This window comes from Lampris incognitus, chromosome 20, assembly GCF_029633865.1.
Source record: "Lampris incognitus isolate fLamInc1 chromosome 20, fLamInc1.hap2, whole genome shotgun sequence".
NCBI lineage: Eukaryota > Metazoa > Chordata > Actinopteri > Lampriformes > Lampridae > Lampris > Lampris incognitus.
This window is the reverse complement of record NC_079230.1, coordinates 102,981-173,482: the sequence shown is the minus strand read 5'-3', so window position 1 is coordinate 173,482 and position 70,502 is coordinate 102,981. Positions and strand designations below refer to the sequence as shown.

At 42.1% G+C, this 70,502-nt stretch overlaps 11 non-coding genes and 2 pseudogenes across 11 annotated transcripts; all 13 read left to right on the top strand.

The window, feature by feature from the left end:
• Nucleotides 1-4,375: 4,375 nt before the first annotated feature.
• Nucleotides 4,376-4,588, top strand: LOC130131193 (small nucleolar RNA U3). The gene has a single exon (XR_008812353.1). It is a non-coding gene; the product is annotated as a small nucleolar RNA U3 (small nucleolar RNA).
• Nucleotides 4,589-16,035: 11,447 nt separating this feature from the next.
• On the top strand, nt 16,036-16,248 carry LOC130131192 (small nucleolar RNA U3). The gene has a single exon (XR_008812352.1). It is a non-coding gene; the product is annotated as a small nucleolar RNA U3 (small nucleolar RNA).
• Nucleotides 16,249-25,600: 9,352 nt separating this feature from the next.
• On the top strand, nt 25,601-25,813 carry LOC130131191 (small nucleolar RNA U3). Its single transcript, XR_008812351.1, has one exon. It is a non-coding gene; the product is annotated as a small nucleolar RNA U3 (small nucleolar RNA).
• A 7,364-nt stretch (nt 25,814-33,177) lies between these two features.
• On the top strand, nt 33,178-33,390 carry LOC130131190 (small nucleolar RNA U3). The gene has a single exon (XR_008812350.1). It is a non-coding gene; the product is annotated as a small nucleolar RNA U3 (small nucleolar RNA).
• A 4,314-nt stretch (nt 33,391-37,704) lies between these two features.
• LOC130131189 (small nucleolar RNA U3) lies at nt 37,705-37,917 on the top strand. The gene has a single exon (XR_008812349.1). It is a non-coding gene; the product is annotated as a small nucleolar RNA U3 (small nucleolar RNA).
• Nucleotides 37,918-40,057: 2,140 nt separating this feature from the next.
• Nucleotides 40,058-40,270, top strand: LOC130131197 (small nucleolar RNA U3). The gene has a single exon (XR_008812356.1). It is a non-coding gene; the product is annotated as a small nucleolar RNA U3 (small nucleolar RNA).
• A 5,923-nt stretch (nt 40,271-46,193) lies between these two features.
• Nucleotides 46,194-46,409, top strand: LOC130131199 (small nucleolar RNA U3). Its single transcript, XR_008812358.1, has one exon. It is a non-coding gene; the product is annotated as a small nucleolar RNA U3 (small nucleolar RNA).
• Nucleotides 46,410-47,431: 1,022 nt separating this feature from the next.
• Nucleotides 47,432-47,607, top strand: LOC130131200 (small nucleolar RNA U3; annotated as a pseudogene).
• A 2,339-nt stretch (nt 47,608-49,946) lies between these two features.
• On the top strand, nt 49,947-50,157 carry LOC130131202 (small nucleolar RNA U3). The gene has a single exon (XR_008812359.1). It is a non-coding gene; the product is annotated as a small nucleolar RNA U3 (small nucleolar RNA).
• A 3,984-nt stretch (nt 50,158-54,141) lies between these two features.
• On the top strand, nt 54,142-54,359 carry LOC130131187 (small nucleolar RNA U3). Its single transcript, XR_008812347.1, has one exon. It is a non-coding gene; the product is annotated as a small nucleolar RNA U3 (small nucleolar RNA).
• A 2,661-nt stretch (nt 54,360-57,020) lies between these two features.
• On the top strand, nt 57,021-57,242 carry LOC130131198 (small nucleolar RNA U3). The gene has a single exon (XR_008812357.1). It is a non-coding gene; the product is annotated as a small nucleolar RNA U3 (small nucleolar RNA).
• A 935-nt stretch (nt 57,243-58,177) lies between these two features.
• Nucleotides 58,178-58,353, top strand: LOC130131201 (small nucleolar RNA U3; annotated as a pseudogene).
• A 5,095-nt stretch (nt 58,354-63,448) lies between these two features.
• LOC130131186 (small nucleolar RNA U3) lies at nt 63,449-63,663 on the top strand. The gene has a single exon (XR_008812346.1). It is a non-coding gene; the product is annotated as a small nucleolar RNA U3 (small nucleolar RNA).
• The last annotated feature ends 6,839 nt before the right edge of the window (nt 63,664-70,502 follow it).

Here is a 70,502-nt window from a genome sequence, read left to right as displayed (position 1 = left end):
AAACCCTTACACTAAGCGAAACGTATAGAAAGAAACGTCCAGTAATTTTATCCAAAACTTTTACTGTGAGAAGTTTGGTACTTTCCATCAGAAATGCCATTGCCGTGGTTAGCTTGTCTACTGCGAAGAGTTAGTCTGTTGCTGTGGTATTCTCTGTGCGATTGTCTGCCTGAGCTGATAAAACCCTTACACTAAGCGAAACATGTAGAAAGAGCTGTCCATTAATTATATCCAAGACTTTCACTCCGAGAAGCTTGGTACTTTCCATCAGAAATGCCATTGCCGTGGTTAGCTTGGCTACTGCGAAGAGTTCGTCTCTGTTGCTGTGGTATTCTCTGTGCGATTGTCTGCCTGAGCTGATAAAACCCTTACACTAAGCGAAACCTAGAAAGAGCCGTCTATTAATTTTATCTAAGTCTTTCACTCCGAGAAGCTTGGTACTTTCCATCAGAAATGCCATTGCCGTGGTTAGCTTGGCTACTGCGAAGAGTTCGTCTCTGTTGCTGTGGTATTCTCTGTGCGATTGTCTGCCTGAGCTGATAAAACCCTTACACTAAGCAAAACCTAGAAAGAGCCGTCTATTAATTTTATCTAAGTCTTTCACTCCGAGAAGCTTGGTACTTTCCATCAGAAATGCCATTGCCGTGGTTAGCTTGGCTACTGCGAAGAGTTCGTCTCTGTTGCTGTGGTATTCTATGTGCGATTGTCTGCCTGAGCTGATAAAACCCTTACACTAAGCGAAACGTATAGAAAGAAGCGTCCATTAATTTTATCCAAGACTTTCACTCCGAGAAGCTTTGTACTTTCCATCAGAAATGCCATTGCCGTGGTTAGCTTGGCTACTGCGAAGAGTTCGTCTCTGTTGCTGTGGTATTCTCTGTGCGATTGTCTGCCTGAGCTGATAAAATCCTTAAGCTAAGCAAAACCTAGAAAGAGCCGTCTATTAATTTTATCCAAAACTTTCACTCCGAGAAGCTTGGTACTTTCCATCAGAAATGCCATTGCCGTGGTTAGCTTGGCTACTGCGAAGAGTTCGTCTCTGTTGCTGTGGTATTCTCTGTGCGATTGTCTGCCTGAGCTGATAAAACCCTTACACTAAGCGAAACATAGAGCCGTCCATTAATTTTATCCAAGACTTTCACTCCGAGAAGCTTGGTACTTTCCATCAGAAATGCAATTGCCGTGGTTAGCTTGGCTACTGCGAAGAGTTCGTCTCTGTTGCTGTGGTATTCTCTGTGTCATTGTCTGCCTGAGCTGATAAAACCCTTACACAAAGCGAAACGTATAGAAAGAAACGTCCATTAATTTTATCCAAGACTTTCACCCCGAGAAGCTTGGTACTTTCCATCAGAAATGCCATTGCCGTGGTTAGCTTGGCTACTGCGAAGAGTTCGTCTCTGTTGCTGTGGTATTCTCTGTGCGATTGTCTGCCTGAGCTGATAAAACCCTTACACTAAGCGAAACCTAGAAAGAGCCGTCTATTAATTTCATCCAAGTCTTTCACTCCGAGAAGCTTGGTACTTTCCATCAGAAATGCCATTGCCGTGGTTAGCTTGGCTACTGCGAAGAGTTCGTCTCTGTTGCTGTGGTATTCTCTGTGCGATTGTCTGCCTGAGCTGATAAAACCCTTACACTAAGCGAAACCTAGAAAGAGCCGTCTATTAATTTTATCCAAAACTTTCACTGCAAGAAACTTGATACTTTCCATCAGGAATGCCATTGCAATAGTTAGCTTGGCTACTACAAAGAGTTGGTCTCTGTTGCTGTGGTATTCTCTGTGCGATTGTCTGTGTGAGCTTATAAAACCCTTACACTAAGCGAAACGTATAGAAAGAAACGTCCAGTAATTTTATCCAAAACGTTTACTGTGAGAAGCTTGGTACTTTCCATCAGAAATGCCATTGCCGTGGTTAGCTTGTCTACTGCGAAGAATTAGTCTGTTGCTGTGGTATTCTCTGTGCGATTGTCTGCCTGAGCTGATAAAACCCTTACACTAAGCGAAACATAAAGAGCTGTCCATTAATTATATCCAAGACTTTCACTCCGAGAAGCTTGGTACTTTCCATCAGAAATGCCATTGCCGTGGTTAGCTTGGCTACTGCGAAGAGTTCGTCTCTGTTGCTGTGGTATTCTCTGTGCGATTGTCTGCCTGAGCTGATAAAACCCTTACACTAAGCGAAACCTAGAAAGAGCCATCTATTAATTTTATCTAAGTCTTTCACTCCGAGAAGCTTGGTACTTTCCATCAGAAATGCCATTGCCGTGGTTAGCTTGGCTACTGCGAAGAGTTCGTCTCTGTTGCTCTGGTATTCTCTGTGCGATTGACTGCCTGAGCTGATAAAACCCTTACACTAAGCGAAACATGTAGAAAGAGCTGTCTATTAATTTTATCCAAAACTTTCACTCCGAGTAGCTAGGTACTTTCCATCAGAAATGCCATTGCCGTGGTTAGCTTGGCTACTGCGAAGAGTTCGTCTCTGTTGCTGTGGTATTCTCTGTGCGATTGTCTGCCTGAGCTGATAAAACCCTTACACTAAGCGAAACATAAAGAGCCGTCCATTAATTTTATCCAAGACTTTCACTCCGAGAAGCTTGGTACTTTCCATCAGAAATGCCATTGCCGTGGTTAGCTTGGCTACTGCGAAGAGTTCGTCTCTGTTGCTGTGGTATTCTCTGTGCGATTGTCTGCCTGAGCTGATAAAACCCTTAAGCAAAGCAAAACCTAGAAAGAGCCGTCTATTAAGTTTATCTAAGCCTTTCACTCCGAGAAGCTTGGTACTTTCCATCAGAAATGCCATTGCCGTTGTTAGCTTGGCTACTGCGAAGAGTTCGTCTCTGTTGCTGTGGTATTCTCTGTGCGATTGACTGCCTGAGCTGATCAAACCCTAACGCTAAGCGAAACATGTAGAAAGAGCTGTCCATTAATTTTATCCAAAACTTTCACTCCGAGAAGCTTGGTACTTTCCATCAGAAATGCCATTGCCGTGGTTAGCTTGGCTACTGCGAAGAGTTCATCTCTGTTGCTGTGGTATTCTCTGTGCGATTGTCTGCCTGAGCTGATAAAACCCTCACACTAAGCGAAACGTATAGAAAGAAACGTCCATTAATTTTATCCAAGACTTTAACTCCGAGAAGCTTGGTACTTTCCATCAGAAATGCCATTGCCGTGGTTAGCTTGGCTACTGCGAAGAGTTAGTCTGTTGCTGTGGTATTCTCTGTGCGATTGTCTGCCTGAGCTGATAAAACCCTTACACTAAGCAAAACGTAGAAAGAGCCGTCTATTAATTTTATCTAAGTCTTTCACTCCGAGAAGCTTGGTACTTTCCATCAGAAATGCCATTGCCGTGGTTAGCTTGGCTACTGCGAAGAGTTCGTCTCTGTTGCTGTGGTATTCTCTGTGCGATTGTCTGCCTGAGCTGATAAAACCCTTACACTAAGCGAAACATAGAGCTGTCCATTAATTTTATCCAAGACTTTCACTCGGAGAAGCTTGGTACTTTTCCTCAGTAATGACATTGCCTTGGTTTGCTTCGCTTCCACGAGGACTTAGTTTCTGTTGCTATTGTATTTCTGCGGGATTGTCCGACTGAACATATAAAACCCTTACAGTAAGTGAAATATGTAGAATAGCCGTTCATTAATTTTATCCAAAACTTTCACTGCAAGAAACTTGATACTTTCCATCAGGAATGCCATTGCAATAGTTAGCTTGGCTACTACAAAGAGTTGGTCTCTGTTGCTGTGGTATTCTCTGTGCGATTGTCTGTCTGAGCTTATAAAACCCTTACACTAAGCGAAACGTATAGAAAGAAACGTCCAGTAATTTTATCCAAAACTTTTACTGTGAGAAGTTTGGTACTTTCCATCAGAAATGCCATTGCCGTGGTTAGCTTGGCTACTGCGAAGAGTTAGTCTGTTGCTGTGGTATTCTCTGTGCGATTGTCTGCCTGAGCTGATAAAACCCTTACACTAAGCGAAACATAAAGAGCCGTCCATTAATTATATCCAAGACTTTCACTCCGAGAAGCTTGGTACTTTCCATCAGAAATGCCATTGCCGTGGTTAGCTTGGCTACTGCGAAGAGTTCGTCTCTGTTGCTGTGGTATTCTCTGTGCGATTGTCTGCCTGAGCTGATAAAACCCTTACACTAAGCGAAACCTAGAAAGAGCCGTCTATTAATTTTATCTAAGTCTTTCACTCCGACAAGCTTGGTACTTTCCATCACAAATGCAATTGCCGTGGTTAGCTCTGCTATTGCGAAGAGTTCGTCTCTGTTGCTGTGGTATTCTCTGTGCGATTGTCTGCCTGAGATGATGAAACCCTTACCCCAACCATAACCGAAAGATATAGAGCCATCCGTTACGTTTAGCAAAACCTAATCCTACTTTCGGGGATAAGTTCTTTTAGTCTTATCGTGAGAAATGTTTTTCTAAAGTGAGTTCCGCCACCCACGATGATGAGCTGGGGTGCTTCTTCCTGAGCGCTAATGTGGTACAGAGAAGTGGTTTAATCACAAGCTCTGTGCCTTAGATGATGTTCAATGTTCCTTTCATGGGAGCATCAAGAGAAGGGGCATGTTCTGAGTGGTAAAAAGGAAAAAAGTGCAGAAATTCATCAATTTGATCTAAACCTTAGTCTTAACTCTTAAAAAATTAAATTGCAATTGCAGAAAAATTAAATTTAAAAAACAAAAACAAAAAAACACTTGTATTGTTCCAAACCCCACCAACAACATTTCAAGTTTAAAACGGGATAAAGTAATCAAGATATAAGACAATGGGAGATCAGTTGTAACGAATAAACACCCAAATTGCCCCTAGACTTAACCAATCAAACTCTATCCCTAACCGTAATCTTTGGGGTATTTCTAATCCAGCACTTGGGCATTGGCGGAGGTGCTCAGTTGACATGTGTTGGCTCTGGCATTCAACCCTAACCATAAAGTTAACCTAGTATTTTCAATCTGAAATGCCCTTGCCGTGGTTAGCTTGGCTACCGCGAAGAGTTAGTTTCTGTTGCTATTGTATTTCTGCGGGATTGTCCGACTGAACATATAAAACCCTTACTGTAAGTGAAATATGTAGAATAGCCGTTCATTAATTTTATCCAAAACTTTCACTGCAAGAAACTTGATACTTTCCATCAGGAATGCCATTGCAATAGTTAGCTTGGCTACTACAAAGAGTTGGTCTCTGTTGCTGTGGTATTCTCTGTGCGATTGTCTGTCTGAGCTTATAAAACCCTTACACTAAGCGAAACGTATAGAAAGAAACGTCCAGTAATTTTATCCAAAACTTTTACTGTGAGAAGTTTGGTACTTTCCATCAGAAATGCCATTGCCGTGGTTAGCTTGGCTACTGCGAAGAGTTAGTCTGTTGCTGTGGTATTCTCTGTGCGATTGTCTGCCTGAGCTGATAAAACCCTTACACTAAGCGAAACATAAAGAGCCGTCCATTAATTATATCCAAGACTTTCACTCCGAGAAGCTTGGTACTTTCCATCAGAAATGCCATTGCCGTGGTTAGCTTGGCTACTGCGAAGAGTTCGTCTCTGTTGCTGTGGTATTCTCTGTGCGATTGACTGCCTGAGCTGATAAAACCCTAACGCTAAGCGAAACATGTAGAAAGAGCTGTCCATTAATTTTATCCAAGACTTTCACTCGGAGAAGCTTGGTACTTTTCCTCAGTAATGACATTGCCTTGGTTTGCTTCGCTTCCACGAAGACTTAGTTTCTGTTGCTATTGTATTTCTGCGGGATTGTCCGACTGAACATATAAAACCCTTACAGTAAGTGAAATATGTAGAATAGCCGTTCATTAATTTTATCCAAAACTTTCACTGCAAGAAACTTGATACTTTCCATCAGGAATGCCATTGCAATAGTTAGCTTGGCTACTACAAAGAGTTGGTCTCTGTTGCTGTGGTATTCTCTGTGCGATTGTCTGTCTGAGCTTATAAAACCCTTACACTAAGCGAAACGTATAGAAAGAAACGTCCAGTAATTTTATCCAAAACTTTTACTGTGAGAAGTTTGGTACTTTCCATCAGAAATGCCATTGCCGTGGTTAGCTTGGCTACTGCGAAGAGTTAGTCTGTTGCTGTGGTATTCTCTGTGCGATTGTCTGCCTGAGCTGATAAAACCCTTACACTAAGCGAAACATAAAGAGCCGTCCATTAATTATATCCAAGACTAACTCCGAGAAGCTTGGTACTTTCCATCAGAAATGCCATTGCCGTGGTTAGCTTGGCTACTGCGAAGAGTTAGTCTCTGTTGCTGTGGTATTCTCTGTGCGATTGTCTGCCATAGCTGAAAAAATCCTTATGCTAAGCAAAACATATAGAAAGAACCGTCCATTAATTCTATCCAAGACTTTCACTCCGAGAAGCTTGGTACTTTCCATCAGAAATGCCACTGCCATGGTTAGCTTGGCTACTGCGAAGAGTTCGTCTCTATTGCTGTGGTATTCTCTGTGCGATTGTCTGCCTGAGCTGATAAAACTCTTAAGCTAAGCGAAACATAGAAAGAGCCGTCCCTTAATTTCATCCGAGACTTTCACTCCGAGAAGCTTGGTACTTTCCATCAGAAATGCCATTGCCATGGTCAGCTGGCTACTGCGAAGAGTTAGTCTCTGTTGCTGTGGTATTCTCTGTGCGATTGTCTGCCTGAGCTGATAAAACCCTTACACTTAGCGAATCATAGAAAGATCCATCCATTAATTTTATCCAAGACTTTCACTCCAAGAAGCTTGGTACTTTCCATCAGAAATGTCATTGCCGTGGTTAGCTTGGCTACTGCGAAGAGTTCGTCTCTGTTGCTGTGGAATTCTCTGTGCGATTGTCTGCCTGAGCTGATAAATCCCTTACGCTAAGCGTAACATAGAAAGAGCCGTCCATTAATTTTACCCAAGACTTACACTGAGAAGCTTGGTACTTTCCATCAGAAATGCCATTGCCGTGGTTAGCTTGGCTACTGCGAAGAGTTAGTCTCTGTTGCTGTGGTATTCTCTGTGCGATTGTCTGCCATAGCTGAAAAAATCCTTATGCTAAGCAAAACATATAGAAAGAACCGTCCATTAATTCTATCCAAGACTTTCACTCCGAGAAGCTTGGTACTTTCCATCAGAAATGCCACTGCCATGGTTAGCTTGGCTACTGCGAAGGGTTCGTCTCTATTGCTGTGGTATTCTCTGTGCGATTGTCTGCCTGAGCTGATAAAACTCTTAAGCTAAGCGAAACATAGAAAGAGCCGTCCCTTAATTTCATCCGAGACTTTCACTCCGAGAAGCTTGGTACTTTCCATCAGAAATGCCATTGCCATGGTCAGCTGGCTACTGCGAAGAGTTAGTCTCTGTTGCTGTGGTATTCTCTGTGCGATTGTCTGCCTGAGCTGATAAAACCCTTACACTTAGCGAATCATAGAAAGATCCATCCATTAATTTTATCCAAGACTTTCACTCCAAGAAGCTTGGTACTTTCCATCAGAAATGTCATTGCCGTGGTTAGCTTGGCTACTGCGAAGAGTTCGTCTCTGTTGCTGTGGAATTCTCTGTGCGATTGTCTGCCTGAGCTGATAAATCCCTTACGCTAAGCGTAACATAGAAAGAGCCGTCCATTAATTTTACCCAAGACTTACACTGAGAAGCTTGGTACTTTCCATCAGAAATGCCATTGCCGTGGTTAGCTTGGCTACTGTGAAGAGTTAGTCTCTGTTGCTGTGCGATTGTTTGCCTGAGCTGATAAAACCCTTACACTAAGCGAAACATATAAAAAGAGCCGTCCATTAATTCTATCCAAGACTTTCACTCCGAGAAGCTTGGTACTTTCCATCAGAAATGCCATTGCCGTGGTTAGCTTGGCTACTGCGAAGAGTTCGTCTCTGTTGCTGTGGAATTCTGTGCGATTGTCTGCCTGAGCTTATAAAACCCTTACGCTAAGCGAAACATAGAAAGAGCCGTCCCTTAATTTCATCCGAGACTTTCACTCCGAGAAGCTTGGTACTTTCCATCAGAAATGCCATTGCCATGGTCAGCTGGCTACTGCGAAGAGTTAGTCTCTGTTGCTGTGGTATTCTCTGTGCGATTGTCTGCCTGAGCTGATAAAACCCTTACACTTAGCGAATCATAGAAAGATCCATCCATTAATTTTATCCAAGACTTTCACTCCAAGAAGCTTGGTACTTTCCATCAGAAATGTCATTGCCGTGGTTAGCTTGGCTACTGCGAAGAGTTCGTCTCTGTTGCTGTGGAATTCTCTGTGCGATTGTCTGCCTGAGCTGATAAATCCCTTACGCTAAGCGTAACATAGAAAGAGCCGTCCATTAATTTTACCCAAGACTTACACTGAGAAGCTTGGTACTTTCCATCAGAAATGCCATTGCCGTGGTTAGCTTGGCTACTGTGAAGAGTTAGTCTCTGTTGCTGTGCGATTGTCTGCCTGAGCTGATAAAACCCTTACACTAAGCGAAACATATAAAAAGAGCCGTCCATTATTTCTATCCAAGACTTTCACTCCGAGAAGCTTGGTACTTTCCATCAGAAATGCCATTGCCGTGGTTAGCTTGGCTACTGCGAAGAGTTCGTCTCTGTTGCTGTGGAATTCTCTGTGCGATTGTCTGCCTGAGCTTATAAAACCCTTACGCTAAGCGAAACATAGAAAGAGCCGTCCCTTAATTTCATCCGAGACTTTCACTCCGAGAAGCTTGGTACTTTCCATCAGAAATGCCATTGCCATGGTCAGCTGGCTACTGCGAAGAGTTAGTCTCTGTTGCTGTGGTATTCTCTGTGCGATTGTCTGCCTGAGCTGATAAAACTCTTAAGCTAAGCGAAACATAGAAAGAGCCGTCCCTTAATTTCATCCGAGACTTTCACTCCGAGAAGCTTGGTACTTTCCATCAGAAATGCCATTGCCATGGTCAGCTGGCTACTGCGAAGAGTTAGTCTCTGTTGCTGTGGTATTCTCTGTGCGATTGTCTGCCTGAGCTGATAAAACCCTTACACTTAGCGAATCATGGAAAGATCCATCCATTAATTTTATCCAAGACTTTCACTCCAAGAAGCTTGGTACTTTCCATCAGAAATGCCATTGCCGTGGTTAGCTTGGCTACTGCGAAGAGTTCGTCTCTGTTGCTGTGGAATTCTCTGTGCGATTGTCTGCCTGAGCTGATAAATCCCTTACGCTAAGCGTAACATAGAAAGAGCCGTCCATTAATTTTACCCAAGACTTACACTGAGAAGCTTGGTACTTTCCATCAGAAATGTCATTGCCGTGGTTAGCTTGGCTACTGCGAAGAGTTAGTGTCTGTTGCTGTGGTATTCTCTGTGCGATTGTCTGCCTGAGCTGATAAAACCCTTACACTTAGCGAATCATAGAAAGATCCATCCATTAATTTTATCCAAGACTTTCACTCCAAGAAGCTTGGTACTTTCCATCAGAAATGTCATTGCCGTGGTTAGCTTGGCTACTGCGAAGAGTTCGTCTCTGTTGCTGTGGAATTCTCTGTGCGATTGTCTGCCTGAGCTGATAAATCCCTTACGCTAAGCGTAACATAGAAAGAGCCGTCCATTAATTTTACCCAAGTCTTACACTGAGAAGCTTGGTACTTTCCATCAGAAATGCCATTGCCGTGGTTAGCTTGGCTACTGTGAAGAGTTAGTCTCTGTTGCTGTGCGACTGTCTGCTTGAGCTGATAAAACCCTTACACTAAGCGAAACATATAAAAAGAGCCGTCCATTAATTCTATCCAAGACTTTCACTCCGAGAAGCTTGGTACTTTCCATCAGCAATGCCATTGCCGTGGTTAGCTTGGCTACTGCGAAGAGTTCGTCTCTGTTGCTGTGGAATTCTCTGTGCGATTGTCTGCCTGAGCTTATAAAACCCTTACGCTAAGCGAAACATAGAAAGAGCCGTCCCTTAATTTCATCCGAGACTTTCACTCCGAGAAGCTTGGTACTTTCCATCAGAAATGCCATTGCCATGGTCAGCTGGCTACTGCGAAGAGTTAGTCTCTGTTGCTGTGGTATTCTCTGTGCGATTGTATGCCTGAGCTGATAAAACTCTTAAGCTAAGCGAAACATAGAAAGAGCCGTCCCTTAATTTCATCCGAGACTTTCACTCCGAGAAGCTTGGTACTTTCCATCAGAAATGCCATTGCCATGGTCAGCTGGCTACTGCGAAGAGTTAGTCTCTGTTGCTGTGGTATTCTCTGTGCGATTGTCTGCCTGAGCTGATAAAACCCTTACACTTAGCGAATCATGGAAAGATCCATCCATTAATTTTATCCAAGACTTTCACTCCAAGAAGCTTGGTACTTTCCATCAGAAATGCCATTGCCGTGGTTAGCTTGGCTACTGCGAAGAGTTCGTCTCTGTTGCTGTGGAATTCTCTGTGCGATTGTCTGCCTGAGCTTATAAAACCCTTACGCTAAGCGAAACATAGAAAGAGCCGTCCCTTAATTTCATCCGAGACTTTCACTCCGAGAAGCTTGGTACTTTCCATCAGAAATGCCATTGCCATGGTCAGCTGGCTACTGCGAAGAGTTAGTCTCTGTTGCTGTGGTATTCTCTGTGCGATTGTCTGCCTGAGCTGATAAAACCCTTACACTTAGCGAATCATAGAAAGATCCATCCATTAATTTTATCCAAGACTTTCACTCCAAGAAGCTTGGTACTTTCCATCAGAAATGTCATTGCCGTGGTTAGCTTGGCTACTGCGAAGAGTTCGTCTCTGTTGCTGTGGAATTCTCTGTGCGATTGTCTGCCTGAGCTGATAAATCCCTTACGCTAAGCGTAACATAGAAAGAGCCGTCCATTAATTTTACCCAAGACTTTCACTCCGAGAAGCTTGGTACTTTCCATCAGAAATGCCATTGCCGTGGTTAGCTTGGCTACTGCGAAGAGTTAGTCTCTGTTGCTGTGGTATTCTCTGTGCGATTGTCTGCCATAGCTGAAAAAATCCTTATGCTAAGCAAAACATATAGAAAGAACCGTCCATTAATTCTATCCAAGACTTTCACTCCGAGAAGCTTGGTACTTTCCATCAGAAATGCCACTGCCATGGTTAGCTTGGCTACTGCGAAGAGTTCGTCTCTATTGCTGTGGTATTCTCTGTGCGATTGTCTGCCTGAGCTGATAAAACTCTTAAGCTAAGCGAAACATAGAAAGAGCCGTCCCTTAATTTCATCCGAGACTTTCACTCCGAGAAGCTTGGTACTTTCCATCAGAAATGCCATTGCCATGGTCAGCTGGCTACTGCGAAGAGTTAGTCTCTGTTGCTGTGGTATTCTCTGTGCGATTGTCTGCCTGAGCTGATAAAACCCTTACACTTAGCGAATCATAGAAAGATCCATCCATTAATTTTATCCAAGACTTTCACTCCAAGAAGCTTGGTACTTTCCATCAGAAATGTCATTGCCGTGGTTAGCTTGGCTACTGCGAAGAGTTCGTCTCTGTTGCTGTGGAATTCTCTGTGCGATTGTCTGCCTGAGCTGATAAATCCCTTACGCTAAGCGTAACATAGAAAGAGCCGTCCATTAATTTTACCCAAGACTTACACTGAGAAGCTTGGTACTTTCCATCAGAAATGCCATTGCCGTGGTTAGCTTGGCTACTGTGAAGAGTTAGTCTCTGTTGCTGTGCGATTGTCTGCCTGAGCTGATAAAACCCTTACACTAAGCGAAACATATAAAAAGAGCCGTCCATTAATTCTATCCAAGACTTTCACTCCGAGAAGCTTGGTACTTTCCATCAGAAATGCCATTGCCGTGGTTAGCTTGGCTACTGCGAAGAGTTCGTCTCTGTTGCTGTGGAATTCTGTGCGATTGTCTGCCTGAGCTGATAAAACCCTTACACTAAGCGAAACCTAGAAAGAGCCGTCTATTAATTTTATCCAAAACTTTCACTGCAAGAAACTTGATACTTTCCATCAGGAATGCCATTGCAATAGTTAGCTTGGCTACTACAAAGAGTTGGTCTCTGTTGCTGTGGTATTCTCTGTGCGATTGTCTGTGTGAGCTTATAAAACCCTTACACTAAGCGAAACGTATAGAAAGAAACGTCCAGTAATTTTATCCAAAACTTTTACTGTGAGAAGTTTGGTACTTTCCATCAGAAATGCCATTGCCGTGGTTAGCTTGTCTACTGCGAAGAGTTAGTCTGTTGCTGTGGTATTCTCTGTGCGATTGTCTGCCTGAGCTGATAAAACCCTTACACTAAGCGAAACATGTAGAAAGAGCTGTCCATTAATTATATCCAAGACTTTCACTCCGAGAAGCTTGGTACTTTCCATCAGAAATGCCATTGCCGTGGTTAGCTTGGCTACTGCGAAGAGTTCGTCTCTGTTGCTGTGGTATTCTCTGTGCGATTGTCTGCCTGAGCTGATAAAACCCTTACACTAAGCGAAACCTAGAAAGAGCCGTCTATTAATTTTATCTAAGTCTTTCACTCCGAGAAGCTTGGTACTTTCCATCAGAAATGCCATTGCCGTGGTTAGCTTGGCTACTGCGAAGAGTTCGTCTCTGTTGCTGTGGTATTCTCTGTGCGATTGTCTGCCTGAGCTGATAAAACCCTTACACTAAGCAAAACCTAGAAAGAGCCGTCTATTAATTTTATCTAAGTCTTTCACTCCGAGAAGCTTGGTACTTTCCATCAGAAATGCCATTGCCGTGGTTAGCTTGGCTACTGCGAAGAGTTCGTCTCTGTTGCTGTGGTATTCTATGTGCGATTGTCTGCCTGAGCTGATAAAACCCTTACACTAAGCGAAACGTATAGAAAGAAGCGTCCATTAATTTTATCCAAGACTTTCACTCCGAGAAGCTTTGTACTTTCCATCAGAAATGCCATTGCCGTGGTTAGCTTGGCTACTGCGAAGAGTTCGTCTCTGTTGCTGTGGTATTCTCTGTGCGATTGTCTGCCTGAGCTGATAAAATCCTTAAGCTAAGCAAAACCTAGAAAGAGCCGTCTATTAATTTTATCCAAAACTTTCACTCCGAGAAGCTTGGTACTTTCCATCAGAAATGCCATTGCCGTGGTTAGCTTGGCTACTGCGAAGAGTTCGTCTCTGTTGCTGTGGTATTCTCTGTGCGATTGTCTGCCTGAGCTGATAAAACCCTTACACTAAGCGAAACATAGAGCCGTCCATTAATTTTATCCAAGACTTTCACTCCGAGAAGCTTGGTACTTTCCATCAGAAATGCAATTGCCGTGGTTAGCTTGGCTACTGCGAAGAGTTCGTCTCTGTTGCTGTGGTATTCTCTGTGTCATTGTCTGCCTGAGCTGATAAAACCCTTACACTAAGCGAAACGTATAGAAAGAAACGTCCATTAATTTTATCCAAGACTTTCACCCCGAGAAGCTTGGTACTTTCCATCAGAAATGCCATTGCCGTGGTTAGCTTGGCTACTGCGAAGAGTTCGTCTCTGTTGCTGTGGTATTCTCTGTGCGATTGTCTGCCTGAGCTGATAAAACCCTTACACTAAGCGAAACCTAGAAAGAGCCGTCTATTAATTTCATCCAAGTCTTTCACTCCGAGAAGCTTGGTACTTTCCATCAGAAATGCCATTGCCGTGGTTAGCTTGGCTACTGCGAAGAGTTCGTCTCTGTTGCTGTGGTATTCTCTGTGCGATTGTCTGCCTGAGCTGATAAAACCCTTACACTAAGCGAAACCTAGAAAGAGCCGTCTATTAATTTTATCCAAAACTTTCACTGCAAGAAACTTGATACTTTCCATCAGGAATGCCATTGCAATAGTTAGCTTGGCTACTACAAAGAGTTGGTCTCTGTTGCTGTGGTATTCTCTGTGCGATTGTCTGTGTGAGCTTATAAAACCCTTACACTAAGCGAAACGTATAGAAAGAAACGTCCAGTAATTTTATCCAAAACTTTTACTGTGAGAAGTTTGGTACTTTCCATCAGAAATGCCATTGCCGTGGTTAGCTTGTCTACTGCGAAGAATTAGTCTGTTGCTGTGGTATTCTCTGTGCGATTGTCTGCCTGAGCTGATAAAACCCTTACACTAAGCGAAACATAAAGAGCTGTCCATTAATTATATCCAAGACTTTCACTCCGAGAAGCTTGGTACTTTCCATCAGAAATGCCATTGCCGTGGTTAGCTTGGCTACTGCGAAGAGTTCGTCTCTGTTGCTGTGGTATTCTCTGTGCGATTGTCTGCCTGAGCTGATAAAACCCTTACACTAAGCGAAACCTAGAAAGAGCCGTCTATTAATTTTATCTAAGTCTTTCACTCCGAGAAGCTTGGTACTTTCCATCAGAAATGCCATTGCCGTGGTTAGCTTGGCTACTGCGAAGAGTTCGTCTCTGTTGCTCTGGTATTCTCTGTGCGATTGACTGCCTGAGCTGATAAAACCCTAACGCTAAGCGAAACATGTAGAAAGAGCTGTCTATTAATTTTATCCAAAACTTTCACTCCGAGTAGCTAGGTACTTTCCATCAGAAATGCCATTGCCGTGGTTAGCTTGGCTACTGCGAAGAGTTCGTCTCTGTTGCTGTGGTATTCTCTGTGCGATTGTCTGCCTGAGCTGATAAAACCCTTACACTAAGCGAAACATAAAGAGCCGTCCATTAATTTTATCCAAGACTTTCACTCCGAGAAGCTTGGTACTTTCCATCAGAAATGCCATTGCCGTGGTTAGCTTGGCTACTGCGAAGAGTTCGTCTCTGTTGCTGTGGTATTCTCTGTGCGATTGTCTGCCTGAGCTGATAAAACCCTTAAGCTAAGCAAAAGCTAGAAAGAGCCGTCTATTAAGTTTATCTAAGCCTTTCACTCCGAGAAGCTTGGTACTTTCCATCAGAAATGCCATTGCCGTTGTTAGCTTGGCTACTGCGAAGACTTCGTCTCTGTTGCTGTGGTATTCTCTGTGCGATTGACTGCCTGAGCTGATCAAACCCTAACGCTAAGCGAAACATGTAGAAAGAGCTGTCCATTAATTTTATCCAAAACTTTCACTCCGAGAAGCTTGGTACTTTCCATCAGAAATGCCATTGCCGTGGTTAGCTTGGCTACTGCGAAGAGTTCATCTCTGTTGCTGTGGTATTCTCTGTGCGATTGTCTGCCTGAGCTGATAAAACCCTCACACTAAGCGAAACGTATAGAAAGAAACGTCCATTAATTTTATCCAAGACTTTAACTCCGAGAAGCTTGGTACTTTCCATCAGAAATGCCATTGCCGTGGTTAGCTTGGCTACTGCGAAGAGTTCGTCTCTGTTGCTGTGGTATTCTCTGTGCGATTGTCTGCCTGAGCTGATAAAACCCTTACACTAAGCAAAACCTAGAAAGAGCCGTCTATTAATTTTATCTAAGTCTTTCACTCCGAGAAGCTTGGTACTTTCCATCAGAAATGCCATTGCCGTGGTTAGCTTGGCTACTGCGAAGAGTTCGTCTCTGTTGCTGTGGTATTCTATGTGCGATTGTCTGCCTGAGCTGATAAAACCCTTACACTAAGCGAAACATAGAGCCGTCCATTAATTTTATCCAAGACTTTCACTCGGAGAAGCTTGGTACTTTTCCTCAGTAATGACATTGCCTTGGTTTGCTTCGCTTCCACGAAGACTTAGTTTCTGTTGCTATTGTATTTCTGCGGGATTGTCCGACTGAACATATAAAACCCTTACAGTAAGTGAAATATGTAGAATAGCCGTTCATTAATTTTATCCAAAACTTTCACTGCAAGAAACTTGATACTTTCCATCAGGAATGCCATTGCAATAGTTAGCTTGGCTACTACAAAGAGTTGGTCTCTGTTGCTGTGGTATTCTCTGTGCGATTGTCTGTCTGAGCTTATAAAACCCTTACACTAAGCGAAACATATAGAAAGAAACGTCCATTAATTTTATCCAAGACTTTCACTCCGAGAAGCTTGGTACTTTCCATCACAAATGCCATTGCCGTGGTTAGCTCTGCTATTGCGAAGAGTTCGTCTCTGTTGCTGTGGTATTCTCTGTGCGATTGTCTGCCTGAGATGATGAAACCCTTACCCCAACCATAACCGAAAGATATAGAGCCATCCGTTACGTTTAGCAAAACCTAATCCTACTTTCGGGGATAAGTTCTTTTAGTCTTATCGTGAGAAATGTTTTTCTAAAGTGAGTTCCGCCACCCACGATGATGAGCTGGGGTGCTTCTTCCTGAGCGCTAATGTGGTACAGAGAAGTGGTTTAATCACAAGCTCTGTGCCTTAGATGATGTTCAATGTTCCTTTCATGGGAGCATCAAGAGAAGGGGCATGTTCTGAGTGGTAAAAAGGAAAAAAGTGCAGAAATTCATCAATTTGATCTAAACCTTAGTCTTAACTCTTAAAACATTAAATTGCAATTGCAGAAAAATTAAATTTAAAAAACAAAAACAAAAAAACACTTGTATTGTTCCAAACCCCACCAACAACATTTAAAGTTTAAAACGGGATAAAGTAATCAAGATATAAGACAATGGGAGATCAGTTGTAACAAATAAACACCCAAATTGCCCCTAGACTTAACCAATCAAACTCTATCCCTAACCGTAATCTTTGGGGTATTTCTAATCCAGCACTTGGGCATTGGCGGAGGTGCTCAGTTGACATGTGTTGGCTCTGGCATTCAACCCTAACCATAAAGTTAACCTAGTATTTTCAATCAGAAATGCCCTTGCCGTGGTTAGCTTGGCTACCGCGAAGAGTTAGTTTCTGTTGCTATTGTATTTCTGCGGGATTGTTCGACTGAACATATAAAACCCTTACTGTAAGTGAAATATGTAGAATAGCCGTTCATTAATTTTATCCAAAACTTTCACTGCAAGAAACTTGATACTTTCCATCAGGAATGCCATTGCAATAGTTAGCTTGGCTACTACAAAGAGTTGGTCTCTGTTGCTGTGGTATTCTCTGTGCGATTGTCTGTCTGAGCTTATAAAACCCTTACACAAAGCGAAACGTATAGAAAGAAACGTCCAGTAATTTTATCCAAAACTTTTACTGTGAGAAGTTTGGTACTTTCCATCAGAAATGCCATTGCCGTGGTTAGCTTGGCTACTGCGAAGAGTTAGTCTGTTGCTGTGGTATTCTCTGTGCGATTGTCTGCCTGAGCTGATAAAACCCTTACACTAAGCGAAACATAAAGAGCCGTCCATTAATTATATCCAAGACTTTCACTCCGAGAAGCTTGGTACTTTCCATCAGAAATGCAATTGCCGTGGTTAGCTTGGCTACTGCGAAGAGTTCGTCTCTGTTGCTGTGGTATTTTCTGTGTCATTGTCTGCCTGAGCTGATAAAACCCTTACACTAAGCGAAACATAAAGAGCCGTCCAGTAATTATATCCAAGACTTTCACTCCGACAAGCTTGGTACTTTCCATCAGAAATGCCATTGCCGTGGTTAGCTTGGCTACTGCGAAGAGTTCGTCTCTGTTGCTGTGGTATTCTCTGTGCGATTGTCTGCCTGAGCTGATAAAACCCTTACACTAAGCGAAACCTAGAAAGAGCCGTCTATTAATTTTATCTAAGTCTTTCACTCCGAGAAGCTTGGTACTTTCCATCAGAAATGCCATTGCCGTGGTTAGCTTGGCTACTGCGAAGAGTTCGTCTCTGTTGCTGTGGTATTCTCTGTGCGATTCACTGCCTGAGCTGATAAAACCCTAACGCTAAGCGAAACATGTAGAAAGAGCTGTCCATTAATTTTATCCAAAACTTTCACTCCGAGTAGCTAGGTACTTTCCATCAGAAATGCCATTGCCGTGGTTAGCTTGGGTACTGCGAAGAGTTCGTCTCTGTTGCTGTGGTATTCTCTGTGCGATTGTCTGCCTGAGCTGATAAAACCCTTACACTAAGCGAAACATAAAGAGCCGTCCATTAATTTTATCCAAGACTTTCACTCCGAGAAGCTTGGTACTTTCCATCAGAAATGCCATTGCCGTGGTTAGCTTGGCTACTGCGAAGAGTTCGTCTCTGTTGCTGTGGTATTCTCTGTGCGATTGTCTGCCTGAGCTGATAAAACCCTTAAGCTAAGCAAAACCTAGAAAGAGCCGTCTATTAAGTTTATCTAAGCCTTTCACTCCGAGAAGCTTGGTACTTTCCATCAGAAATGCCATTGCCGTGGTTAGCTTGGCTACTGCGAAGAGTTCGTCTCTGTTGCTGTGGTATTCTCTGTGCGATTGACTGCCTGAGCTGATCAAACCCTAACGCTAAGCGAAACATGTAGAAAGAGCTGTCCATTAATTTTATCCAAAACTTTCACTCCGAGAAGCTTGGTACTTTCCATCAGAAATGCCATTGCCGTGGTTAGCTTGGCTACTGCGAAGAGTTCATCTCTGTTGCTGTGGTATTCTCTGTGCGATTGTCTGCCTGAGCTGATAAAACCCTCACACTAAGCGAAACGTATAGAAAGAAACGTCCATTAATTTTATCCAAGACTTTAACTCCGAGAAGCTTGGTACTTTCCATCAGAAATGCCATTGCCGTGGTTAGCTTGGCTACTGCGAAGAGTTCGTCTCTGTTGCTGTGGTATTCTCTGTGCGATTGTCTGCCTGAGCTGATAAAACCCTTACACTAAGCAAAACCTAGAAAGAGCCGTCTATTAATTTTATCTAAGTCTTTCACTCCGAGAAGCTTGGTACTTTCCATCAGAAATGCCATTGCCGTGGTTAGCTTGGCTACTGCGAAGAGTTCGTCTCTGTTGCTGTGGTATTCTATGTGCGATTGTCTGCCTGAGCTGATAAAACCCTTACACTAAGCGAAACGTATAGAAAGAAGCGTCCATTAATTTTATCCAAGACTTTCACTCCGAGAAGCTTTGTACTTTCCATCAGAAATGCCATTGCCGTGGTTAGCTTGGCTACTGCGAAGAGTTCGTCTCTGTTGCTGTGGTATTCTCTGTGCGATTGTCTGCCTGAGCTGATAAAATCCTTAAGCTAAGCAAAACCTAGAAAGAGCCGTCTATTAATTTTATCCAAAACTTTCACTCCGAGAAGCTTGGTACTTTCCATCAGAAATGCCATTGCCGTGGTTAGCTTGGCTACTGCGAAGAGTTCGTCTCTGTTGCTGTGGTATTCTCTGTGCGATTGTCTGCCTGAGCTGATAAAACCCTTACACTAAGCGAAACATAGAGCCGTCCATTAATTTTATCCAAGACTTTCACTCCGAGAAGCTTGGTACTTTCCATCAGAAATGCAATTGCCGTGGTTAGCTTGGCTACTGCGAAGAGTTCGTCTCTGTTGCTGTGGTATTCTCTGTGTCATTGTCTGCCTGAGCTGATAAAACCCTTACACTAAGCGAAACGTATAGAAAGAAACGTCCATTAATTTTATCCAAGACTTTCACCCCGAGAAGCTTGGTACTTTCCATCAGAAATGCCATTGGCGTGGTTAGCTTGGCTACTGCGAAGAGTTCGTCTCTGTTGCTGTGGTATTCTCTGTGCGATTGTCTGCCTGAGCTGATAAAACCCTTACACTAAGCGAAACCTAGAAAGAGCCGTCTATTAATTTCATCTAAGTGTTTCACTCCGAGAAGCTTGGTACTTTCCATCAGAAATGCCATTGCCGTGGTTAGCTTGGCTACTGCGAAGAGTTCGTCTCTGTTGCTGTGGTATTCTCTGTGCGATTGTCTGCCTGAGCTGATAAAACCCTTACACTAAGCGAAACCTAGAAAGAGCCGTCTATTAATTTTATCCAAAACTTTCACTGCAAGAAACTTGATACTTTCCATCAGGAATGCCGTTGCAATAGTTAGCTTGGCTACTACAAAGAGTTGGTCTCTGTTGCTGTGGTATTCTCTGTGCGATTGTCTGTGTGAGCTTATAAAACCCTTACACTAAGCGAAACGTATAGAAAGAAACGTCCAGTAATTTTATCCAAAACTTTTACTGTGAGAAGTTTGGTACTTTCCATCAGAAATGCCATTGCCGTGGTTAGCTTGTCTACTGCGAAGAGTTAGTCTGTTGCTGTGGTATTCTCTGTGCGATTGTCTGCCTGAGCTGATAAAACCCTTACACTAAGCGAAACATGTAGAAAGAGCTGTCCATTAATTATATCCAAGACTTTCACTCCGAGAAGCTTGGTACTTTCCATCAGAAATGCCATTGCCGTGGTTAGCTTGGCTACTGCGAAGAGTTCGTCTCTGTTGCTGTGGTATTCTCTGTGCGATTGTCTGCCTGAGCTGATAAAACCCTTACACTAAGCGAAACCTAGAAAGAGCCGTCTATTAATTTTATCTAAGTCTTTCACTCCGAGAAGCTTGGTACTTTCCATCAGAAATGCCATTGCCGTGGTTAGCTTGGCTACTGCGAAGAGTTCGTCTCTGTTGCTGTGGTATTCTCTGTGCGATTGTCTGCCTGAGCTGATAAAACCCTTACACTAAGCAAAACCTAGAAAGAGCCGTCTATTAATTTTATCTAAGTCTTTCACTCCGAGAAGCTTGGTACTTTCCATCAGAAATGCCATTGCCGTGGTTAGCTTGGCTACTGCGAAGAGTTCGTCTCTGTTGCTGTGGTATTCTATGTGCGATTGTCTGCCTGAGCTGATAAAACCCTTACACTAAGCGAAACGTATAGAAAGAAGCGTCCATTAATTTTATCCAAGACTTTCACTCCGAGAAGCTTTGTACTTTCCATCAGAAATGCCATTGCCGTGGTTAGCTTGGCTACTGCGAAGAGTTCGTCTCTGTTGCTGTGGTATTCTCTGTGCGATTGTCTGCCTGAGCTGATAAAATCCTTAAGCTAAGCAAAACCTAGAAAGAGCCGTCTATTAATTTTATCCAAAACTTTCACTCCGAGAAGCTTGGTACTTTCCATCAGAAATGCCATTGCCGTGGTTAGCTTGGCTACTGCGAAGAGTTCGTCTCTGTTGCTGTGGTATTCTCTGTGCGATTGTCTGCCTGAGCTGATAAAACCCTTACACTAAGCGAAACATAGAGCCGTCCATTAATTTTATCCAAGACTTTCACTCCGAGAAGCTTGGTACTTTCCATCAGAAATGCAATTGCCGTGGTTAGCTTGGCTACTGCGAAGAGTTCGTCTCTGTTGCTGTGGTATTCTCTGTGTCATTGTCTGCCTGAGCTGATAAAACCCTTACACTAAGCGAAACGTATAGAAAGAAACGTCCATTAATTTTATCCAAGACTTTCACCCCGAGAAGCTTGGTACTTTCCATCAGAAATGCCATTGCCGTGGTTAGCTTGGCTACTGCGAAGAGTTCGTCTCTGTTGCTGTGGTATTCTCTGTGCGATTGTCTGCCTGAGCTGATAAAACCCTTACACTAAGCGAAACCTAGAAAGAGCCGTCTATTAATTTCATCCAAGTCTTTCACTCCGAGAAGCTTGGTACTTTCCATCAGAAATGCCATTGCCGTGGTTAGCTTGGCTACTGCGAAGAGTTCGTCTCTGTTGCTGTGGTATTCTCTGTGCGATTGTCTGCCTGAGCTGATAAAACCCTTACACTAAGCGAAACCTAGAAAGAGCCGTCTATTAATTTTATCCAAAACTTTCACTGCAAGAAACTTGATACTTTCCATCAGGAATGCCATTGCAATAGTTAGCTTGGCTACTACAAAGAGTTGGTCTCTGTTGCTGTGGTATTCTCTGTGCGATTGTCTGTGTGAGCTTATAAAACCCTTACACTAAGCGAAACGTATAGAAAGAAACGTCCAGTAATTTTATCCAAAACTTTTACTGTGAGAAGTTTGGTACTTTCCATCAGAAATGCCATTGCCGTGGTTAGCTTGTCTACTGCGAAGAGTTAGTCTGTTGCTGTGGTATTCTCTGTGCGATTGTCTGCCTGAGCTGATAAAACCCTTACACTAAGCGAAACATGTAGAAAGAGCTGTCCATTAATTATATCCAAGACTTTCACTCCGAGAAGCTTGGTACTTTCCATCAGAAATGCCATTGCCGTGGTTAGCTTGGCTACTGCGAAGAGTTCGTCTCTGTTGCTGTGGTATTCTCTGTGCGATTGTCTGCCTGAGCTGATAAAACCCTTACACTAAGCGAAACCTAGAAAGAGCCGTCTATTAATTTTATCTAAGTCTTTCACTCCGAGAAGCTTGGTACTTTCCATCAGAAATGCCATTGCCGTGGTTAGCTTGGCTACTGCGAAGAGTTCGTCTCTGTTGCTGTGGTATTCTCTGTGCGATTGTCTGCCTGAGCTGATAAAACCCTTACACTAAGCAAAACCTAGAAAGAGCCGTCTATTAATTTTATCTAAGTCTTTCACTCCGAGAAGCTTGGTACTTTCCATCAGAAATGCCATTGCCGTGGTTAGCTTGGCTACTGCGAAGAGTTCGTCTCTGTTGCTGTGGTATTCTATGTGCGATTGTCTGCCTGAGCTGATAAAACCCTTACACTAAGCGAAACGTATAGAAAGAAGCGTCCATTAATTTTATCCAAGACTTTCACTCCGAGAAGCTTTGTACTTTCCATCAGAAATGCCATTGCCGTGGTTAGCTTGGCTACTGCGAAGAGTTCGTCTCTGTTGCTGTGGTATTCTCTGTGCGATTGTCTGCCTGAGCTGATAAAATCCTTAAGCTAAGCAAAACCTAGAAAGAGCCGTCTATTAATTTTATCCAAAACTTTCACTCCGAGAAGCTTGGTACTTTCCATCAGAAATGCCATTGCCGTGGTTAGCTTGGCTACTGCGAAGAGTTCGTCTCTGTTGCTGTGGTATTCTCTGTGCGATTGTCTGCCTGAGCTGATAAAACCCTTACACTAAGCGAAACATAGAGCCGTCCATTAATTTTATCCAAGACTTTCACTCCGAGAAGCTTGGTATTTTCCATCAGAAATGCAATTGCCGTGGTTAGCTTGGCTACTGCGAAGAGTTCGTCTCTGTTGCTGTGGTATTCTCTGTGTCATTGTCTGCCTGAGCTGATAAAACCCTTACACTAAGCGAAACGTATAGAAAGAAACGTCCATTAATTTTATCCAAGACTTTCACCCCGAGAAGCTTGGTACTTTCCATCAGAAATGCCATTGCCGTGGTTAGCTTGGCTACTGCGAAGAGTTCGTCTCTGTTGCTGTGGTATTCTCTGTGCGATTGTCTGCCTGAGCTGACAAAACCCTTACACTAAGCGAAACCTAGAAAGAGCCGTCTATTAATTTCATCCAAGTCTTTCACTCCGAGAAGCTTGGTACTTTCCATCAGAAATGCCATTGCCGTGGTTAGCTTGGCTACTGCGAAGAGTTCGTCTCTGTTGCTGTGGTATTCTCTGTGCGATTGTCTGCCTGAGCTGATAAAACCCTTACACTAAGCGAAACCTAGAAAGAGCCGTCTATTAATTTTATCCAAAACTTTCACTGCAAGAAACTTGATACTTTCCATCAGGAATGCCATTGCAATAGTTAGCTTGGCTACTACAAAGAGTTGGTCTCTGTTGCTGTGGTATTCTCTGTGCGATTGTCTGTGTGAGCTTATAAAACCCTTACACTAAGCGAAACGTATAGAAAGAAACGTCCAGTAATTTTATCCAAAACTTTTACTGTGAGAAGTTTGGTACTTTCCATCAGAAATGCCATTGCCGTGGTTAGCTTGTCTACTGCGAAGAATTAGTCTGTTGCTGTGGTATTCTCTGTGCGATTGTCTGCCTGAGCTGATAAAACCCTTACACTAAGCGAAACATAAAGAGCTGTCCATTAATTATATCCAAGACTTTCACTCCGAGAAGCTTGGTACTTTCCATCAGAAATGCCATTGCCGTGGTTAGCTTGGCTACTGCGAAGAGTTCGTCTCTGTTGCTGTGGTATTCTCTGTGCGATTGTCTGCCTGAGCTGATAAAACCCTTACACTAAGCGAAACCTAGAAAGAGCCGTCTATTAATTTTATCTAAGTCTTTCACTCCGAGAAGCTTGGTACTTTCCATCAGAAATGCCATTGCCGTGGTTAGCTTGGCTACTGCGAAGAGTTCGTCTCTGTTGCTCTGGTATTCTCTGTGCGATTGACTGCCTGAGCTGATAAAACCCTAACGCTAAGCGAAACATGTAGAAAGAGCTGTCTATTAATTTTATCCAAAACTTTCACTCCGAGTAGCTAGGTACTTTCCATCAGAAATGCCATTGCCGTGGTTAGCTTGGCTACTGCGAAGAGTTCGTCTCTGTTGCTGTGGTATTCTCTGTGCGATTGTCTGCCTGAGCTGATAAAACCCTTACACTAAGCGAAACATAAAGAGCCGTCCATTAATTTTATCCAAGACTTTCACTCCGAGAAGCTTGGTACTTTCCATCAGAAATGCCATTGCCGTGGTTAGCTTGGCTACTGCGAAGAGTTCGTCTCTGTTGCTGTGGTATTCTCTGTGCGATTGTCTGCCTGAGCTGATAAAACCCTTAAGCTAAGCAAAAGCTAGAAAGAGCCGTCTATTAAGTTTATCTAAGCCTTTCACTCCGAGAAGCTTGGTACTTTCCATCAGAAATGCCATTGCCGTTGTTAGCTTGGCTACTGCGAAGACTTCGTCTCTGTTGCTGTGGTATTCTCTGTGCGATTGACTGCCTGAGCTGATCAAACCCTAACGCTAAGCGAAACATGTAGAAAGAGCTGTCCATTAATTTTATCCAAAACTTTCACTCCGTGAAGCTTGGTACTTTCCATCAGAAATGCCATTGCCGTGGTTAGCTTGGCTACTGCGAAGAGTTCATCTCTGTTGCTGTGGTATTCTCTGTGCGATTGTCTGCCTGAGCTGATAAAACCCTCACACTAAGCGAAACGTATAGAAAGAAACGTCCATTAATTTTATCCAAGACTTTAACTCCGAGAAGCTTGGTACTTTCCATCAGAAATGCCATTGCCGTGGTTAGCTTGGCTACTGCGAAGAGTTCGTCTCTGTTGCTGTGGTATTCTCTGTGCGATTGTCTGCCTGAGCTGATAAAACCCTTACACTAAGCAAAACCTAGAAAGAGCCGTCTATTAATTTTATCTAAGTCTTTCACTCCGAGAAGCTTGGTACTTTCCATCAGAAATGCCATTGCCGTGGTTAGCTTGGCTACTGCGAAGAGTTCGTCTCTGTTGCTGTGGTATTCTATGTGCGATTGTCTGCCTGAGCTGATAAAACCCTTACACTAAGCGAAACATAGAGCCGTCCATTAATTTTATCCAAGACTTTCACTCGGAGAAGCTTGGTACTTTTCCTCAGTAATGACATTGCCTTGGTTTGCTTCGCTTCCACGAAGACTTAGTTTCTGTTGCTATTGTATTTCTGCGGGATTGTCCGACTGAACATATAAAACCCTTACAGTAAGTGAAATATGTAGAATAGCCGTTCATTAATTTTATCCAAAACTTTCACTGCAAGAAACTTGATACTTTCCATCAGGAATGCCATTGCAATAGTTAGCTTGGCTACTACAAAGAGTTGGTCTCTGTTGCTGTGGTATTCTCTGTGCGATTGTCTGTCTGAGCTTATAAAACCCTTACACTAAGCGAAACATATAGAAAGAAACGTCCATTAATTTTATCCAAGACTTTCACTCCGAGAAGCTTGGTACTTTCCATCACAAATGCCATTGCCGTGGTTAGCTCTGCTATTGCGAAGAGTTCGTCTCTGTTGCTGTGGTATTCTCTGTGCGATTGTCTGCCTGAGATGATGAAACCCTTACCCCAACCATAACCGAAAGATATAGAGCCATCCGTTACGTTTAGCAAAACCTAATCCTACTTTCGGGGATAAGTTCTTTTAGTCTTATCGTGAGAAATGTTTTTCTAAAGTGAGTTCCGCCACCCACGATGATGAGCTGGGGTGCTTCTTCCTGAGCGCTAATGTGGTACAGAGAAGTGGTTTAATCACAAGCTCTGTGCCTTAGATGATGTTCAATGTTCCTTTCATGGGAGCATCAAGAGAAGGGGCATGTTCTGAGTGGTAAAAAGGAAAAAAGTGCAGAAATTCATCAATTTGATCTAAACCTTAGTCTTAACTCTTAAAACATTAAATTGCAATTGCAGAAAAATTAAATTTAAAAAACAAAAACAAAAAAACACTTGTATTGTTCCAAACCCCACCAACAACATTTAAAGTTTAAAACGGGATAAAGTAATCAAGATATAAGACAATGGGAGATCAGTTGTAACAAATAAACACCCAAATTGCCCCTAGACTTAACCAATCAAACTCTATCCCTAACCGTAATCTTTGGGGTATTTCTAATCCAGCACTTGGGCATTGGCGGAGGTGCTCAGTTGACATGTGTTGGCTCTGGCATTCAACCCTAACCATAAAGTTAACCTAGTATTTTCAATCAGAAATGCCCTTGCCGTGGTTAGCTTGGCTACCGCGAAGAGTTAGTTTCTGTTGCTATTGTATTTCTGCGGGATTGTTCGACTGAACATATAAAACCCTTACTGTAAGTGAAATATGTAGAATAGCCGTTCATTAATTTTATCCAAAACTTTCACTGCAAGAAACTTGATACTTTCCATCAGGAATGCCATTGCAATAGTTAGCTTGGCTACTACAAAGAGTTGGTCTCTGTTGCTGTGGTATTCTCTGTGCGATTGTCTGTCTGAGCTTATAAAACCCTTACACAAAGCGAAACGTATAGAAAGAAACGTCCAGTAATTTTATCCAAAACTTTTACTGTGAGAAGTTTGGTACTTTCCATCAGAAATGCCATTGCCGTGGTTAGCTTGGCTACTGCGAAGAGTTAGTCTGTTGCTGTGGTATTCTCTGTGCGATTGTCTGCCTGAGCTGATAAAACCCTTACACTAAGCGAAACATAAAGAGCCGTCCATTAATTATATCCAAGACTTTCACTCCGAGCAGCTTGGTACTTTCCATCAGAAATGCAATTGCCGTGGTTAGCTTGGCTACTGCGAAGAGTTCGTCTCTGTTGCTGTGGTATTTTCTGTGTCATTGTCTGCCTGAGCTGATAAAACCCTTACACTAAGCGAAACATAAAGAGCCGTCCATTAATTATATCCAAGACTTTCACTCCGACAAGCTTGGTACTTTCCATCAGAAATGCCATTGCCGTGGTTAGCTTGGCTACTGCGAAGAGTTCGTCTCTGTTGCTGTGGTATTCTCTGTGCGATTGTCTGCCTGAGCTGATAAAACCCTTACACTAAGCGAAACCTAGAAAGAGCCGTCTATTAATTTTATCTAAGTCTTTCACTCCGAGAAGCTTGGTACTTTCCATCAGAAATGCCATTGCCGTGGTTAGCTTGGCTACTGCGAAGAGTTCGTCTCTGTTGCTGTGGTATTCTCTGTGCGATTGACTGCCTGAGCTGATCAAACCCTAACGCTAAGCGAAACATGTAGAAAGAGCTGTCCATTAATTTTATCCAAAACTTTCACTCCGAGAAGCTTGGTACTTTCCATCAGAAATGCCATTGCCGTGGTTAGCTTGGCTACTGCGAAGAGTTCATCTCTGTTGCTGTGGTATTCTCTGTGCGATTGTCTGCCTGAGCTGATAAAACCCTCACACTAAGCGAAACGTATAGAAAGAAACGTCCATTAATTTTATCCAAGACTTTAACTCCGAGAAGCTTGGTACTTTCCATCAGAAATGCCATTGCCGTGGTTAGCTTGGCTACTGCGAAGAGTTCGTCTCTGTTGCTGTGGTATTCTCTGTGCGATTGTCTGCCTGAGCTGATAAAACCCTTACACTAAGCAAAACCTAGAAAGAGCCGTCTATTAATTTTATCTAAGTCTTTCACTCCGAGAAGCTTGGTACTTTCCATCAGAAATGCCATTGCCGTGGTTAGCTTGGCTACTGCGAAGAGTTCGTCTCTGTTGCTGTGGTATTCTATGTGCGATTGTCTGCCTGAGCTGATAAAACCCTTACACTAAGCGAAACGTATAGAAAGAAGCGTCCATTAATTTTATCCAAGACTTTCACTCCGAGAAGCTTTGTACTTTCCATCAGAAATGCCATTGCCGTGGTTAGCTTGGCTACTGCGAAGAGTTCGTCTCTGTTGCTGTGGTATTCTCTGTGCGATTGTCTGCCTGAGCTGATAAAATCCTTAAGCTAAGCAAAACCTAGAAAGAGCCGTCTATTAATTTTATCCAAAACTTTCACTCCGAGAAGCTTGGTACTTTCCATCAGAAATGCCATTGCCGTGGTTAGCTTGGCTACTGCGAAGAGTTCGTCTCTGTTGCTGTGGTATTCTCTGTGCGATTGTCTGCCTGAGCTGATAAAACCCTTACACTAAGCGAAACATAGAGCCGTCCATTAATTTTATCCAAGACTTTCACTCCGAGAAGCTTGGTACTTTCCATCAGAAATGCAATTGCCGTGGTTAGCTTGGCTACTGCGAAGAGTTCGTCTCTGTTGCTGTGGTATTCTCTGTGTCATTGTCTGCCTGAGCTGATAAAACCCTTACACTAAGCGAAACGTATAGAAAGAAACGTCCATTAATTTTATCCAAGACTTTCACCCCGAGAAGCTTGGTACTTTCCATCAGAAATGCCATTGCCGTGGTTAGCTTGGCTACTGCGAAGAGTTCGTCTCTGTTGCTGTGGTATTCTCTGTGCGATTGTCTGCCTGAGCTGATAAAACCCTTACACTAAGCGAAACCTAGAAAGAGCCGTCTATTAATTTCATCTAAGTCTTTCACTCCGAGAAGCTTGGTACTTTCCATCAGAAATGCCATTGCCGTGGTTAGCTTGGCTACTGCGAAGAGTTCGTCTCTGTTGCTGTGGTATTCTCTGTGCGATTGTCTGCCTGAGCTGATAAAACCCTTACACTAAGCGAAACCTAGAAAGAGCCGTCTATTAATTTTATCCAAAACTTTCACTGCAAGAAACTTGATACTTTCCATCAGGAATGCCGTTGCAATAGTTAGCTTGGCTACTACAAAGAGTTGGTCTCTGTTGCTGTGGTATTCTCTGTGCGATTGTCTGTGTGAGCTTATAAAACCCTTACACTAAGCGAAACGTATAGAAAGAAACGTCCAGTAATTTTATCCAAAACTTTTACTGTGAGAAGTTTGGTACTTTCCATCAGAAATGCCATTGCCGTGGTTAGCTTGTCTACTGCGAAGAGTTAGTCTGTTGCTGTGGTATTCTCTGTGCGATTGTCTGCCTGAGCTGATAAAACCCTTACACTAAGCGAAACATGTAGAAAGAGCTGTCCATTAATTATATCCAAGACTTTCACTCCGAGAAGCTTGGTACTTTCCATCAGAAATGCCATTGCCGTGGTTAGCTTGGCTACTGCGAAGAGTTCGTCTCTGTTGCTGTGGTATTCTCTGTGCGATTGTCTGCCTGAGCTGATAAAACCCTTACACTAAGCGAAACCTAGAAAGAGCCGTCTATTAATTTTATCTAAGTCTTTCACTCCGAGAAGCTTGGTACTTTCCATCAGAAATGCCATTGCCGTGGTTAGCTTGGCTACTGCGAAGAGTTCGTCTCTGTTGCTGTGGTATTCTCTGTGCGATTGTCTGCCTGAGCTGATAAAACCCTTACACTAAGCAAAACCTAGAAAGAGCCGTCTATTAATTTTATCTAAGTCTTTCACTCCGAGAAGCTTGGTACTTTCCATCAGAAATGCCATTGCCGTGGTTAGCTTGGCTACTGCGAAGAGTTCGTCTCTGTTGCTGTGGTATTCTATGTGCGATTGTCTGCCTGAGCTGATAAAACCCTTACACTAAGCGAAACGTATAGAAAGAAGCGTCCATTAATTTTATCCAAGACTTTCACTCCGAGAAGCTTTGTACTTTCCATCAGAAATGCCATTGCCGTGGTTAGCTTGGCTACTGCGAAGAGTTCGTCTCTGTTGCTGTGGTATTCTCTGTGCGATTGTCTGCCTGAGCTGATAAAATCCTTAAGCTAAGCAAAACCTAGAAAGAGCCGTCTATTAATTTTATCCAAAACTTTCACTCCGAGAAGCTTGGTACTTTCCATCAGAAATGCCATTGCCGTGGTTAGCTTGGCTACTGCGAAGAGTTCGTCTCTGTTGCTGTGGTATTCTCTGTGCGATTGTCTGCCTGAGCTGATAAAACCCTTACACTAAGCGAAACATAGAGCCGTCCATTAATTTTATCCAAGACTTTCACTCCGAGAAGCTTGGTACTTTCCATCAGAAATGCAATTGCCGTGGTTAGCTTGGCTACTGCGAAGAGTTCGTCTCTGTTGCTGTGGTATTCTCTGTGTCATTGTCTGCCTGAGCTGATAAAACCCTTACACAAAGCGAAACGTATAGAAAGAAACGTCCATTAATTTTATCCAAGACTTTCACCCCGAGAAGCTTGGTACTTTCCATCAGAAATGCCATTGCCGTGGTTAGCTTGGCTACTGCGAAGAGTTCGTCTCTGTTGCTGTGGTATTCTCTGTGCGATTGTCTGCCTGAGCTGATAAAACCCTTACACTAAGCGAAACCTAGAAAGAGCCGTCTATTAATTTCATCCAAGTCTTTCACTCCGAGAAGCTTGGTACTTTCCATCAGAAATGCCATTGCCGTGGTTAGCTTGGCTACTGCGAAGAGTTCGTCTCTGTTGCTGTGGTATTCTCTGTGCGATTGTCTGCCTGAGCTGATAAAACCCTTACACTAAGCGAAACCTAGAAAGAGCCGTCTATTAATTTTATCCAAAACTTTCACTGCAAGAAACTTGATACTTTCCATCAGGAATGCCATTGCAATAGTTAGCTTGGCTACTACAAAGAGTTGGTCTCTGTTGCTGTGGTATTCTCTGTGCGATTGTCTGTGTGAGCTTATAAAACCCTTACACTAAGCGAAACGTATAGAAAGAAACGTCCAGTAATTTTATCCAAAACGTTTACTGTGAGAAGCTTGGTACTTTCCATCAGAAATGCCATTGCCGTGGTTAGCTTGTCTACTGCGAAGAATTAGTCTGTTGCTGTGGTATTCTCTGTGCGATTGTCTGCCTGAGCTGATAAAACCCTTACACTAAGCGAAACATAAAGAGCTGTCCATTAATTATATCCAAGACTTTCACTCCGAGAAGCTTGGTACTTTCCATCAGAAATGCCATTGCCGTGGTTAGCTTGGCTACTGCGAAGAGTTCGTCTCTGTTGCTGTGGTATTCTCTGTGCGATTGTCTGCCTGAGCTGATAAAACCCTTACACTAAGCGAAACCTAGAAAGAGCCATCTATTAATTTTATCTAAGTCTTTCACTCCGAGAAGCTTGGTACTTTCCATCAGAAATGCCATTGCCGTGGTTAGCTTGGCTACTGCGAAGAGTTCGTCTCTGTTGCTCTGGTATTCTCTGTGCGATTGACTGCCTGAGCTGATAAAACCCTTACACTAAGCGAAACATGTAGAAAGAGCTGTCTATTAATTTTATCCAAAACTTTCACTCCGAGTAGCTAGGTACTTTCCATCAGAAATGCCATTGCCGTGGTTAGCTTGGCTACTGCGAAGAGTTCGTCTCTGTTGCTGTGGTATTCTCTGTGCGATTGTCTGCCTGAGCTGATAAAACCCTTACACTAAGCGAAACATAAAGAGCCGTCCATTAATTTTATCCAAGACTTTCACTCCGAGAAGCTTGGTACTTTCCATCAGAAATGCCATTGCCGTGGTTAGCTTGGCTACTGCGAAGAGTTCGTCTCTGTTGCTGTGGTATTCTCTGTGCGATTGTCTGCCTGAGCTGATAAAACCCTTAAGCAAAGCAAAACCTAGAAAGAGCCGTCTATTAAGTTTATCTAAGCCTTTCACTCCGAGAAGCTTGGTACTTTCCATCAGAAATGCCATTGCCGTTGTTAGCTTGGCTACTGCGAAGAGTTCGTCTCTGTTGCTGTGGTATTCTCTGTGCGATTGACTGCCTGAGCTGATCAAACCCTAACGCTAAGCGAAACATGTAGAAAGAGCTGTCCATTAATTTTATCCAAAACTTTCACTCCGAGAAGCTTGGTACTTTCCATCAGAAATGCCATTGCCGTGGTTAGCTTGGCTACTGCGAAGAGTTCATCTCTGTTGCTGTGGTATTCTCTGTGCGATTGTCTGCCTGAGCTGATAAAACCCTCACACTAAGCGAAACGTATAGAAAGAAACGTCCATTAATTTTATCCAAGACTTTAACTCCGAGAAGCTTGGTACTTTCCATCAGAAATGCCATTGCCGTGGTTAGCTTGGCTACTGCGAAGAGTTAGTCTGTTGCTGTGGTATTCTCTGTGCGATTGTCTGCCTGAGCTGATAAAACCCTTACACTAAGCAAAACGTAGAAAGAGCCGTCTATTAATTTTATCTAAGTCTTTCACTCCGAGAAGCTTGGTACTTTCCATCAGAAATGCCATTGCCGTGGTTAGCTTGGCTACTGCGAAGAGTTCGTCTCTGTTGCTGTGGTATTCTCTGTGCGATTGTCTGCCTGAGCTGATAAAACCCTTACACTAAGCGAAACATAGAGCTGTCCATTAATTTTATCCAAGACTTTCACTCGGAGAAGCTTGGTACTTTTCCTCAGTAATGACATTGCCTTGGTTTGCTTCGCTTCCACGAGGACTTAGTTTCTGTTGCTATTGTATTTCTGCGGGATTGTCCGACTGAACATATAAAACCCTTACAGTAAGTGAAATATGTAGAATAGCCGTTCATTAATTTTATCCAAAACTTTCACTGCAAGAAACTTGATACTTTCCATCAGGAATGCCATTGCAATAGTTAGCTTGGCTACTACAAAGAGTTGGTCTCTGTTGCTGTGGTATTCTCTGTGCGATTGTCTGTCTGAGCTTATAAAACCCTTACACTAAGCGAAACGTATAGAAAGAAACGTCCAGTAATTTTATCCAAAACTTTTACTGTGAGAAGTTTGGTACTTTCCATCAGAAATGCCATTGCCGTGGTTAGCTTGGCTACTGCGAAGAGTTAGTCTGTTGCTGTGGTATTCTCTGTGCGATTGTCTGCCTGAGCTGATAAAACCCTTACACTAAGCGAAACATAAAGAGCCGTCCATTAATTATATCCAAGACTTTCACTCCGAGAAGCTTGGTACTTTCCATCAGAAATGCCATTGCCGTGGTTAGCTTGGCTACTGCGAAGAGTTCGTCTCTGTTGCTGTGGTATTCTCTGTGCGATTGTCTGCCTGAGCTGATAAAACCCTTACACTAAGCGAAACCTAGAAAGAGCCGTCTATTAATTTTATCTAAGTCTTTCACTCCGACAAGCTTGGTACTTTCCATCACAAATGCAATTGCCGTGGTTAGCTCTGCTATTGCGAAGAGTTCGTCTCTGTTGCTGTGGTATTCTCTGTGCGATTGTCTGCCTGAGATGATGAAACCCTTACCCCAACCATAACCGAAAGATATAGAGCCATCCGTTACGTTTAGCAAAACCTAATCCTACTTTCGGGGATAAGTTCTTTTAGTCTTATCGTGAGAAATGTTTTTCTAAAGTGAGTTCCGCCACCCACGATGATGAGCTGGGGTGCTTCTTCCTGAGCGCTAATGTGGTACAGAGAAGTGGTTTAATCACAAGCTCTGTGCCTTAGATGATGTTCAATGTTCCTTTCATGGGAGCATCAAGAGAAGGGGCATGTTCTGAGTGGTAAAAAGGAAAAAAGTGCAGAAATTCATCAATTTGATCTAAACCTTAGTCTTAACTCTTAAAAAATTAAATTGCAATTGCAGAAAAATTAAATTTAAAAAACAAAAACAAAAAAACACTTGTATTGTTCCAAACCCCACCAACAACATTTCAAGTTTAAAACGGGATAAAGTAATCAAGATATAAGACAATGGGAGATCAGTTGTAACGAATAAACACCCAAATTGCCCCTAGACTTAACCAATCAAACTCTATCCCTAACCGTAATCTTTGGGGTATTTCTAATCCAGCACTTGGGCATTGGCGGAGGTGCTCAGTTGACATGTGTTGGCTCTGGCATTCAACCCTAACCATAAAGTTAACCTAGTATTTTCAATCTGAAATGCCCTTGCCGTGGTTAGCTTGGCTACCGCGAAGAGTTAGTTTCTGTTGCTATTGTATTTCTGCGGGATTGTCCGACTGAACATATAAAACCCTTACTGTAAGTGAAATATGTAGAATAGCCGTTCATTAATTTTATCCAAAACTTTCACTGCAAGAAACTTGATACTTTCCATCAGGAATGCCATTGCAATAGTTAGCTTGGCTACTACAAAGAGTTGGTCTCTGTTGCTGTGGTATTCTCTGTGCGATTGTCTGTCTGAGCTTATAAAACCCTTACACTAAGCGAAACGTATAGAAAGAAACGTCCAGTAATTTTATCCAAAACTTTTACTGTGAGAAGTTTGGTACTTTCCATCAGAAATGCCATTGCCGTGGTTAGCTTGGCTACTGCGAAGAGTTAGTCTGTTGCTGTGGTATTCTCTGTGCGATTGTCTGCCTGAGCTGATAAAACCCTTACACTAAGCGAAACATAAAGAGCCGTCCATTAATTATATCCAAGACTTTCACTCCGAGAAGCTTGGTACTTTCCATCAGAAATGCCATTGCCGTGGTTAGCTTGGCTACTGCGAAGAGTTCGTCTCTGTTGCTGTGGTATTCTCTGTGCGATTGACTGCCTGAGCTGATAAAACCCTAACGCTAAGCGAAACATGTAGAAAGAGCTGTCCATTAATTTTATCCAAGACTTTCACTCGGAGAAGCTTGGTACTTTTCCTCAGTAATGACATTGCCTTGGTTTGCTTCGCTTCCACGAAGACTTAGTTTCTGTTGCTATTGTATTTCTGCGGGATTGTCCGACTGAACATATAAAACCCTTACAGTAAGTGAAATATGTAGAATAGCCGTTCATTAATTTTATCCAAAACTTTCACTGCAAGAAACTTGATACTTTCCATCAGGAATGCCATTGCAATAGTTAGCTTGGCTACTACAAAGAGTTGGTCTCTGTTGCTGTGGTATTCTCTGTGCGATTGTCTGTCTGAGCTTATAAAACCCTTACACTAAGCGAAACGTATAGAAAGAAACGTCCAGTAATTTTATCCAAAACTTTTACTGTGAGAAGTTTGGTACTTTCCATCAGAAATGCCATTGCCGTGGTTAGCTTGGCTACTGCGAAGAGTTAGTCTGTTGCTGTGGTATTCTCTGTGCGATTGTCTGCCTGAGCTGATAAAACCCTTACACTAAGCGAAACATAAAGAGCCGTCCATTAATTATATCCAAGACTTTCACTCCGAGAAGCTTGGTACTTTCCATCAGAAATGCCATTGCCGTGGTTAGCTTGGCTACTGCGAAGAGTTCGTCTCTGTTGCTGTGGTATTCTCTGTGCGATTGACTGCCTGAGCTGATAAAACCCTTACACTAAGCGAAACATGTAGAAAGAGCTGTCCATTAATTTCATCCAAAACTTTCACTCCGAGTAGCTAGGTACTTTCCATCAGAAATGCCATTGCCGTGGTTAGCTTGGCTACTGCGAAGAGTTCGTCTCTGTTGCTGTGGTATTCTCTGTGCGATTGTCTGCCTGAGCTGATAAAACCCTTACACTAAGCGAAACATAAAGAGCCGTCCATTAATTTTATCCAAGACTTTCACTCCGAGAAGCTCGGTACTTTCCATTAGAAATGCCATTGCCGTGGTTAGCTTGGCTACTGCGAAGAGTTCATATCTGTTGCGGTGGTATTCTCTGTGTGATTGTCTGCCTGAGCTGATAAAACCCTTACACTAAGCGAAACGTATAGAAAGAAACGTCCATTAATTTTATCCAAGACTTTCACTCCGAGAAGCTTGGTACTTTCCATCAGAAATGCCATTGCCGTGGTTAGCTTGGCTACTGCGAAGAGTTCGTCTCTGTTGCTGTGGTATTCTCTGTGCGATTGTCTGCCTGAGCTGATAAAACCCTTAAGCTAAGCAAAACCTAGAAAGAGCCGTCTATTAATTTTATCTAAGCCTTTCACTCCGAGAAGCTTGGTACTTTCCATCAGAAATGCCATTGCCATGGTTAGCTTGGCTACTGCGAAGAGTTCGTCTCTGTTGCTGTGGTATTCTCTGTGCGATTGTCTGTCTGAGCTTATAAAACCCTTACACTAAGCGAAACGTATAGAAAGAAACGTCCAGTAATTTTATCCAAAACTTTTACTGTGAGAAGTTTGGTACTTTCCATCAGAAATGCCATTGCCGTGGTTAGCTTGGCTACTGCGAAGAGTTAGTCTGTTGCTGTGGTATTCTCTGTGCGATTGTCTGCCTGAGCTGATAAAACCCTTACACTAAGAGAAACGTATAGAAAGAAACGTCCAATAATTTTATCCAAGACTTTCACTCCGAGAAGCTTGGTACTTTCCATCAGAAATGCCATTGCCGTGGTTAGCTTGGCTACTGCGAAGAGTTCGTCTCTGTTGCTGTGGTATTCTCTGTGCGATTGACTGCCTGAGCTGATAAAACCCTAACGCTAAGCGAAACATGTAGAATGAGCTGTCCATTAATTTTATCCAAAACTTTCACTCCGAGTAGCTTGGTACTTTCCATCAGAAATGCCATTGCCGTGGTTAGCTTGGCTACTGCGAAGAGTTCGTCTCTGTTGCTGTGGTATTCTCTGTGCGATTGTCTGCCTGAGCTGATAAAACCCTTACACTAAGCGAAACATAAAGAGCCGTCCATTAATTTTATCCAAGACTTTCACTCCGAGAAGCTTGGTACTTTCCATTAGAAATGCCATTGCCGTGGTTAGCTTGGCTACTGCGAAGAGTTCATATCTGTTGCGGTGGTATTCTCTGTGTGATTGTCTGCCTGAGCTGATAAAACCCTTACACTAAGAGAAACGTATAGAAAGAAACGTCCATTAATTTTATCCAAGACTTTCACTCCGAGAAGCTTGGTACTTTCCATCAGAAATGCCATTGCCGTGGTTAGCTTGGCTACTGCGAAGAGTTCGTCTCTGTTGCTGTGGTATTCTCTGTGCGATTGACTGCCTGAGCTGATAAAACCCTTACACTAAGCGAAACATAGAGCCGTCCATTAATTTTATCCAAGACTTTCACTCCGAGAAGCTTGGTACTTTCCATCAGAAATGCAATTGCCGTGGTTAGCTTGGCTACTGCGAAGAGTTCGTCTCTGTTGCTGTGGTATTCTCTGTGTGATTGTCTGCCTGAGCTCATAAAACCCTTACACTAAGCGAAACGTATAGAAAGAAACGTCCATTAATTTTATCCAAGACTTTCACTCCGAGAAGCTTGGTACTTTCCATCAGAAATGCCAATGCCGTGGTTAGCTTGGCTACTGCGAAGAGTTCGTCTCTGTTGCTGTGGTATTCTCTGTGCGATTGTCTGCCTGAGCTGATAAAACCCTTAAGCTAAGCAAAACCTAGAAAGAGCCGTCTATTAATTTTATCTAAGCCTTTCACTCCGAGAAGCTTGGTACTTTCCATCAGAAATGCCATTGCCGTGGTTAGCTTGGCTACTGCGAAGAGTTCGTCTCTGTTGCTGTGGTATTCTCTGTGCGATTGACTGCCTGAGCTGATGAAACCCTAACGCTAAGCGAAACATGTAGAAAGAGCTGTCCATTAATTTTATCCAAAATTTTCACTCCGAGAAGCTTGGTACTTTCCATCAGAAATGCCATTGCCGTGGTTAGCTTGGCTACTGCGAAGAGTTCGTCTCTGTTGCTGTGGTATTCTCTGTGCGATTGTCTGCCTGAGCTGATAAAACCCTTACACTAAGCGAAACATATAGAAAGAAACGTCCATTAAGTTTATCCAAGACTTTCACTCCGAGAAGCTTGGTACTTTCCATCACAAATGCCATTGCCGTGGTTAGCTCTGCTATTGCGAAGAGTTCGTCTCTGTTGCTGTGGTATTCTCTGTGCGATTGTCTGCCTGAGATGATGAAACCCTTACCCCAACCGTAACCGAAAGATATAGAGCCATCCGTTACGTTTAGCAAAACCTAATCCTACTTTCGGGGATAAGTTCTTTTAGTTTTATCATGAGAAATGTTTTTCTAAAGTGAGTTCCGCCACCCACGATGATGAGCTGGGGTGCTTCTTCCTGAGCGCTAATGTGGTACAGAGAAGTGGTTTAATCACAAGCTCTGTGCCTTAGATGATGTTCAATGTTCCTTTCATGGGAGCATCAAGAGAAGGGGCATGTTCTGAGTGGTAAAAAGGAAAAAAGTGCAGAAATTCATCAATTTGATCTAAACCTTAGTCTTAACTCTTAAAACATTAAATTGCAATTGCAGAAAAATTAAATTTAAAAAACAAAAACAAAAAAACACTTGTATTGTTCCAAACCCCACCAACAACATTTCAAGTTTAAAACGGGATAAAGTAATCAAGATATAAGACAATGGGAGATCAGTTGTAACGAATAAACACCCAAATTGCCCCTAGACTTAACCAATCAAACTCTATCCCTAACCGTAATCTTTGGGGTATTTCTAATCCAGCACTTGGGCATTGGCGGAGGTGCTCAGTTGACATGTGTTGGCTCTGGCATTCAACCCTAACCATAAAGTTAACCTAGTATTTTCAATCTGAAATGCCCTTGCCGTGGTTAGCTTGGCTACCGCGAAGAGTTGGTCTCTGTTGCTGTGGTATTCTCTGTGCGATTGACTGCCTGAGCTGACAAAACGCTAAGCGAAACATGCAGAAAGAGCCGTCCATTAATTTTATCCAAAACTTTCACTCCGAGAAGCTTGCTACTTTCCATCAGAAATGCCATTGCCGTGGTTAGCTTGGCTACTGCGAAGAGTTCGTCTCTGTTGCTGTGGTATTCTCTGTGCGATTGTCTGCCTGAGCTGATAAAACCCTTACACTAAGCGAAACATAAAGAGCCGTCCATTAATTTTATCCAAGACTTGCACTCCGAGAAGCTCGGTACTTTCCATTAGAAATGCCATTGCCGTGGTTAGCTTGGCTACTGCGAAGAGTTCATATCTGTTGCGGTGGTATTCTCTGTGTGATTGTCTGCCTGAGCTGATAAAACCCTTACACTAAGAGAAACGTATAGAAAGAAACGTCCATTAATTTTATCCAAGACTTTCACTCCGAGAAGCTTGGTACTTTCCATCAGAAATGCCATTGCCGTGGTTAGCTTGGCTACTGCGAAGAGTTCGTCTCTGTTGCTGTGGTATTCTCTGTGTGATTGTCTGCCTGAGCTGATAAAACCCTTACACTAAGCGAAACGTATCGAAAGAAACGTCCATTAATTTTATCCAAGACTTTCACTCCGAGAAGCTTGGTACTTTCCATCAGAAATGCCATTGCCGTGGTTAGCTTGGCTACTGCGAAGAGTTCGTCTCTGTTGCTGTGGTATTCTATGTGCGATTGTCTGCCTGAGCTGATAAAACCCTTACACTAAGCGAAACATAGAGCCGTCCATTAATTTTATCCAAGACTTTCACTCGGAGAAGCTTGGTACTTTTCCTCAGTAATGACATTGCCTTGGTTTGCTTCGCTTCCACGAAGACTTAGTTTCTGTTGCTATTGTATTTCTGCGGGATTGTCCGACTGAACATATAAAACCCTTACAGTAAGTGAAATATGTAGAATAGCCGTTCATTAATTTTATCCAAAACTTTCACTGCAAGAAACTTGATACTTTCCATCAGGAATGCCATTGCAATAGTTAGCTTGGCTACTACAAAGAGTTGGTCTCTGTTGCTGTGGTATTCTCTGTGCGATTGTCTGTCTGAGCTTATAAAACCCTTACACTAAGCGAAACGTATAGAAAGAAACGTCCAGTAATTTTATCCAAAACTTTTACTGTGAGAAGTTTGGTACTTTCCATCAGAAATGCCATTGCCGTGGTTAGCTTGGCTACTGCGAAGAGTTAGTCTGTTGCTGTGGTATTCTCTGTGCGATTGTCTGCCTGAGCTGATAAAACCCTTACACTAAGCGAAACATAAAGAGCCGTCCATTAATTATATCCAAGACTTTCACTCCGAGAAGCTTGGTACTTTCCATCAGAAATGCCATTGCCGTGGTTAGCTTGGCTACTGCGAAGAGTTCGTCTCTGTTGCTGTGGTATTCTCTGTGCGATTGTCTGCCTGAGCTGATAAAACCCTTACACTAAGCGAAACCTAGAAAGAGCCGTCTATTAATTTTATCTAAGTCTTTCACTCCGACAAGCTTGGTACTTTCCATCACAAATGCAATTGCCGTGGTTAGCTCTGCTATTGCGAAGAGTTCGTCTCTGTTGCTGTGGTATTCTCTGTGCGATTGTCTGCCTGAGATGATGAAACCCTTACCCCAACCATAACCGAAAGATATAGAGCCATCCGTTACGTTTAGCAAAACCTAATCCTACTTTCGGGGATAAGTTCTTTTAGTCTTATCGTGAGAAATGTTTTTCTAAAGTGAGTTCTGCCACCCACGATGATGAGCTGGGGTGCTTCTTCCTGAGCGCTAATGTGGTACAGAGAAGTGGTTTAATCACAAGCTCTGTGCCTTAGATGATGTTCAATGTTCCTTTCATGGGAGCATCAAGAGAAGGGACATGTTCTGAGTGGTAAAAAGGAAAAAAGTGCAGAAATTCATCAATTTGATCTAAACCTTAGTCTTAACTCTTAAAACATTAAATTGCAATTGCAGAAAAATTAAATTTAAAAAACAAAAACAAAAAAACACTTGTATTGTTCCAAACCCCACCAACAACATTTCAAGTTTAAAACGGGATAAAGTAATCAAGATATAAGACAATGGGAGATCAGTTGTAACGAATAAACACCCAAATTGCCCCTAGACTTAACCAATCAAACTCTATCCCTAACCGTAATCTTTGGGGTATTTCTAATCCAGCACTTGGGCATTGGCGGAGGTGCTCAGTTGACATGTGTTGGCTCTGGCATTCAACCCTAACCATAAAGTTAACCTAGTATTTTCAATCTGAAATGCCCTTGCCGTGGTTAGCTTGGCTACCGCGAAGAGTTAGTTTCTGTTGCTATTGTATTTCTGCGGGATTGTCCGACTGAACATATAAAACCCTTACTGTAAGTGAAATATGTAGAATAGCCGTTCATTAATTTTATCCAAAACTTTCACTGCAAGAAACTTGATACTTTCCATCAGGAATGCCATTGCAATAGTTAGCTTGGCTACTACAAAGAGTTGGTCTCTGTTGCTGTGGTATTCTCTGTGCGATTGTCTGTCTGAGCTTATAAAACCCTTACACTAAGCGAAACGTATAGAAAGAAACGTCCAGTAATTTTATCCAAAACTTTTACTGTGAGAAGTTTGGTACTTTCCATCAGAAATGCCATTGCCGTGGTTAGCTTGGCTACTGCGAAGAGTTAGTCTGTTGCTGTGGTATTCTCTGTGCGATTGTCTGCCTGAGCTGATAAAACCCTTACACTAAGCGAAACATAAAGAGCCGTCCATTAATTATATCCAAGACTTTCACTCCGAGAAGCTTGGTACTTTCCATCAGAAATGCCATTGCCGTGGTTAGCTTGGCTACTGCGAAGAGTTCGTCTCTGTTGCTGTGGTATTCTCTGTGCGATTGACTGCCTGAGCTGATAAAACCCTAACGCTAAGCGAAACATGTAGAAAGAGCTGTCCATTAATTTCATCCAAAACTTTCACTCCGAGTAGCTAGGTACTTTCCATCAGAAATGCCATTGCCGTGGTTAGCTTGGCTACTGCGAAGAGTTCGTCTCTGTTGCTGTGGTATTCTCTGTGCGATTGTCTGCCTGAGCTGATAAAACCCTTACACTAAGCGAAACATAAAGAGCCGTCCATTAATTTTATCCAAGACTTTCACTCCGAGAAGCTCGGTACTTTCCATTAGAAATGCCATTGCCGTGGTTAGCTTGGCTACTGCGAAGAGTTCATATCTGTTGCGGTGGTATTCTCTGTGTGATTGTCTGCCTGAGCTGATAAAACCCTTACACTAAGCGAAACGTATAGAAAGAAACGTCCATTAATTTTATCCAAGACTTTAACTCCGAGAAGCTTGGTACTTTCCATCAGAAATGCCATTGCCGTGGTTAGCTTGGCTACTGCGAAGAGCTCGTCTCTGTTGCTGTGGTATTCTCTGTGCGATTGTCTGCCTGAGCTGATAAAACCCTTAAGCTAAGCAAAACCTAGAAAGAGCCGTCTATTAATTTTATCTAAGCCTTTCACTCCGAGAAGCTTGGTACTTTCCATCAGAAATGCCATTGCCATGGTTAGCTTGGCTACTGCGAAGAGTTCGTCTCTGTTGCTGTGGTATTCTCTGTGCGATTGTCTGTCTGAGCTTATAAAACCCTTACACTAAGCGAAACGTATAGAAAGAAACGTCCAGTAATTTTATCCAAAACTTTTACTGTGAGAAGTTTGGTACTTTCCATCAGAAATGCCATTGCCGTGGTTAGCTTGGCTACTGCGAAGAGTTAGTCTGTTGCTGTGGTATTCTCTGTGCGATTGTCTGCCTGAGCTGATAAAACCCTTACACTAAGAGAAACGTATAGAAAGAAACGTCCATTAATTTTATCCAAGACTTTCACTCCGAGAAGCTTGGTACTTTCCATCAGAAATGCCATTGCCGTGGTTAGCTTGGCTACTGCGAAGAGTTCGTCTCTGTTGCTGTGGTATTCTCTGTGCGATTGACTGCCTGAGCTGATAAAACCCTAACGCTAAGCGAAACATGTAGAAAGAGCTGTCCATTAATTTTATCCAAAACTTTCACTCCGAGTAGCTAGGTACTTTCCATCAGAAATGCCATTGCCGTGGTTAGCTTGGCTACTGCGAAGAGTTCGTCTCTGTTGCTGTGGTATTCTCTGTGCGATTGTCTGCCTGAGCTGATAAAACCCTTACACTAAGTGAAACATAAAGAGCCGTCCATTAATTTTATCCAAGACTTTCACTCCGAGAAGCTTGGTACTTTCAATTAGAAATGCCATTGCCGTGGTTAGCTTGGCTACTGCGAAGAGTTCATATCTGTTGCGGTGGTATTCTCTGTGTGATTGTCTGCCTGAGCTGATAAAACCCTTACACTAAGAGAAACGTATAGAAAGAAACGTCCATTAATTTTATCCAAGACTTTCACTCCGAGAAGCTTGGTACTTTCCATCAGAAATGCCATTGCCGTGGTTAGCTTGGCTACTGCGAAGAGTTCGTCTCTGTTGCTGTGGTATTCTCTGTGCGATTGACTGCCTGAGCTGATAAAACCCTTAGACTAAGCGAAACATAGAGCCGTCCATTAATTTTATCCAAGACTTTCACTCCGAGAAGCTTGGTACTTTCCATCAGAAATGCAATTGCCGTGGTTAGCTTGGCTACTGCGAAGAGTTCGTCTCTGTTGCTGTGGTATTCAATGTGTGATTGTCTGCCTGAGCTGATAAAACCCTTACACTAAGCGAAACGTATAGAAAGAAACGTCCATTCATTTTATCCAAGACTTTCACTCCGAGAAGCTTGGTACTTTCCATCAGAAATGCCAATGCCGTGGTTAGCTTGGCTACTGCGAAGAGTTCGTCTCTGTTGCTGTGGTATTCTCTGTGCGATTGTCTGCCTGAGCTGATAAAACCCTTAAGCTAAGCAAAACCTAGAAAGAGCCGTCTATTAATTTTATCTAAGCCTTTCACTCCGAGAAGCTTGGTACTTTCCATCAGAAATGCCATTGCCGTGGTTAGCTTGGCTACTGCGAAGAGTTCGTCTCTGTTGCTGTGGTATTCTCTGTGCGATTGACTGCCTGAGCTGATAAAACCCTAACGCTAAGCGAAACATGTAGAAAGAGCTGTCCATTAATTTTATCCAAGACTTTCACTCCGAGAAGCTTGGTACTTTCCATGAGAAATGCCATTGCCGGCGTTAGCTTGGCTACTGCAAAGAGTTATTCTCTGTGCGATTGTCTGCCTGAGCTGATAAAACCCTTACACTAAGCGAAACCTGTAGAAAGAGCTGTCCAGTAATTTTATCCAAAACTTTCACTCCGAGAATCTTGGTACTTTACTTCAGTAATGCAATTGCCCGGGTTTGCTTGGCTACCATGAAGAGTTAGTCTCTGTTGCTATTGTGTTTCTGCGGGATTGTCCGACTGAACAGATAAAACCCTTACTATAAGTGAAATATGTAGAATAGCCTTTCATTAATGTTATCCAAAACTTTCACTGCAAGAAACTTGATACTTTCCATCAGGAATGCCATTGCCGTAGTTAGCTTGGCTACCACGAAGAGTTAGTCTCTGTTGCTGTTGTATTTCTGCGGGATTGTCCGACTGAACAGATAAAACCCTTACCCTAAGTGAAACATTTAGAAAGAGGCGTCCATTAATGTTATCCAAAACGTTCACACCGAGAAGCTTGGTACTTTCCATCAGGAATGCCATTGCTGTGGTTAGCTTGGCTACTGTGAGGAGTTAGTCTCTGTTGCTGTGGTATTGTCTGTGCGATTGTCTGCCTGAGCTGATATAACCCTTACACTAAGCGAAACATAGAGCCGTCCATTAATTTTATCCAAGACTTTCACTCCGAGAAGCTTGGTACTTTACATCAGGAATGCCATTGCCGTAGTTAGCTTGGCTACTACGAAGAGTTAGTTTTTGTTGCTGTGGTGTTTTCTGTGTGACTGACTGCTTGAGCTGATAAAACGCTAAGCGAAACATGTAGATAGAGCCGTCTATTAATTTTACCCAAAATTTTCACTCCGAGAAGCTTGGTACTTTCCATCAGTACTGCCATTGCCGTAGTTAGCTTGGCTACTACAAAGAGTTAGTCTCTGTTGCTGTTGTATTTCTGCGGGATTGTCCGTCTGAACAGATAAAACCCTTACTATAAATGAAACATTTAGAAAGAGCCGTCCATTAATATTATCCAAAACTTTCACTCCAACAAGCTTGGTACTTTCCATCAGGAATGCTGTTGCCGTAGTTGGCTTGGCTACTACGAAGAGTTAGTCTCTATTGCTGTGGTATTCTCTGTGCGATTGTCTGCCTGAGCTGATAAAACCCTTACCCTAAGCGAAACATGTAGAAAGAGCTGTCCAGTAATTTTATCTAACTTTCACTCCGAGAATCTTGGTACTTTCCTTCAGTAATGCCATTGCCCTGGTTTGCTTGGCTACCACAAAGAGTTAGTCTCTGTTGCTGTTGTATTTCTGCGGGATTGTCCGTCTGAACAGATAAAACCCTTACTATAAATGAAACATTTAGAAAGAGCCGTCCATTAATATTATCCAAAACTTTCACTCCAACACGCTTGGTACTTTCCATCAGGAATGCTGTTGCCGTAGTTAGCTTGGCTACTACGAAGAGTTAGTCTCTGTTGCTGTGGTGTTCTCTGTGCGATTGTCTGCCTCAGCTGATAAAACCCTTATCCTAAGTGAAACATGTAGAAACGGCCTCCGTGAAATTTTTTTTCCGAAGCTTTTTCCAAACCCGGTACTTGAAAAGAGCAGTGCCATTGCTGTGGTTAGCTTGGCTACGACGAAGTTAGTCTCTGTTGCTGTGGGATTGTCTGTCTGAGCAGGTAAAACACTTGCGCTAACCTAATCGGAACATTGTAGCAAGAGCATACGTCAATAAGATCCAAAACTGTCACTCCGAGAAGCTGGGTACTTTCGATCCGAAATGCCATTGCCGTGGTGAGCTTGTTCCTGCGAAGGGTTAGTCTCTGTTGCTGTGAGATTGTTTGCCTGAGCACATAAAACCCTTAACCATTCCCAAACCCTACCTCAACCAAAACATGAAGTCAATTAGTTTGATCCAAAATTTTGAGTACGAGAAAGTCGGTACTTTATTTCAGAATTTTCATTGCTGTGTTTAGCTTGGCTACCGTGAAGTGTTAGTCTCTGTTGCTTTGATATTCTGTGTGGGATTGTCTGCCTGAGCAGGTAAAACAATTACCCTAAACCAACCGAAACGTGTAGAAAGAGCCATCCGTTTATTTTACCCAAAACTATCGCTGCGAGAAGCTTGCTACTCCATCAGAAATGCCATTGCCATGGTTGGCTTGGCTACCACCAAGACTGTCTGTTGCTGTGGTATTTCTTTGGGATTATCTCGCTGAGCAGATAAAACCCTTACTCTTACGTGAAACATGTAGAAAGAGTCGTCTGTTAATTTCATCCGGAACTATCACTCCGAGAAGCTCGGTACTTTCCATCAGAAATGACTTTGCTGTGGTTAGTTAGGCTACTCTGAAGAGTTAGTCTCTGTTGGTGTGGTATTTTCTTTGGGTTTGTGTGGCTGAGCAGATAAAACCCTTAACCTAACCCAAATCCTACCTCAAGCAAACATGTAGAAAGCGCTGTCCTTTAATTTTATGCGAAACTTTTACTCTGAGAAGCTCTCTACTTTCCATCAGAAATACCATTGTCGTGGTTAGCTTGGCTACTGCGACGAGTTGGTCTCTATTGCTGTGGTATTGTCTGTAGGATTGTCTGCCAGAGCATATAAAACTCTTACCCCAACCGTAACCGAAAGGTATAGAGCCATCCATTGAGTTTATCAAAACCCAACAGTAATTTCGGGGATAATTTCTTTAGTTTTTATCTTGAGAAATGTTTTTCTAAAGTGCGAGTCTCGCCACTCACCATGATGAGCCTGGGGTGCTTCTCCCTGACCGCGAAGCAGGTACAGAGAAGTGGTTTAATCACTCACTCTGGGCTTTTGGTGACCGTTCAGTGTTGCTTTTAAGGAGTTATCAAGAGGAAGGAGCCTGTTCGGTGTGGTAAAAAGGAGGGGCAAAATGTAGAAATTCATCAATTTTATCTAAACCTACCCCTAAAACTTAGTCCTAACCCTAAAAACATGACCATTGTAGAAGTGCAATTCAATAAAAGAAATCCACTTGTATTGCTGCAAACCCCACCAACAACTTTTCAAGTTTAAAACGGGATAAACTAATCAAGAGGGAAGACAATGGGGGATCAAGTGTAAAGAATAAACAACCTCCAAATAGATCCTATACTCAATCGATCAAACTCTCTCCAAATTCGTAACCCTAAACCTGGGGGTATCTGTAAGCCAGTATTTGGGCATTGTTGAGGCGCCTGGTTGACATGTGTTGGCTCTGGCATTCAATTCTCTAACCCTTACCTTTCACTCGGAGAAGCCTAGTATTTCCCATCAAAAATGCCATTGCTATGGTTGGCGTGGCTAACATGAAGAGTTCATCTCTGTTGCTGTGGGATTTTCTGCTTGAGCAGGTAAAACCTTTACCTTAACACAAACCCTACCCTTACGTGTTGAAAGAGCCGTATGTTGATTTTTATCCAAACCTTTCACACCGAGAAGCTCTGTACTTTCCATCAGAAATGCCATTGCAATGGTTAGCTTGGCAACCGCCAAGACAGTCTCTGTTGCTATGGTATTCTTTGTGGGATTAATTCTTAGCAGAAGTCAAGCTAACCACGGCAATGGTATTTGACGGAAAATAATGTCACGGAGCTTGAGGTTTGGATATAATTAATGGATGGCTCTTTCTACATCTTTCTGTAAGGGTTGGGATAGGTTTAGTATAAGAGTTTTATCTGCTCAGGCAGACAGTGTCTGCTGCTGTGGTATTCTCTTTGGAACTACTTTTGAGTAGGAAAAACCCTCATTGTAACCCTACGCCAACCCTGGCCAAAAGATGTAGAAAGAGACCTCCATTAATTTTATCCAAAACTTTCATTTCGAGAAGCTCGGTACTTTCCATCAGAAATGCCATTTCCATCAAATTATGCCAACCTAATCCTAACCAAAAGATTCAGAAGACTACACTTTCAGCGGTCATTTCTGTCGTTCTTGGCTTGAAAAATGTTTCTAAGTGTGAGTCCGCCACCCACGATGATGAGCTGTGGTGCTTCTTCCTGAGCATGAAGCAGGTACAGCGAAGTGATTTGATTACAAGCTCTGTGCTTTTGAGGCAGAGTGTGCTCTGAGTGGTAAAAGAAAAAAATTGAGAAAGCCATCAATTACTTTTATTTTAAACCTAACTCTAAAAACATTAACCTGCAATAGCAGTGAATTTCAATTAAAAAAAAAAAATCACTTATGCTCCAAACCCCATCAACAACTTTTCAAGTTTAAATCAGGATAAACGGTGGATAATCTCAAGCTGTGTGCTTTTGAGGCAAGATGCATCCTCTGATTGGTAAAATGGAGAAATCTATCTATTTTATTGAAACATAACTCTAACAACAAACTGCCATAGCAGAGAACTTCAATTTAAAAAAAAAAAAAAGATTTATAATGCTCCAAACCTCACCAGCAATTTTTCAAGTTTAACACGGGATAAACTAATCAAAATACAGGACAGTGGCAGATCAGTTGTAAAGAACAAAAAATATCCAAATTGAACCCATCAATCTCTCCATAACTCTCATATTGGGGTATCGCTGAGCCAGTGCTTGGGCACTGTTCGCCTGAGCAGAAACACTTGACACTAAACTCAAACACTGTCAACCGAAACATGTAGCAAGGACCATCCGTTGATTTATTTCCAAAACTTTTACTACGAGAAGCTTGGTTCTTTCCTTCAGGAATGCAATTGGCGTGGTTAGCTTGGCTACTGCGAAGAGTTAGTCTCTATTGCTGTGGTATTCTCTGTGCGATTGTCTGCCTGAGCTGATAAAACCCTTACACTAAGCGAAAGATATAGAAAGAGCTGTCAGTTAATTTTATCCAAGACTTTCACTCTGAGAAGCTTGGTACTTTCTGTCAGAAATGCCATTGCCGTGGTTACCTTGGCTACTGCGAAGAGTTAGTCTCTGTTGCTGTGGTATTCTCTGTGCGATTGTCTGCCTGAGCTGATAAAACCCTTAAACTAAGCGAAACATGGAAGGAGCCGTCCGTTAATTTTATCCAAGACTTTCACTCCGAGAAGCTTGGTACTTTCCATCAGAAATCCGATTGCCGTGGTTAGCCTGGCTACTGCGAAGAGTTAGTCTCTGTTGCTCTGATATTGTTTGCCTGAGTAGACAAAACCCTTAACCAATCCCAAACCCTACGTCAACCAAAACATGAAGAAAGTCATCAGTTAATTTGATCCAAAATTGACTACGAGAATTCGGTACTTTATTTCAAAATTGTCATTTCTGTGTTTAGCTTGGCTACCGCGAAGTGGTAGTCTCTGTCGCTGTGGGATTGTCTGCCTGAGCAGGTAAAACACTGACCCCAACCCAAACATGTATGTAGAAAGAACCATCCGTTTATTTTACCCAAAACTATCGCTGCGACAAGCTCGCTGCTCTCCGTCAGAAATGCCATTGCCGTGGTTGGCTTGGCTACCACCAACACTGTCTGGTACTGTGGTACTTCTATGGGATTATCCGGCTGAGCAGATAAAACCCTTTCTCTTAAGTGAAACATGTAGAAAGAGTCATCTGTTAATTTCATCCGGAACTATCACTCCGAGAAGCTCGATACTTTACATCAGAAATGACTTTGTTGTGGTTAGTTTGGCTACTATGAAGAGTTAGACTCTGTTGCTGTGGTATTCTCTGTTTGATTGTCTACCTGAGCTGATAAAACTCTTACCCTAAGTGAAACATGTAGAAGGAGCCGTCCATTAATTTTATCACAAGATTTTATTCTGAGCAGCTTGGTACATTCCATCAGAAATACCATTACCGTGGTTAGCTTGTCTATCGAAGTTATTCTCTGTTGCAGTGGTATTCTCTGTAAGATTTTCTGCTTTAGCAGGTGAAACCCTAACCCTATCCCAACCGAAACATCTAGAAAGAGCAATCCATTAATTTTATCTGAAAATATCACTCCATGTTCAGAAATGTTACTGCGAAGAGGTAGTCGCTGTTGATGTGGTATTGTCTGTTGTATTGTTTGCCTGAGCAGACAATACTCTTAGCCTAACTCATCCCTAAACGAAAGATGTATAAAGGGCAATCTGTTAATTTTATCCAAACCTTTCAGTTGGAAAATCTCAGTATTTCCATCAGAAATGACTGTCATGGATAGCTTGGCTACTGCTAAGAGTTATTCTCTGTTGTCGTATTTTTTTGTGGGATTGTCTGACTGAGCAGATAAGCCCTAACCCAAACCTTATCTCAAGTGAAACATGTAGAAAGCTCTTTGTTCATTTTATGCAAATCTTTTACTCTGAAAAGCTGAGTACTTTCCATCAGAAATGCCATTGCCATGGTTAGCTTGGCTACTGCGACGAGTTGGTGTCTTCCTGTGGTATTCTCTGTAGGATTGTGTGCCAGAGCAGATGAAACCCTTACCCTAACCCAAAGATATAGAGCCATCCGTTACGTTTAGCCAAACCTAATCCTATTTTCAGGGATAGGTTCTTTAGTTTTATCGTGAGAAATGTTTTTCTAAAGTGAGTCCCGCCACCACGACGATGAGCTGGGGTACTTCTTCCTGAGCGCTAAGCGGGTACAGAGACGTGGTTTAGTCACAAGCTCTGTGCTTTAGATGATGTTCAATGTTCCTTTCATGGGAGCATCAAGAGAAGGGGCATGTTCTGAATGGTAAAAAGGAAAAAAGTGCAGAAAATCATCAATTTGATCTAAACCTTAGTCTTAACTCTTAAAACATTAAATTGCAATTGCAGAAAAGTTCAATTAAAAAAAAAAAAACAAACAAAAAACACTTGCATTGTTTCAAACCCCACCAACAACTTTTCAAGTTTAAAACGGGATAAAGTAATCAAGATATAAGACAAAGGGAGATCAGTTATAACGAATAAACACCCAATTTGCTCCTAGACTTAACCAATCTATCCATATCCCTAATCCTGGGTGTATTTCTAATCCAGCACTTGGGCATTGGCAGAGGTGCTCAGTTGACATGTGTTGGCTCTGGCATTCAATCCTAACCATAAAGTTAACCTAGTATTTTCAATCTGAAATGCTGTTGCTGTGGTTAGCTTGGCTACTGCCAAGAGTTGGTCTCTGTTGCTGAGGGGTTTTCTGTGGGATTTGCTGCCTGAGCAGATAAAGCCTTTACCCTAATACAAACCCAACCCAAATGTGTTGAAAGAGTCGTCTGTTAGTTTTATCCAAATCTTGCATACCGAGAAGCTCTGTACTTTCCATCAGAAATGCTATTGTTGGCTTGGCAACCTCCAAGACAGTCTCTGTTGCTATGGTATTATTTGTGGGATTAATTCTTAGCAGGAGCCAAGCTAACCACGGCAATGGTATTTCTGGTGGAATATTCTGAGTGTTTCGGAGCGTTTGGTTCAGATATAATTAGCGGCTGGCTCTTTCTACATGTTTTTGTAAGGGTTGGGATAGGTTTAGTATAAGGGTTTTATCTGCTTAGGCAGACAGTCTCTATTGCTGTTGTATTTCTGCGGGATTGTCTGCCTGAACAGATAAAACCCTTACCATAAGTGAAACATTTAGAAAGAGCCGTCCATTAATGATATCCAAAACTGTCACTCCGAGAAGCTTGGTACTTTCCATCAGGAATGCCATTGCCGTAGTTAGCTTGGGTACGACAAAGAGTTAGTCTCTGTTGCTGTGGTGTTCTCTGTGTGATTGACTGCCTGAGCTGATAAAACCCTTATACTAACTGAAATATGTTGAGAGAGCCGTTCAGTAATTTTATTCAAAATTTTTACTACGAGTACCTCTAATTTCCATCATAAATGCCATTGCTGTGGTTAGCTTGGCTACAATGAAGAGTTAGTCTCTGTTGCTATGGTATTCTCTGTGCGATTATCTGCTTAAACAGGTAACACACTTGCCCTAACCCAACCAAAACATGTAAGAGCCATCCGTTAATTTTGTCCAAAACTTTCACTCCAAGATGCTCGGTTTTTCCTTCAAAAATACCATTGCCATGGTTACCTTGGCTACCACGAAGAGTTAAGTCTCTGTCGCTGTTCTATTTCTGAGGGATTGTCCGCCTAAACAGATAAACCCATTACTCTAAGCGAAACATATTGAAAGCACTCCGTTTATTTCATCCAAAATTTTCAGTCGAAGGTCGGTTCTTTCCTTCAGAAATGCCATTGCGGTGGTTAGCTTCGCTACTGCGAAGAGTTGGTCTCTGTTGCTGTGGTATTCTCTGTGCGATTGTCTGCCTGAGCAGATAATGCCCTTACAACTAAGCGAAATATATAGAAAAAGCCGTCCAGTAATTTTATCCAAAACTTTTACTACGAGTAGCTTGGTACTTTCCATCAGAAATTCCATTTTCGTAGTTAGCTTGGCTACAATGAAGAGTTAGTCTCTGTTGCTGTTGTATTTCTGCGATTGTCTGCTTACACAGGTAACATACTTGCCCTAACCCAACCAAAACATGTAGGAAGAGCCGTCCGTTAATTTTATGCAAAACATTCAGTCCAAGAAGCTCGGTTCTTTGCTTCAGAAATTCCATTGCCGTGGTTAGCTTGGCTACCACGAAGAGTTGGTCTCTGTTGCTGTTGTATTTCTGAGGGATTGTCCGCCTAAATGGATAAAACGCTTACACTAAGCGAAATATGTAAAAACGCCGGGCATTAATTTTACCCAAATCTTTCCCTCCAAAAAGCTTGGTACTTTCCATCAGAAATGCATTGCTGTGGTTAGCTTGGCTACCACGAAGAGAGTTAGTCTCTGTTGTTGTTGTATTTCTGTGGGTTTGTCTGCCTGAACAGATAAAACCCTTACCGTAAGTGAAACATGTAGAAAGAGCCGTCCATTAATGTTATACAAAACTTTCACTCCGAGAAGCTTGGTACTTTCCATCAGGAATGCCATTGCTGTAGTTAGCTTGGCTACTACGAAGAGTTAGTCTCTGTTGCTGTGGTGTTCTCTGTGCGATTGTCTGTCTGAGCTGATAAAAACCCTTATACTATGCGACACATGTAGAAAGAGCTGTCCAGTAATTTTATCCAAAGCTTTCACTCCGAGAATCTTGGTACTTTTCAGTAATGCCATTGTCCTGGTTTGCTTGGCTACCACAAAGAGTTAGTCTCTGTTGCTGTTGTATTTCTGCGCGATTGTCCGACTGAACAGATAAAACCCTTACCATAAGTGAAACATGAAGAAAGAGCCGTCCAATAATGTTATCCAAAACTTTCACTTCGAGAAGCTTGGTACTTCCCATCAGGAATGCCATTTCCGTAGTAAGCTTGGCTACTACGAAGATGTAGTCTCTGTTGCTGTGGTGTTCTCTGTGCGATTGACTGCCTGAGCTGATAAAACACTAATGCTAAGCGAAACATGTACAAAGAGCTGTCCATTAATGTTATCCAAAACTTTAACTCCGAGAAGCTTGGTACTTTCCATCTGAAATGCCATTCCCATGGTTAGCTTGGCTACTGCGAAGAGTTGGTGTCTGTTGCTATGGTATTCTCTGTGCGATTGACTGCCTGAGCTGATGAAACCCTTACGCTAAGCGAAACATGTAGAAAGAGCCGTCCATTAATTTTATCCAAAACTTAGACTCTGAGAAGCTTGGTACTTTCCATCAGTAATGCCATTGCTGTGTTGAGCTTGGCAACTACGAAGAGTTAGTCTCTGTTGCTGTGGTGTTCTCTGTGTAATTGTCTGCCTGAGCTGATATAACCCTTACACTAAGCGAAATATGTGGAAAGAACTGTCCAGTAATTTTATCCAAAACTTTCACTCCGAGAATCTTGGTACCTTCCCTCAGTAATGACATTGCCTTGGTTTGCTTCGCTACCATGAAGAGTTAGTCTCTGTTTCTATTGTGTTTCTGCGGGATTGTCCGACTGAATAGATAAAACCCTTACTATAAGTGAAATATGTAGAATAGCCTTTCATTAATTGTATCCAAAACTTTCACTGCAAGAAACTTGGTACTTTCCATCAGGAATGCCATTGCCGTAGTTAGCTTGGCTACTACGAAGAGTTAGTCTCTGTTGCTGTGGTGTTCTCTGTGTGATTGACTGCCTGAGCTGATAAAACGCTAAGCGAAACATGTAGAAAGAGCCATCCGTTTATTTTACCCAAAACTATTGCTGCGAGAAGCTTGCTACTCTCCATCAGAAATGCCATTGCCATGGTTGACTTGGCTACCAGCAAGACTGTCTGTTGCCGTGGTATTTCTTTGGGATTATCTGGCTGAGCAGATAAAACCCTTACTCTTACGTGAAACATGTAGAAAGAGTCGTCTGTTAATTTCATCCGGAACTATCACTCCGAGAAGCTCGGTACTTTCCATCAGACATGACTTTGCTGTGGTTAGTTTGGCTACTATGAAGAGTTTGTCTCTGTTGGTGTGGTATTTTCTTTGGGATTGTGTGGCTGAGCAGATAAAACCCTTAACCTAACCCAAATCCTACCTCAAGCGAAACATGTAGAAAGCACTGTCCGTTAATTTTATGCAAAGCTTTTACTCTGAGAAGCTCTCTACTTTCCATCAGAAATACCATTGCTGTGGTTAGCTTGGCTACTGCGACGAGTTGGTCTCTATTGCTGTGGTATTGTCTGCCAGAGCAGATAAAACTCTTACCCCAACCGTAACCGAAAGATATGGAGCCATCCATTGAGTTTATCAAAATCTAATACTAAGTTCGGGGATAATTTCTTTAGTTTTTATCTTGAGAAATGTTTTTCTAAAGTGCGAGTCCCGCCACCCACCATGATGAGCTGGGGTGCTTCTTCCTGAGCGCTAAGCGGGTACAGAGAAGTTGTTTAATCACAAGCTCTGTGCTTTAGATGACGTTCAATGTTCCTTTTATGGGAGCATCAAGAGAAGGGGCATGTTCTGAGTGGTAAAAAGGAAAAAAGTGCAGAAATTCATCAATTTGATCTAACCCTAAACCTTACTCTTAACTCTTAAAACATTAAATTGTAATTGCAGAAAAGTTCAATTTGAAAAAAAAACAAAACAAACAAACGACAAACACTCGTATTGTTCCAAACCCCACCAACAACTTTTCAAGTTTAAAACGGGATAAAGTAATCAAGATATAAGACTGGGAGATCAGTTGTAATGAATAAACACCCAAATTGCCCCCAGACTTAACCAATCAAACTCTATCCATATCCCTAACCCGAATCCTGGGGGTATTTCTAATCCAGCACTTGGGCATTGGCGGAGGTGCTCAGTTGACATGTGTTGGCTCTGGCATTCAACCCTAACCATAAAGCTAACCTAGTATGTTCAGTGTGAAATGCCGGAGCCGTGGTTAGCTTGGCTACCGCGAAGAGTTGTTCTCTTGCTGTGGGGTTTTCTGTGGGATTCGCTGCCTGAGCAGGTAGAACCTCTACCCTAATACAAACCCCAACCCAAACGTGTTGAAAGAGCCGTCTGTTAATTTTATCCAAATTTTGCATTCCGAGAAGCTCTGTACTTCGAATCAGAAATGCCACTGCAGTGATTAGTTTGGCAACCGCCAAGACAGTCTCTGTTGCTATGGTATTATTTGTGGGATTAATTCTTAGCAGGAGCCAAGCTAACCACGGCAATGGTATTTCTGGTGGAAGATACGGAGTGTTTCGGAGCTTGTGGTTCGGATATAATTGGCGGCTGGCTCTTTCTACATGTTTTTGTAAGGGTTGGGATAGGTTTAGTATAAGGGTTTTATCTGCTTAGGCAGACAGTCTCTGTTGCTGTTGTATTTCTGCGAGATTGTCCGCCTGAACAGATAAAACCCTTACCATAAGTGAAACATGTAGAAAGACGCGTCCATTAATGTTAACCAAAACTTTCACTCCGAGAAGCTTGGTACTTTCCATCAGGAATGCCATTGCCGTAGTTAGCTTGGCTACTACAAAGAGTTTTTCTCTGTTGCTGTGGTATGTTCTGTGCAATTGACTGCCTGAGCTGATAAAACCCTTACAATTAAGCGAAATATGTAGACGGAGTCGTCCATTAATTTCATCCAAAACTATTACTCCATGGCTACAATGAAGAGTTTGACTTTGTTGCTCTGGTATTCTCTGTGTGATTGTTTGGCTGATAAAACCCTTACAACTAAGCGAAAAATGTAGAAAGAGCCGTCCATTAATTTTATCTAAAACGTATACTCAGAGGTTTGGTACTTTCCATCAGAAATGCCATTGCCGTGGTTAGCTTGGCTACCACGAAGAGTTGGTCTCTGTTGCTATTGTAATATCTGCAGGATTGTCCGCCTGAACAGATAAAATCCTTACTATAAATGAAACATTTAGAAAGAGCCGTCCATTAATGTTATCCAAAACTTTCACTCCGAGAAGCTTGGTAATTTCCATCAGTAATGCCATTTGCTGTAGTTAGCTTGGCTACTACGAAGAGTTAGTCTCTGTTGCTGTGGTATTCTCTGTGCGATTGTCTGCCTGAGCTGATAAAACCCTTACGCTAAGTGAAACATGTAGAAACAGCCTCCGTGAAATTTTTTTCCGAAACTGTCACTCAGAACGTCGGTACTTGAGAAGAGCAGTGCCATTGCTGTATTTAGCTTGGTTACGATGAAGTTAGTCTCTGTTGCTGTGGGATTGTCTGCCTGAGGAGGTAAAACACTTATGCTAACTAAAACGAAACGTTGTAGAAAGAGCTTACGTCAGTAACATCCAAAACTGTCACTCCGAGAAGCTGGGTACTTTCCATCAGAAATGCCATTGCCGTGGCGAGCTTTGCTACTGCGAAGGGTTAGTCTCTGTTGCTGTGAGATAGTTTTCCTGAGCTGATAAAACCCTCAACCAAAACATGAAGAAAGTCAGTTAGTTTGATCTAAAATTTCGAGTACGAATAAGTCGGTACTTAATTTCTGAATTTTCCTTGCTGTGTTTAGCTTGGCTACCGTGAAGTGTTAGTCTCTGTTGCTGTGCTATTTTGTGTGGGATTGTCTGCCTGAGCAGGTAAAACACTTACACTAAACCAACTGAAACATGTAGAAAGAGCCATCCGTTTATTTTAGCCAAAGCTATCGCTGTGAGAAGCTTGCTACTCTCCATCAGAAATGCCATTGGCTACCACCAAGACTGTCTGTTGCTGTGGTATTTTTTGGGATTATCTGGCTGAGCAGATAAAACCCTTACTCTTACGTGAAACATGTAGAAAGAGTCGTTTGTTAATTTCATCCGGAACTATCACTCCGAGAAGCTCGGTACTTAACATCAGAAATGACTTTGCTGTGGTTAGTTTGGCTACTATGAAGAGTTTGTCTCTGTTACTGTAGTGTTTTCTTTGGGATTGTGTGGCTAAGCAGATAAAACCCTTACCCTAACCCAAATCCTACCTCAAGCGAAATATGTAGAAAGCGCTGTCCGTTAATTTTATGCAAAGCTTTTACTCTGAGAAGCTCTCTACTTTCCATCAGAAATACCATTGCCGTGGTTAGCTTGGCTACTGCGACGAGTTGGTCTCTATTGCTGTGGTATTGTCTGCCAGAGCAGATAAAACTCTTACCCCAACCGTAACCGAAAGATATAGAGCCATCCATTGAGTTTATCAAAGCCTAATACTAATTTCAGAGATAATTTCTTTAGTTTTTATCTTGAGAAATGTTTTTCTAAAGTGCGAGTCCCACCACTCACCATGATGAGCCTGGGGTGCTTCTCCCTGACCGCGAAGCAGGTACAGAGAAGTGGTTTAATCACTCACTCTGTGCTTTTCGTGACCGTTCAGTGTTGCTTTTATGGAGTTATCAAGAGGAAGGAGCCTGTTCGGTGTGGTAAAAAGGAGGGGCAAAAATGTAGAAATTCATCAATTTTATTTAAACCTACCCCTAAAACTTAGTCCAAACCCTAAAAACATGACGATTGTAGAAGTGCAATTCAATAAAAGAAACTCACTTGTATTGCTGCAAACCCCACCAACAACTTTTCAAGTTTAAAACGGGATAAACAAGAGGGAAGACAATGGGGGATCAAGTGTAAAGAATAAACAACCTCCAAATAGATCCTATACCCAATCCATCAAACTCTCTCCAAATTCGTAACCCTAAACCTGGGGGTATCTGTAAGCCAGTATTTGGGCATTGTTGAGGCGCCTGGTTGACATGTGTTGGCTCTGGCATTCAATTCTAACCCTTACCTTTCACTCGGAGAAGCCTAGTATCTCCCATCAAAAATGCCATTGCCATGGTTGGCGTGGCTAACATGAAGAGTTAAAATCTGTTGCTGTGGGATTTTCTGCCCGAGCAGGTAAAACCTTTACCTTAACACAAACCCTACCCTTACGTGTTGAAAGAGCCGTATGTTGATTTTTATCCAAACCTTTCACACCGAGAAGCTCTGTACTTTCCATCAGAAATGCCATTGCAATGGTTAGCTTGGCAACTGCCAAGACAGTCTCTGTTGCTATGGTATTCTTTGTGGGATTAATTCTTAGCAGAAGTCAAGCTAACCACGGCAATGGTATTTGACGGAAAATACTGTCACGGAGCTTACGGTTTGGATATAATTAACGGATGGCTCTTTCTACATCTTTCTGTAAGGGTTGGGATAGGTTTAGTGTAGGAGTTTTATCTGCTCAGGCAGACTGTCTGTTGCTGTGGTATTGTTTGTGGAACTACTTTTGAGTAGGAAAAACCCTCACTGTAACCCTACGCCAACCCTGGCCAAAAGATGTAGGAAGAGACGGCCATTAATTTTATCCAAAAGATTCAGAAGACTACACTTTCAGCGGTCATTTCTGTCGTTCTTGGTTTGAAAAATGTTTAAGTGTGAGTCCACCACCCACGATGATGAGCTACGGTGCTTCTTCCTTAGCATGAAGCAGGTACAGAGAAGTGATTTGATTACAAGCTCTGTCCTTTTGAGGCAAAGAGCGTGCTCTGAGTGGTAAAAGAAAAAAATTGAGAAAGCCATCAATTACTTTTATTTTAAACCTAACCCTAAAAACATTAAACTGCAATAGCAGTGAACTTCAACTAAAAAAAAAATCTCTTATAATGCTCCAAACCTCACCAGCAATTTTTCAAGTTTAACACGGGATAAACTAATCAAGATACAGGACAGTGGCAGATCAGTTGTAAAGAAGAAAAAAACATCCAAATTGAACCCATCAAGCTCTCCATAACTCTCATATTGGGGTATCGCTAAGCCAGCGGTTGGGCACTGTCCGCCTGAGCAGAAAATCTTGACCCTAAACTCAAACACTACGTCAACCAAAACATGTAGCAAGGACCATCCGTTGATTTTTATCCAAAACGTTTGCTACGAGAAGCTTGGTTCTTTCCTTCAGGAATGCAATTGGCGTGGTTAGCTTGGCTACTGCGAAGAGTTAGTCTCTATTGCTGTGATATTCTCTGTGCGATTGACTGCCTGAGCTGATAAAACCCTTATACTAAGTGAAATATGTTGAAAGAGCCGTTCGGTAATTTTATTCAAAATGTTGACTACGAGTACCTCTACTTTCCATCATAAATGCCATTAGCGTGGTTAGTTTGGCTACAATGAAGTTAGTCTCTGTTGCTATGGTATTCTCTGTGCGATTATCTGCTTAAACAGGTAACACACTTACCCTAACCCAACCAAAACATGTAAGAAGAGCCATCTGTTAATTTTGTCCAAAACTTTCACTCCAAGATGCTCGGTTTTTCCTTCAAAAATGCCATTGCCGTGGTTACCTTGGCTACCACGAAGAGTTAGTCTCTGTCGCTGTTGTATTTCTGAGGGATTGTCCGCCTAAACAGATAAACCCCTTACTCTAAGTGAAACATTTAGAAAGCACTCCGTTAATTTCATCCAACATTTTCAGTCCGAGAAGCTAAGTTCTTTCCTTCAGAAATGCCATTGCAGTTGTTAGCTTCGCTACTGCGAAGAGTTAGTCTCTGTTGCTGTGGTATTCTCTGTGCGATTTGTCTGCATGAGCAGATAATGCCCTTACAACTAAGCTAAATATATAGCAAAAGCCGTCCAGCGATTTTATCCAAAACTTTTACGAGTAGCTTGGTACTTTCCATCAGAAATTCCATTTTCGTAGTTAGCTTGGCTACAATGAAGAGTTAGTCTTTGTTGCTGTGGTGTTCTCTGTGCGATTGACTGCCTGAGCTGATAAAACGCTAAGTGAAACATGTACAAAGAGCCGTCCATTAATTTTATCCAAAACTTTCACTCTGAGAAGCTTTGTACTTTCAATCAGTAATACCATTGCCGTAGTTAGCTTGGCTACTACGAAGAGTTAGACTCTGTTGCTGTGATGTTCTGTGTGATTGTCTGCCTGAGCTGATAAAATCCTTACACTAAGCGAAATATGTAGAAATGGCTGTCCAGTAATTTTATCCAAAACTTGCACTCCGAGAAGCTTGGTACTTTCCATTAGAAATGCCGTTGCCGTAGTTAGCTTGGCTACTGCGAAGAGTTAGTCTCTGTTGCTGTGGTATTCTCTGTGCGATTGTCTGTCTGAGCCGATAAAACCCTTAGATCTAAGCGAAACATGTAGAAAGAGCCGTCCATTAATTTTATCCAAAACTTTCACTCTGAGAATCTTGGTACTTACCCTCAGTAATGACATTGCCCTGGTTTGCTTGGCTACCATGAAGAGTTAGTCTCTGTTGCTATTGTATTTCTGCGGGATTGTCTGACTGAACAGATAAAACCCTTACTATAAGTGAAATATGTAGAATAGCTGTCCATTAATTTTATCCAAAACTTTCACTGCAAGAAACTTAATACTTCCCATCAGGAATGCCATTGCCGTAGTTAGCTTGGCTACTACGAATAGTTGGTCTCTGTTGCTGTGGTATTTTCTGTGCGATTGTCTGCCTGATAAAACCCTTACACTAAGCGAAATATGTAGAAAGAGCTGTCCAGCAATTTTTTCCAAAACTTTAACTCCGAGAAGCTTGGTACATTCCATCAGGAATGCCATTGCCGTAGTTAGCTTGGCTACCATGAAGAGTCTCTCTGTTGCTGTTGTATTTTTGCGGGATTGTCCGACTGAACAGATGAAACCCTTACCATAAGTGAAACATGTAGACAGTGCCGTCCATTAATGTTATCCAAAACTTTCACTCCGAGAAGCTTGGTACTTTTCATCAGAAATGCCATTGCCGTAATGAGCTTGGCTACTGCGAAGAGTTAGTCTCTGTTGCTGTGGTAGTCTCTGTGCGATTGTGTGCCTGAGCTGATAAAACCCTTACCCTAAGTGAAACATGTAGAAACGGCCTCTGTCAATTTTTTGCCCCGAAAGTATCACTCAGAAGCTTGGTACTTGAGAAGAGCAGTGCCATTGCTGTGGTTGGCTTGTCTACGATGAAGTAATTCTCTGTTGCTGTGGGATTGTTTGCCTGAGCAGGTAAATCCCTTGCGTCAACCAAACCGAAACATTGTAGAAAGTGCATACATTAATAAGATCGAAAAACTGTCACTCCGAGAAGCTTGGTACTTTCCATCAGAAATGTCATGGCCATGGTGAGCTTTGCTACTGCGAAGAGTTAGCCTCTGTAGCTGTGAGATTGTCTGCCTGAGCAGGTAAAACCCTTACCCTATCCCAACCGAAACATGTAGAAAGAGCAATCAATTAGTTTTATCTGAAACTATCGTTCCATGTTCAGAAATGCTACTGCGAAGAATTATTCTCTGTTGCTGTGGTATTGTGTGTTGGATTGTTTGCCCGAGCAGACAAAAATCTTAGCCTAACTCATCCCTAACCGAAAGATGTAGAAAGAGTCCTCCATTAATTTTATCCAAAACTTTCACTCTAAGAAGCTTGGTTCTTTCTTTCAGAAATGACTTTGCCATAGATAGCCTGGCTACTGCTAAGAGTTGTTCTCTGTTGTTGTGGTATTTTGTTGTGAGATGGTGTGACTGAGTAGATGAGCCCAAACCCTACCTCAAGCGAAACATGTAGAAAGCGCTGTCCGTTAATTTTATGCAAACCTTTTACTTTGAAAAGCTGGTTCTTTCCTTCAGAAATGCAATTGCCGTGGTTAGCTTGGCTACTGCGAAGATTTTGTCTCTATTGCTGTATTGTTCTTTGTAGGATCGTCTGCTAGAGCAGATAAAACCCTTACAACTAAGACAAACATGTAGAAAAAGCCGTCCGTTAATTTTATCTGAAACTGTTCCTCCGAGAAGCTCGGTACTTTCCATCTGAAATGCCATTTACGTGGTTAGCTTGTCTAGCGAAGTTATTCTCTGTTGCGGTGGTATTCTCTGTAGGATTTTTGGCCTGAGCAGATAAAACCCATTACTCTTAAGTGAAACCTGTAGAAAGAGTTGTCCGTTAATTTTAACTGAAACTATCACTCCGAGAAGCTTGGTACTTTTCATCAGAAATGCCATTGCCGTGGTTAGCTTGGCTACCACGAAGAGTTGGTGTCTGTTGCTGTGGTATTTTCTGTGGGATCGATTTGCCTGAGCTGATAAAACCCTTACCGTAACGCTATCCCAAACCTAACCAAAAGATGTAGAAAGAGCCAACCCTTAATTTTATCCAAAAGTTTTACTCCGAGAAGCGCTGTACTTTTCCTCTGAAATGCCACTGCCATGGTTGGCTTATGTATGCGAAGGTATTCTCTCTTGCAGTGGTATTCTCTGTAGGATTTTCTGCCTGAACAGGTAAACCCCGTACCCTACCCCAACCCAAACATGTACAAAGAGCATATGTTAATTTTATCCGAAACTATCACTCTGAGAAGCTCGGTACCTTCCGTCAGAAATGCCATTGCCGTAGTTAGCTTTGCTACCATGAAGAGTTAGTCTCTTTTGCTGTGGTATTCTCTGTGGGATTTTCTGCCTGAGTAAGTAAAACCCTCACCCTAACCAAACTGAAATGCGTAGAGAAAGCATACGTTAATGTTATCAGAAACTATCACTCCTAGAAGCTTGGCACTTTTCATCAGAAATGACATTGCTGTGCATAGCCTGGCTACTGCTTAGTTGGTCTCTGTGGTGTTCTGTGCGATTGTCTGCCTGAGCTGATAAACCCCTACCCTAAGCAAAACATGTCGAAAGAGCCATCCGTTAATTTTATTCTCTTTTCACTCCGTGAAGCTCAGTACTTTCTGTCAGAAATGCCATTGTTGTGGTTGGTTTGGCTTTCGCAAAGAGTTGATCTCTGTTGCTGTGGTATTCTCTGTGGGATGGTCTGCCTGAACCGATAAAACACTTACCCTAACCCAACCGAAACGTGTAGAAAGAGCCATCTGTTAATTTTATCCAAAACTATCACTCCATGAAGCTCTGTACTTTCCATCAGAAATGTCTTTGCCATGGTTAGTTTGGCAACTGAAGAGTTAGTCGATGTTGCTGAGGTATTGTCTGCCTGAGCAGATAAAACTCTTAGCCTAACTCATCCCTAACCGAAAGATGTAGAAAGAGCCATCTTTTTTTTCTTTTTTATGATTAATAGTTTTTTTTCACAATAATAAAACATATAAACAAGTATTTCAGTTTGAAATAACATGGACATTAAATCAGAATATGAACGAAACAAGCACAACCAGACCGAAAATAAATAAAAGATAGGAGAGACATCCTGAAATAATGAAAGAAGAAAACAAAGAGGAAAAAACAAACAAAAGAAGAAAAAACATGACTGTGAGCCATCTTTTAATTTTATCCAAATGTTTCACTCAGAAAAGGTCAGTACTTTCCCTCAGAAATGACTTTGTCATGGATAGCTTGGCTACTGTCAAGAGTTATTCTGTTGTATTTTTTTGTGGGATTGTCTGACTGAGCAGATAATCCCTAACCCAAACCTACCTCAAGTGAAACATGTAGAAAGCGCTGTCTGTTAATTTTATGCAAAACTTTTACTCTGAAAAGCTCGGTTCTTTGCTTTAGAAATGCCATTGCCATGGATAGCTTGGCTATCGCGATGAGTTAGTCTGTATTGCTGTGGCTCTGTAGGATTGTCTGCCAGAGCAGATAGAACCCTTATCCCAACGCTAACTGAAAGATATAGAGCCACCCGTTATGTTTATCCACACCTCATCCTAATTTCGGGGATAATTTCTTTAGTTCTCATATTGAGAAATGTTTTTCTAAAGTGTGAGTCCCGCCACCCACAATGATGAGCTGGGGTGCTTCTTCCTGAGTGCGAAGCAGGTACAGAGAAGTGGTTTAATCACAAGCTCTGTGCTTTTGGTGACCGTTCAGTGTTCCTTTTATGGGAGCATCAAGGGAAGGAGCATGTTCTGAGTGGTAAAAAGGGAAAAAAATGCAAGAATTCGTCAATTTTATCCAAATCTAAACCTTAGTCCTAACCCTAAAAACCTTAAATTGCAGAAAAGTACAATTTAAAAAAAAAAAAAACACACCCACTCATTAATTTGGTATATAAAATGTGTTGCTATATAAAAATCCCAAAATCCAACCCAACAGGCTTGAAAACATAGGAATTGACACCAAGATCAATCAAGCCAAAAAAACGACACAAAATATATATAAAAAAAGCCATTTTTGGAGGCTAATTTGACAGCCATCTTGAAAAATGGCCTCCATCTTGGAATTTCAAGTGGCCAATCGGACAGATTTGATTGGAAGCCTGTGGAGAAGAAATGCACCAAATTTCATGCTTGTATCATAATTTGCACAATTCCACTCGAGTTTGGCTTTTATCCGCTCCACTATAACCCAAAACATACCTCAACCGCAACATATAGAAAGAGCCATCTGTACACTTTATCCAAAACTGTCACTCCGAGAAGCTTGGTACTTCCCATCAGAAATGTCATTGCCATTGTTAGCTTAAGAGTTCGTCTTTGTTGTTGTGATATTTTACAGTATACCCACCAGCAACAAGCTCCCCTCACTACACATACCCAAATAGTGCCCAAACAAATTTTAACAAAAACCAGCGTCCCCCAAAAATACTTTGGGGGACATTTGTCCCTGATTTAGTTTGTCTCGTCAAAGACTGGTTTGTTTGTTCCTGGTTTAGTTTGTCAAGTCATAAAGACTGGATTATTATTTGTTCCTGATTTAGTTTCTCAAGTCATAAAGACTGGATTATTGTTTGTACTTGGTTTAATTTGTCAGGTCATAAAGACTGGATTATTGTTTGTTCCAGATTTAGTATGTCAAGTCATAAAGACTGGATTATTTTCAGTTTTATTGTCATTAAAAACAATGTGCAAGCACATGTTCCTGAGTTAGGGTCTCAAGTCATGAAGACTGAGTTATTTGTTCCTGATTTAGTTTGTCAAGTCATAAAGGCTGGATTTTTTTTTTCCCCTGATAGTTTGTCAAGTCATAAATACTGGTTTATTGTTTGTTCCTGGTGAGTTTGTCAAGTGAAAGACTGGATTATTGTTTGAAGCCTGGTTTCTGTCTGATTTATTTTTTTTCTGTACTTGGGTCCATACCAAACCAAGGTCCTAACAAAGATGTGCCCCCCCTTCTTTATTTATTAACTGTGTTCCCCAGCTGTGAGAGGAACTTGTATTGGAGATGTGTGTGTGTGTGCGCAACATGGTATTTGATAGATATAATATACAGTATAGAGCAGAGAACATAGAGTATAGAACATAGTATAGATAGATGTAATATAATCGTTAGATAGTATAGAGCAGAGAACATAGAGTATAGAACATAGTATAGATAGATGTAATATAATCGTTAGATAGTATAGAGCAGAGAACATAGAGTATAGGACATAGTATAGTTAGATATAATCGATGGATATAATAGTATAGAGCAGAGAACATGGCAGAGACAAGTTGATTTGAAGATATGCTTTTTGGTAAATAATTTTATTAGCCACACGAGCAAAACCGGTGGAATTAGTTTTTGCTACATTTTGATTCTGCAGCACAATATATACATGTACAACAACAGACACTCCACAAATCATGAACAATACAGTTACACAATAGCAGAAATAAACATATCAGGTATAACAGGTGAAAGGTGGTATTTATGCCAATGGTGTGTGAGGATGGGACTATAGGGTGGAATTCAGAGTCTTGATGGATAGGGAGAAAAAAACTGCAAAGCGTGTAGTCTTAGTTGACAGTGACCTGTAGCACTTCCCTGAGAGGAGCTGGAAGAGGTGATGAGCAGGATGTGAGGGGTCGCAGGTGATCTTTGCTCGCTTTACAGTCCAGTTAGTATGTAGAGATTCAACTGAGGGGAATGGGTTGCCTATGATTTTGGATGCCTTGTTGACAATCTGCTGCAGTTTTTTCATGTTTGACTGTCTGTGCTGCTGTACCATACGGTAATACTGTAATAGAAGATGTTGTGATGGACTCGGGTAATGGCTGAGTAAAATGACGAGCAGTAGATGTTTGATCCGGTACTTTTTTCTTTTTTCACAAATTTTATTTATTGAAATTTTACAATCAAAATGTTATACAGACATATATGAAGTCAATGTTTATTGGTCCACTTCATTCAAACATGAAACCTACCGCTAAAAATTTGGTGTCATCTTTGACCAGTGTCTTTTGATCACCATGTTACTAAGGTTGTCCAATCCTGTTTCCTTCAGCTACAAAATATTGCAAAAATCACTTTTAAAGACATCGAAAAATTAATTCACACTTTCTCCCTTCTAGATTAATGTAACTTTCTCTACTCTGGCCTCAACTATGCTACTTTAAATCATCTACAGTTGGTTCAAAATGCAGTTGCTAAACTAACTAGAACTAGTTGTAGGTCCCATATTACCCCTATTCTTGCATCTCTTCATTGGCCTCCTGTAAAGTTCAGAATAATCTTGAGTTTACTGATTACATTTAAAGCACTGCATGATCTTGCCCCCAGTTATACTTGCGATCTTCTCATTTCACTTTCAGACCACTCTGATCCTCAAACCTCAGTTATATTTCCCAAAAAGCACAGACACAAGTGGCTTTCTCGCTACTGGTTTATTTGAAAGTTGTCTTCGCCTCCAAATCCACCATGAAAACTGACAGTATTAATGACCCATGAAGACCATAATAGCTTCACGTGGAAAAAAATGGTATACGCTCCATGTTGCGTAACATATATTGAAGTAACATACAGACAAAGAAAATGCCTATGACTCAGAAAATGGGTTATAAAGCAAACTGGGCTAAATAATCTAAAATAGGTTTGGCTAAGGAAGCATTGGAAAAGAATATTATTCAGACAACAGTATTATAAAAGAGAAACGGCTGGCATTTATTAAACATATTAATAACAACACAAGTGCACTTTGAATGGTCAATAAGGAAAATAATAATAAGGGTCAAACCCCTTTTGGTCTGTCTGTAATGTCTTTTCAGTGTGTAGACTCAGAGCTCTGGTCAAAAAGAGAAAATATGAAAAGATAAAAGTCTGAAACTACCTGGGTAGTGTGTGTAGTGTTCATTCACAAAAATGGAGATCTCCAAAACGGTCTTGTCTGTCTCTCCTGGTCGTCCTCAATGGAGAAGCAAGACGCCACTCTTCCACGTGCTGTCTACGCCTCGTGGGTCACAGGGCTTGCTGCTCCCTTCTCTTTGGGAAGGAATCCAGTACACAAAGAAACCAACCTGCATACCGCAGGATAGAAAATAAGTCTCTACTCTCTAAAGCACCAGATCTAGAATATTTGAATCAATCTTTCACATTCCCAAATAATGGAATTAGGAAACAAAACGAAGCTAGTGAAGGTCCTTGCAGCTAACAAGTACAAATCACAGCGGAATCATATAACATTTCACATTCATATTAAGCTATAGGATATAGGCTATCTGAAAATCCTCTGATTTGGTTCTTGTAATGAAATGTTCTAGGTTCTCTTCAGTTCTAGGCCTAACAGGCCTACACATTATAAGACAACTACTATGCTACTATAGTGCATGGATAGAAAAAAGATAAACATGGCTAAACTAGCACATGGTTAGCTACTGTAGAAACTCGCTGAAGAATCCGGGCAAATAAAGAAAACAGGTTTCCAAGCAAGCAATCCTCTGCAATCCAAACGGGATTAATTAATTTAAACTGGTAAACTTAAATGAGTAAGGGTAACAAAGGCATACATTTTGTATCTCTGTTCCAGCTTCTACGAGTTGGACTTTGGTTCATTTGTCTGCAGCTCAATAAAGGTCTGCAGTCAATCTTTTACTCTCGTTCTGATCTGACGAGGCCTGGTAATTTTCCATTTGGACAGGCTGCTAGCGCCCTCTACAGGGGACTGCATGGACATGCATTAACTCTTTCTAGGGCAGCTAAAATCAGGGGGGTTACACCTCGTTGGCTGCATGCTTCGACAGGGAAGTCGTCAAATCTTGTTTGTAAATATTAACTTCTCAAAGTTCGCTATATACGACATAAACTTTCATTACACATGAAGTCTTGTTAGTTGCTTGCTTGCGGAGATCTTCCCTTCATCTAACTTATGTGAAAGAAACCCAACAGGATTTGCCCCTTAACATTAAAATCAGCTGTCAAAATAAGTCTCAATACAAATCATAGTTGCATGTAATACAATAATTGCTTGCCGGTACTGCTTAAGAGTCTTCCTGATGTATACATATGTGTACGTAACCTTAAGCTGAGACTTCAAAATGATAGTACTATTACTTGTAATAAATGAAATGATGTATATATAACAAATGCAGTTAAAATGAACTCTCAATCATAACACTGGTCTTGGAAAAGGTAGACGAATATTACAAATTATGTAAACATGATGGCATCAGTCTTTTATCTATTGCTTATTCCAACTGCAAAACAAACTATGACTTCGCCTTTGCAGTTTCAGCCCCAAGCCTCTGGAATAATCTCCCCCAATCTATTAAATTTGCTAAATCTTCGATTTCTTTTAAGCGGCTTCTAAAAACCCATCTTTTAATGGATTCCCACGTTTGACTTCTGTTTTGTTTTTTTAGCTTGGTCTGTTACTACCGGTTCTATATAGTGTGTGTGTGTGTGTGTGTGTGTGTGTGTGTGTGTGTGTGTGTATATATATATATATTAAAGATTTCATTCACTTTGTATTTGTTCGCATTTTGTGTATGTAATGTAAAGCACTTTGTAACGGTGTTTAACAGTGATATAAATAAAATGATGTAAATAAAATTTTGCTTGCTTCAAACTAATGGGACTGTGTCCAGATAGATGGTTTCCTCAGTTTTAGGTAGTAATTGTCGTCTTAATGCTTTCCACAGATACTGTTCTCTGGCCATGACAATTGCACTCCTTGTCGGCCGGTTTAATCTTTTTGTTATCGAGGAGTTCCGATAAGGCTCTGTCTTTTGTACTATTAGGTTTTACTACATGCTGTATGCGGAAGAATTTGTCGAAATAATTCAAATTGGCCACAATGAGGGTCGCGAGTTCCGCCAGCAGCGTGCTGTTAGGAGTCTATTCCGACTTGGGAGTGAATGGTAGGGGCTCCGCATCTGTGCTGTCCTTGTAATACACTGCTAGTTTCAGTCTTCTGTGGCATTGTTGAATGTCCCTTCTGATCTGTTCCATTATGCTTTTTGTTACTTAGTTGGAATGAATTTTATTCCTCTGTTCAGTAGGGTTAATTGTGGGGAAGTTGGGAGAAAGTTTTTCGCTAGTACATTTTCATTCCTGTCCTGTATCGGCAGGCTTGTGGGGACTTTTAATTTAAATACTCCAACCAGTTTTGTCAGTAATTATATTGCCGTCTGTGGAGTCCAGTGCACATTGTCCTATAAGTCTCGAAGAGTCCTATTTAGTGGTGGCATGGTTGGAGTTGCCTTTGATGTATTCATTCAGTTTTTGTAGGTTTGTTTGTTCCCCCAGCAAGAGGCTTGTGGAGTAGTTAATCATGGGTATCTGCACATTGGCCCGTGGGAATTTGCTTTTTGCTGCTCTGATGCCCCCTGAAGCTGCTTGATGGTGGTCTTTTTCAGTTTTTGTGATCTATTACTTCGCCTAAAGGACACAATCACCTCTTCCATTGTGTTGGAGTGGGTGGCTTTGTTGGTTGTGCTCTCCACATGTCTGAATGTGGCTCCCGGATAACTGTCAATTTGTAGGTTAGCCAAGTCGAAAGGTGGGAATTTGGCAGCATTTGAGTCTCCCATTATCAGTATAGTTTTGCTTGTGCTTATGTTAAACCTCTAGTCTTGGCATTTGTTTTGTTTGTTTGCCAGATAGTCTGGGGTATAGTGGTCAGGTTTATTTTTCGTCCGGCGTCCACTTCCAGACAGCTCTGTTTAGCTGTTGTGTGATTTGGTGTGAGGGTCAGACCAGTCAGGCTTGGTGAGTTGTTGTTGGGACGGTCCCGCCTCGTCCTGTAGGAGTGTTTATTTGGTCTGGATTCGCATATGGATCAGTCTGTTGGGTGGGTATTCCAGTGTGGTTCTTTTGGGGATGGTGCCTGCGGTGGTGGTGTGGGGAGTATAGTCCTGCTTTTCAGCTGGCCAGTCTCCCCTGATCTCTGCGGCCTCGCTGGTCCCCAGTTGCAGCTGTGGGGCCGTAGACGGCTGTGGGCGATCACTCATTGTTTGCGTGGGGGAGGTTGTTTGCTGTTTTCTGCCCCCGTGATGCGATTCGGCGGCACATGGACTTGGGTGACCACAAGCTTCGTTGTACCAGATGGCCCCGCCATTGGTGATTGACTTGGGCGTTTGGTGGCTTCGATTGGCTGTCCTCAGCCTCGAAGTCTGTCAATTTGGAGATGAATATTGTCTGTCGTCAATCGTCTCCTCCTGCAAGTGGCAGCACAGGCCTTTCCTTGCCGAGGATGAGGCTACCTGGAACGGGCCATCCTAGTCCCGTGTGTATAGGTTGGTGAATTTATCCATTTCTCCTTTTATCAAGTTTTTGTAGTGTTGCTGTACTATTCTCATGGTTGTGGCAGCCCAGTTTTTTTGCAATGTCCTCAATCTTTCTCCGTGTCTTCGTTCAGGACTGCTGGTTTAATGTTGGTAGTCAAATTGTTGGCCAGACTAGCTGGTTGGTTGGGGGCTGCTGTGAGGCCGATGCAGTTTTCGAGTGATGGTTTGCTGTGAGCAGTTTATGAAAATTCGCCGTCTTTAAGCCGAAGTCTGTCATCAGACCGTTGTCTTTAATTTCATTTAGCTCTATTTGTTGTTGTAGAGGGCCTTAAAGG